Source organism: Mesoplodon bidens, assembly GCF_964165515.1.
Source record: "Mesoplodon bidens genome assembly, chromosome: 4".
Lineage (NCBI taxonomy): Eukaryota > Metazoa > Chordata > Mammalia > Artiodactyla > Ziphiidae > Mesoplodon > Mesoplodon bidens.
Window position 1 is genome coordinate 129,994,615 of NC_138160.1, and position 71,581 is coordinate 130,066,195.

General features: G+C 48.2%; 1 protein-coding gene and 1 pseudogene across 2 annotated transcripts in view; both read right to left on the reverse strand.

The window, feature by feature from the left end:
- FAT2 (FAT atypical cadherin 2) overlaps positions 1-18,950 on the reverse strand; it is a gene marked incomplete at both ends in the record, with an annotated part of 67,501 nt that extends 48,551 nt beyond the window's left edge. The window contains 8 exons of the mRNA XM_081231622.1: positions 271-481; positions 1,538-1,819; positions 2,467-2,606; positions 4,367-4,577; positions 5,570-5,881; positions 7,245-7,303; positions 13,426-13,740; positions 15,695-18,950. Of these exons, the coding sequence (XP_081087748.1) occupies positions 271-481; positions 1,538-1,819; positions 2,467-2,606; positions 4,367-4,577; positions 5,570-5,881; positions 7,245-7,303; positions 13,426-13,740; positions 15,695-18,950 (4,786 nt within the window). The remainder of the gene's footprint in view (positions 1-270; positions 482-1,537; positions 1,820-2,466; positions 2,607-4,366; positions 4,578-5,569; positions 5,882-7,244; positions 7,304-13,425; positions 13,741-15,694) is intronic.
- A 25,699-nt stretch (positions 18,951-44,649) lies between these two features.
- LOC308616038 (uncharacterized protein NKAPD1-like) lies at positions 44,650-46,396 on the reverse strand (annotated as a pseudogene). The gene has a single exon. The product of its transcript is annotated as an uncharacterized protein NKAPD1-like (transcript).
- Between the last annotated feature and the right edge of the window lie 25,185 nt (positions 46,397-71,581).

Below are 71,581 nucleotides of genomic sequence, written 5' to 3' on the forward strand. Positions count from 1 at the left end.
ATAAGCATCCTTTACATGTGTGGTTGTTGGTGAATATATATGTATTCTCTATGTAAATTCTCCCATAACTTGAGTAATCCTTTGTTACTGTTCTTTCCACCTTTGAAAGTGCATTAACTTAGGTCACTATAGTCCCAGGGAGTGCCTTAGAATGATAATTTGCCAAAGCTTAGCGAGCTTGGCACTTGAATAACTTGCAGATCCATGCCTCTGGTGCTTTCCCTTACTGCCAAAGTCCCTCCCCTCATGTCCCTAACTCAGGCCTCTCACCTTTGAGGAGGGAGTAGTGGACCTCAGCATTGGCTCCCCGGTCACCATCCATGGCTCGGATCTGGAGCAGCTCTGTTCCGGGGGCTGTGGTGTCAGAAACACTCATCTCATAGTGGAGCTGGGTGAAGCGAGGAGGGTGGAGGTTTCCATCCTCCACGTGAATGGACACCCACACAAAGTTCCTCTTGATGGGCATCTCCTGGTCGCGAACCTGTGGGTCCAAGGGTGCAATGGGATGAGCAGCAAGTGGAATGGGAGGAGGGACGGTTAGATTAAGGTCGATGACAGAGAATGCCAGTGAAAAAGGCACACAATTGTAACTCTCTATTCCTTTAAATTTTGCTCTCAGTTACGTTCTTTTTTCTTCTTAAATAAATTTGTCAATTCGTGATTATTAGGCTTAGCTATTTTCAGGATAATTCCATTTCAGGAGAAAGGCAGAAATAAGCAGAGAAGCAGTATTTTCCAAATTGGTTCTCAGAGAATATTAGTTCTTCAAGATGTCAACACGTTATTCAGGAAAAAAACAAATTCTATGGTCAAATAAATTTAGGGAGCACTGCACTAAAATGGAGTTGAAGTTTTCTTTGCTGCAGGACTTCTCAGAGCCTTTAATATATATTTAAGTGCCCAGAGGATGATAAACTAACACTTAAGAACCTTGAGTCGGGAAGGCTTGGCTCTGATTTAGGTTCCATCGTAAAGAACTGTATGATGGTGAGCAAGTCTCTCTTCCTCTATGGGCCTCAGGCGTAAGATAAGAGAAATGGGTGGGACCAGGGCTGGGACTAGAGTGAGGCAAATGAGGCATGTAGGGCATACATTTAAGGAAGCTCTCACTCTCAGGGTCATAAAACTGCAGGCACGTGACCCTAAGAGTCAAGTCCTCCTTCATTTGTTCCCTATATACCTGCTTTTGCTCTGGGTGGGATGGTCTCTGGGTCCCTCCCAGCTCTGACGCTATGTGAGTTTGTGTGATCGTGCAGTCATGGAGCAAGGAGAGAATTCTTGGGGGCTATTTGGAGTGAGCCCAGAAAAAGCCAAGTTTGCAGGGGGTTCTTTGGCAGCTGTCCCATCTCTTTCCTTACTCCCAGGCATCCGTTATGGAAGGTGCCTCTGGCAGGCCGTGAAATGTCACAACTCATCTCATGGATTATCATTACGAGCATCAGTACAGCTGGCTCAGCAGCCTGCGGCACGCCTCCAAGCATGTCCGCCCCACACATCGTGTGCAAGCACATCCTTACCCAGTGTTCAGTTAACTCACCATAACTGTCAGTGTGTGCTGGCAAGGCCCCGAGCCCAGGTCCAATTTCCCCACAGTTACGAGGACACCACTACTTGGGTCCAGCTGGAAGAGACTGGCACTTCCCGGGTCTTGGCTGCCGTGTATGGTGTAGATGAGGCCCTTGCCCTTGTCTTGATCAGTAGCCTGGACTCGAAGGAGCTCAACCCCAGGCAGTGTGTCCTGGGGAACTCTGACCTCATAATGAGGCTTCAAAAACTGGGGCCGATGGTAGTTAACATTGGCAATCATGAAGATGTAGACCTAGGGAGGAGAATGAAAGAGAAGATGGACTGTAAGCTCCAAGGGGTCAGGAACCTTGTCTGTCTGGTTCTCCACCATAACAACTGGGCCTGGCACACAGCAGTCACTTGATAAATATTTGTTGAATGAATGATAGGATTTCAAAATCGCAGGGCTTTCAGATGGTATGCAGTTTCGGGGTTTTCAAAAACAAAATTCTTGTTGAAGGGCCTTTTCTTCAGAAGCAATTTTTGGGGTGCAATTCCAGTATATGAAACAAATAAAACTGGCTGAAACCAGAGTAGAAATCCAGAGCCCCACTTACCATCATTCCTTATGTCTATGGTAGCCCCTGTGGCACTCTACCTTTAATTAAAACCTGCTCATTTAAACAAAACCCCTCATTATCTAGAGATCCACAGTGGGAACAAGAATTCTCCCAAGATCACAGACATAGAGAGTGATCAGACAAGACTAGAGCACAGAACCTTGATTCCAAATTCAGTGTTCCTTGAGGTACACCACATGCACAGAGAGCCTTCTGTATCCTCATCCCAACTAAAGAGGCCCCAGTGTGCAATGGTGGCACAGTGGTGAGCACAGCTGCCTTCCAACCAAGTAGGCCTCCCATCTCCTCTCAACTCAGGGTTCCCAGTGAGGCCTCTCACCTGGGTGGCAATGGTGTGGGACCCATCGGTCACCTCCACGGTCAAGTTATAGCTTGACCTCCTCCTTGTGTCGAGAGGCTTGGCGATGAGAATGCTGCCTGTGGTCTTCTCAATGTCAAAGTCCATGTCCTTGTCCCCACCTGGATGGGTGGTAAGAGGAAAGCACACACGACCTCAGTGATGTAGGCAGTAGTAGCACAAGTACTATGGGATGTGGCTGGCAGATCTAGAGGAGGTGGTAATTGATCCTCTCAACTTATTGTCAAATTATTTTGAAGATCCAAGTGATGGTTCAGGAAGAGGTACACTTAGAAGGACTGAAGAGTCCCAGAGGAAGACCAAAATTTGTGCTAGAATGTATTCTGCTACTAGAATTGAAACATGCAGGAGTAATGGAGCTCTACATCATGGCTTACAGGTAGTTTGCATAGTCTAAAGCAGCTTAGACATGGGAAAAAATGGAAGTAACTCTGTTCAACAAGAGGGAATTGTTTTAATCAACTATGAGAATCCAAAATATAGAATTAGCATGCAGCTATTTAAATGTCTGCTCGTAGAAATTTGTTTAGTGACATGGAAATATGTTCATGATATATCTTAAAAGGTTATATGACAATATTTTCATATAACCCTAAGTGTATGGGTATATAAAGGAAAAGACTAGAGGGAAACATAAAAATGATAACAGGGGATTATCTTCGGATTGGTAGGAGTTTAGGTGATTTTTATTCTCTTCTCTGTACTCATTTGTGTTTTCTAAATGTCCTATAAGAAAAAAAGTCAAATACTTAAAAAGAGCAGTGAATCAGAACTGGAAGTGAATCTAGGAGGTCAAAAAGCTTGAGACAGGCTGGTATCCAACCTCTGAAGCAGGCTGGGAATCTCTGTAATAGGACTTCATGGTTCAGGGGGTACTGAAGCTCTTAGATTAGAGATTCTTGACCTGGAATCCCTGACTGGGTTTCAGAGAATCTATAAAACCCCTAAATTTGCATGCAGGGGTGTGTGTGTGTGTGTGTGTCCACGCGCGTGCAATCACATGCATCTTTCTGGGAAGAGGACCTAAACATTCCTCAGGTTCCCAAAGGAATCTATGAACCACGCCCCACCCCAAGATGTTTTAACAAAATCTTGATTTAGAAACAGAAAGGAATTTCACAGGAGGCCATGAGAGCTTGGACCCAAGTGTCTCCCACTACAAGAATAGACCCTTGGGCTTCCCTGGTGGCGCAGTGGTTGAGAGTCCACCTGCCGATGCAGGGGACACGGGTTCGTGCCCCGGTCTGGGAAGATCCCACATGCCGCGGAGCGGCTGGGCCCGTGAGCCATGGCCACTGAGCCTGTGCGTCTGGAGCCTGTGCTCCGCAACGGGAGAGGCCACAACAGTGAGAGGCCCGCGTACCGCAAAAAAATAAAAAATCAAAAAATCAAAAAAAATAGACCCTTTCCCTGATCTTGAGGATGGAACCTGGGACCAGAACGTTAAGCAGGGCCCCAGGGTACAGCTGGCCTCGGGCTCATGGTCAGTGAAGTCAGCTCTATACTGATGTTCACACTGAGTCAGAAGAGGCAACATAAAACTTGTGCTTTCTCCTCTGGGTCTCTCTGGACCACTGTCTTAGTTCTCCCAGGAACTCGGGATAACTGAGGCCCTGTCTGGCTCTGGCTGGGGTTACCAGTGAGACCGTGGAGGTTGCACCTGAGATCACAGCTGGTGTGAAGGAAAGCTTGGCAGAAGCAATGGTCTGACTACCCACTGCCCCAAAGGACCAGAGAAGAGGCAATCACCAGTCATGGCCAAAACAGCAGCTGCCACGGAGTGTGACCTTGAGAGGGCTCAGAAGGATTGTGTCCTAAGGACTAGGGCTGGTTTACAAGGATGGGACCCTTGGGCCCTCACCTGAGATGCTGAACCAGAAGAGACCAGGTCGGCCCTCGACACTGATGACTCCCACCATGTGGTTCACGGGGTCTGTCTCCATGACTGTAAAGCTGTAGTGGGATTCATCAAAGGCCAGTGGGATGGAGGAGGGCCGGGGCTGGGGGATCCACTCAATGTGTAGCCGGACACTGGCCGAGAGCGGTGGCTGCCCACTGTCTGTTGCCTTGACCTGAAAAGAGGCCAGAAGTTGAGGCTTTGACTGTAGGGTTGGGATTAAGAAACAAGAAGACCCAGGTGGCCAGGCCAGGAGACAGAGCGCCCTGTGACTGACTGAGCTGGCCTTTCGTCCACTGGTTCATCCATTCAACACACAGCTGAGAGCTGACGTAAACAGGCACCAAGCCAGTTGCAGCAGGCACAGTGGTGAACAGAACATAGAACTGTGCTCCAGAAACTCATAGGTAGTAAAAAAATTAATCAAAGCCACTATTATCTGAAGGCTTTGTGTGCTACTTCCTGAACTGGACTTTCCATGCATGGGCCCTTTACCCTTCCCAACAGCCATCATCATAATAAACTAGAATTTACTGAGCACTCCCTATTATCAGGCCCTGCTCTAAAAGCATTGCGTGCAATATCTAATTTAATCCTATTGACAGCCCTCGGAGAGGTACTATTATCACCTCCCTTTTGCAGGAGGAAACCGGGGCTCAGCATAGTGAATTCACCTGCCTGGGATGTCTGCCTGGCCAGCAGTGAGGCTGGGGTTGGATTCAGGCTACTGACATGAGAGCCCAGGCCCTAGCCACTTGCTATATTGGCTTTCTACGAGGAAAATGTTCTTATGCTCATCTTACAGATGATGAAACAAAGGCTCACGAGGTTTAAGTGACTTGTCCAATGCCACACAGTTGTAAAATGGCAGTACCAGGATTGGACCCCAGGCTTATCTTGATTTCAAAGCCCTGCTCCTCTCACTAAAATCTTTATCTCTAAATAGGGTGGATTTCCCAGGCAAGGACCTTATTGCCCTCAAAGAGAAAGGCCCAGAATTCTGATCTTTTGGCTGAAGTCGGGATTCCCAATTTCTCTGGGAGAAAGCCACGGAGGGGAGTACTACCTCCGTCAAGCCTGAAGGCTGTCTCCCTCCTCCTGTATCCTCAAAGAAAATCCCTGACCAGGTACGCCACTCCCCCTCCACGGCCTCCATCCATCCCTCACCGTTAGGATGTTGTACTCTCCAGCTGGGAAGATGCTGCTGGACGACACCACGCCTGTGACCGGGTCGATACTGAAGCCCCCCTCGTCACTCTCCTCGATACTGTAGGCGACCCTGCCATTGAGACCCACATCCGGGTCTGAAGCCACCAGCCTGTACACAGCCCCAGGGGTCAGTGGGCTGAGCCTCTCTGGAAGGCGGACATTGAAGAGCTTGTGGGAGAAGACAGGGGGGTTGTCGTTGACGTCCAAGATGCGTACCACCACCCTAGAGGTGGACCTCAGGGAGGGCTCCCCGTTGTCCAGCACAGTCACCTGGGGACAGAATCCAGTGTGAGTTGACAAACGCAAGGCAGTGAATATGTATCGCCACCCAACACAGTTCTGCCACTACCGCTGCTTTCAAAAGCCTGGAAATACCAGTCCATCTGTTGTTTGGTATACGCTCGTGATTTTTATTATCATAACCTTACCTTCTTGGAACCCAGCTCTCTGGTAACCTCGCCCACGGGAAAGCGAGCAAGAACAGAGAAAGAAACCAGAAAGAAGTGGAAGAAGAGTCACAGAGGCTCTAGACAAAAGCTAGAACTCTTTACTCAGGAGGCAAATGGCCATTTCTCGGAGACCATTTACTTTTTATTTGCTCGTAATTCTGGTAAGCTTTGTTCTCGCTTTCCTTAAGCTACTGGAGGTTAGAAAAAAATAATTGAGGAGATGTTAATGGAGGCATGGGCGGTACCTTTGGAGTCAGACATGCCACCCAATGCATGAAATGATATCAAGAGACAGAGTAAAGGCACGAAAACAATTTCAGAATCGGGCTGTTTCAGGTAGGGGCAAATCATCCCATGCATCAGTATGAGAAGGGGCATTTCCACTTTAAATGATTCCGAGTTCTTAATATATTTTGCTGTTTAAAGGTAAATGCCTCTATTGAACTGTGGAGAATGCCTCAGTCCCTAGAGGGCTGTGTGGCTGCTGCTTACTAGTAATGCCTGTTTCATACAAAGGGAACGTCCAGAGCCTGGGAGCATAGAAGGCAAAATTCCTGCTGAGGAATATGTGTCCCTCCCAGCTGACATCTTTAAGACTAGAAGAGACGCCTATTCATTAGTTGTGGATAGTGCAGGAGGGGATATAACTAGATTCCTTCTGATTTAATCCCCTCTGGGTCAAGACCGACACCTCTCATTGGAATGGTCACCAGGGATGCTTATGTGATTTCAGAGACGTCCTAGAAAGAGCACAGAGCTAGAGGACAAAGGTCAGGGTTTTCATCCTGGCTCTGCTACTGACCTAGTGTTTGACATTGGGTGACTCTCTCTAGAGTGCAGGGATGGACTGGAAAGCACACTGGACAAGTGCATAGCCCACGTGTACTGCTCCGTCTTCCTATACTCACTGCAGGCATTGCTAATCTATCAGTGCTTCCTGTCCAGCCCTCACATGGTTTCAGATTCCTTCCCTTCACAGTGCTCAAGAGCCAGCGAAGACCCTGAGAGTCTCAACCACTAACCACAGCAAGGCTCAGCTTAAGTAACAACTCCTCTCTGAGTCAGCACCCTCCTCAGCCACTGCCTGGAAACGTGCATGTGGCCCCAAGGCCTGGCTTGGCTCCAGCCTGGCCTCCTGCAGGAGGTTTTCAAACCTAGTGAATGGGTTCAGCTGCATCACTCACCTCCAGGATGTGTTCATCCTTGTTCTCTCGGTCCAGCTGCTGGGCAGTGGATAGGAGACCTGGGGGAGAGATGGTTGGAGGGAGACTGGAGCAAAGGCTCCCAGGGCCATTTTATTTTTTTTAATTTATTTTTTTAACATCTTTATTGGAGTATAATTGCTTTGCAATGGTGTGTTAGTTTCTGCTTTATAACAAAGTGAATCAGCTATACATATACATATATCCCCATATCCCCTCCCTCTTGCGTCTCCCTCCCACCCCTATCCTACCCCTCTAGGTGGTCACAAAGCACCGAGCTGATCTCCCTGTGCTATGCAGCTGCTTCCCCTAGCTATCTGTTTTACATTTGGTAGTGTATATATGTCCATGGTACTCTCTCACTTCGTCCCAGCTTACCCTTCCCCCTCCCCGTGTCCTCAAGTCCGTTCTCTACGTCTGCATCTTTATTCCTGTCCTGCCCCTAGGTTCTTCAGAACTTTTTTTTTTTAAGATTCCATATATATATGTTACCATACGGTATTTTTCTCTTCCTGGCTTACTTCCCTCTGTATGACAGACTCTGGGTCCATCCACCTCACTACAAGTAACTCAATTTTGTTTCTTTTTATGGCTGAGTAATATTCCATTGTATATATGTGCCACATCTTCTTTATCCATCCATCTGTCGATGGACACTTGGGTTGCTTCCATGTCCTGGCTGTTGTAAATAGAGCTGCAGTGAACATTGCGGTACATGATTCTTTTTGAATTATGGTTTTCTCAGGGTATATGCCCAGTAGTGGGATTGCTGGGTCGTATGGTAGTTCTTTTTTAAGGAACCTCCATACTGTTCTCCATAGTGGCTGTACCAATTTACATTCCCACCAATAGTGCAGGAGGGTTCCCTTTTCTCAACACCCTCTCCAGCATTTGTTGTTTCTAGATTTTTTGATGATGGCCATTCTGACTGGTGTGAGGTGATACCTCATTGTAGTTTTGATTTGCATTTCTCTAATGATTAGTGATGTTGAGCATCCTTTCATGTGTTTGTTGGCTATCTGTATGTCTTCTTTGGAGAAATGTCTATGTAGGTCTTCTGCCCAGGGCCATTTTACTGGGATAAATTCTAGGGTTACATTCAAAGCCTAGATCAGAATTCTTCTCATCTTTAGAGAGCAAGAGCATGAAGGGGAAATGGAACTCTGGAGAGAAAGAAGGGGAAGAGAGGAAGGGGAGAGGACAGCTGAGGTGATGGCATGAGCGGAGGTTCCCACCTACTTCCTGCTTTCACCATGAGGAGGGTCCTGAGCACAGTATATTGTTGAGTGAAAAAGGCAGCTCATCAGGAGTTATAACAGGGATCACAGTCACTGCCTTCAGTTCACGAGAAATCACAGAGCGGTGGCTTTTTACTCCTTTGTTGTAATTCTCTTATCCATCTGAGACCTAGGGCCGGCTCTTCCCATACTGGGCTGGCACAGGTGAGCCAGTGGAGTGCTCCTCTGTACATTCAGGAAGGTGAACTTAGTGGTCTGTAATTCTGGTTTTCATTTTCTAGACACTATGGCTATAAATTGAGGCCATAAAGGCGAGAAGGTGCCGGTTCTCTGCAAGCATCAGGAAAGTCAAGCTCAAGGTTTTTGGGGGCCTAGAGAGGCATCCACGCCCATAGACTGAGAGGTCCTAGCTGGGTAGGGAGGTCTCTTTTCATTGAAAGCAGAGCTTTTGGTAGGGGATCAGCGGGTGTTCTAAAAACTTTCAGTAAGTTTCTTGATCTTGTTTAGGCAATTAAATGATGGAGTAATGGAATGAAGTGTGGGGATGGGGGCTCCATGAGAGAAACGGGCATCCGGTGTTGGGGATGAGGCCTCCAGTGCTGGAAATGGGAGTGTGGTGTGAGGAGTGACCTCTGTCTGTGCCATGTGCCTGCCTTCTTGTCCTCCCGCCTTTTCTTCCCTCAATGACGGCAGGCATGGGAGGAATCCGAGAAGGCTCCTGGAAAGCCCCACAGCTAGAGAGGAAGATGCATTCCTCTAGGACAGAGTGAATATTGTTTCAGGTTGCCCCACCCAGCTTGTCCCCAAGCTGAGGGGCCTCATGGGGAAGGCCCAGCATCCGGGTGCCCCCCAGGAAGAGTGTGGGGATGAGAGGGCCCTGGCTGGGAGCCTTCCTTCTGTCTCAGTCCTGCTCTCTCTTCATCCCCTCTCCCCTCTCTCTGTTCATCCCTCACCATTCTCCTTCTCTCTGCCTTCCCAGAGCTTCCTTTCTCCCTTCCCCCTCTTTGCATCTTGGAATCTGTCACTCTTTCTCCATCTCTGGTTTTTCTTTTCTCTCTCTCCCTTCTCTCACCACTGCCTCCCCCCCATCTTCTCAGGGCCAGTGTCCCTGGAATTGCTGCCTGGCCTCCTGGGCCATTGCCCGTGTTCTCAGCCTCGTCGCCCCTCTGAGGTTGGTGTCAGGATTTCCAGGGAGTGCCCATGTAGGATGGGGACATGGTGGAACCACCCCCAAGGGGCTGTGTGAGGGTCCACCAAGGACCCTTCCTGGCACGAGGCGGGCATTCAGCTGATTCAGCTCTTATCATTTCTCTCCTCCAAACAAATGTCCCCCTATCACCCCATCTCAGCCCCTTCCCTCTCCCTCCCTTCCCTCATCCAGTGGTTTTATAACTACTGTTGATTCCACCTCTAATGGATTCTAGATCCTTCTACTCTTTTTACCCTGACCCACTGCCATCTAGGTCTTACCCCACCTACCCTGCCAGCTTCCTCTCCCCCCTCTGCCCTTCCTCAGAATCATAAGAGCCAGCACTCACTGAGCTCTTACACGTCCAGGCATTCTTCAAAGCTCCTTATATATCTCCATCTACTCACCCATTTAGTCTTCCCCACCACCAAAGAGGTAGCTATTATTATCTCCATTTTACTGGTGAGCAAACTCAGACATAGAGCAGTTAAGTAACTTCCCCAAGATCTTACATTTGATAAGTGGTGGAAATGGATATGCCTTTAGAAAATGGGCCTACTTGCTCATAAAAGACTAGTAAAGACTGAGGAATGGTCAGGCAGGACACCTGAGGACTAGAGGTAGTGTGGGGTCCTGGATGGGAATAAGGATGTTAGCAGAGAAAACTGGGGAAATCTTAGTAAAGTCTGTATTCTCCTTAATAGCCTTGCACCAGTATTAATTCTTAGTTTTGATAAATGTGCTAGGTTAACATTAGGGGAAGCTGAGTGATGGGTGTATGAGAACTCTCTTTGCAACTCTCCTGTAGGTCTACAATTATTTCACCATTAATTTTTTTTTAAAGAAGAAAAAACTAAAAGGAAAAAAAGAAAATGGACATACTTGCTCTGTCTTCAACAAGACCTGCATCTTTTTCCCTCCTGGCTATTTCTCCTGTCACGGTCCTTGCCCAGGTGCCCTGCCAGACTGCTGCTTGTCAAATCCTCCACATCCTTCAGCTCGGCATAGCCACCCCTGTTCCATGAAGCTGTTGCTGGTCTACCACACTGAGCAGCTTCCTCTCTCTTCTAAACAGTCACAGCACCACATCTACTCATATTTTAACAATGTGGTACTCTTTTTTTAATAATTTTTTTAAAAAATTAATCAATTAATTAATTAATTTGGCTGTGTTGGGTCTTTGTTGCTGTGTGCGTGGGCTTTCTCTAGTTGCAGCGAGCGGGGACTGCTCTTCGTTGCAGTGCGTGGGCTTCTCATTGCGGTGGCTTCTCTTGTTGCGGAGCACAGGCTCTAGGCACGCAAGCTTCAGTAGTTGTGGCTCGTGGGCTCAGTAGTTGTGGCACACGGGCTTACTTGCTCTGTGGCATGTGGGATCTTCCTGGACCAGGGCTCGAACCCGTGTCCCCTGCATTGGCAGGCGGATTCTTAACCACTGCACCACCAGGGAAGTCCCAATGTGGTACTCTTTACACTGGTTCTATAGCTTTTTTTTACATCCAGATCTTCATGGTCCTGATGAATTGGATTCCTCAAGGCCTGAAATTATGTTTTATATCTTCCCCTCTCTCTCTACAGCACGTAATTTAAATGCCTCATCAGGGCAGACACCTTTAAACGTTTGCTGAATAAATGAGTCTTGGGCTTAACAAAAGATTGTGGATGCTGGCAGAGATTCTTTCATTCATTTCCCAATTATTGAGGTCCTACTGTGTGCCGGGACTTTATATTATAGTGGGCAAAAAAAAAAAAAATCAAGGCTCCTTTTCTGGAAAGCCTTTGAAGTCTAGTGAAGGACATGGATAATTAATGGAATAATCACATAAATGAATATAATGTTCTAAGTGATAAGTGTTTTTAAAAAGTAGATGCTGCTGGGAGATGTATTATAGTGTCAGGAAAAACTTTTCTAAGGAAAGAACAGCTGGGCCAAGATCTGAAAGAAGAGCAGGAGTTAGCCTGAAAACAGAGAGAAGAGACTCCTGGCAGAAGGAATAGCATGTGCAAAGGCCCTGTGCCAGGAGAGGGCATGGACCAAGGCAGGCCATGTGGCTGGATCCAGCAAGTGATAGAGCAAGAGAGGCAAGATGAAGCCAGAAAGGAAAGCAGGGGCCTGGTCAGGCACAAGTCTGTGGGACACGGCAGGGTCTGGCTTTATCTTAAGGGCATAGGGAAGCCATCCAAGGGATCCAAGTATGGAAGTAGGACAATATAATGTGGATAAGAAAGGTGGGTGGGTGGGTGGGGGAATCATTGCTGACTTATTATTTTATTTTCCAATGTTCATGCTGATAAAAATTTCTTCTCAACTGTAGGAAGACTAAGAGCTCTCTGCCCTCTGGGGCATTTTGCCAGACCTGGTGTCAGGGAACTGTTGATAGTGAACAGAGCAGGGATTTGGAAGAAGTAGAGAACCTATTGCCTTAGGTGAGAGATCTCTTCCCTCTTCCAAAAGGGGAGGGACAGAGTGGGCCCAGGCAGAGAGCCAGCTTAGGCCTGTTTTTCAAGAGAAAAGCATCCTCCTTCTAGGAGGACTAATCCACTCCCCGAGGTCAAAGGTTCCAAACAGATGTCACAGGGCAAAGGGGCACTTGTATCCCCCGCCCACTGTCTGCCTCAGGATCCCCAGGCCCATCGCTCCTCCTGACTCCCTTTTGCCTTAAGGATCAGGAAGCTGCTGCCAGCTCTCTCCCCTTCTCCTTCCTCCAGTCTTGCCAGAGTTCTGTCCTTCCAGGACAAGAGTCAGTTGGAGCTGGAGAATGGGAAGTTGGGTTCGAAGGAGAGAATGTCAGCCTTCTCTGCAATAGGGTTGTTGTTCATGGTCAAGAGGGACATGTGGCCTTGGAGCCATACCTGCAGCAGTGGGAAATGGCTCTCACCTTCTCCTGGGAGCCAGGCAGGCAGCGTAGTTGCAGGAAGCAGGCGGAAATAACACAGTCGGGCGTGAGGGGGCTGTGGGCACAGAGGACACACCTGCTGTACACAGGGAGCTGCTGTCAGCTCCGGGCAGTTGTGGCCCCGTGGGATGTGCGGTCCATGTGGCCAGATCTTCTGGTTATTTTAAGAACAACCAGAAATCTGGAATGTTTCGCAAAATTTCCAAATTTTTAAATGTTGGCAACAACTTGAAAAATCACTTTTTAAAGCTTGTGCAGGCCAAACAGAACAGCTTTGTGGGCTACATCTGGTTCACGGCTACAAGCCAATGACCTCTGGATTCCTCTAAACCATCCAAGATGGCCTTGGACTGAGGATAGACCTTTGTGAGATGGTTGGTTCCTCTGAAGTGGATCTGTATGGCCACCGTGCCGTGAGCAGGCTTGAGATCAGTTTGGGACTAGAGTTAAGAGATTCAACCTGTGGCTTGTGATTCTCAGGAATGGTCAGTTGGGAGCACTTGGAGGTCTGAAATAGTCCCAGCTTGACCACCTAGGGAACCTGCTTAGCTTCCCTAGGCTCCAAGGAAAGAAAACTGACATATTCTTATTCTCCCATAGAGATGGACTTTGTTGAGCAGCACTTCTCAAACTTAGCACACATCAAAATCCTCTGGATGTCATATTAAAATACAGATTTCTGGTCCCCACCCTGATCTCTGATTGAGTAGGTCTAAGATGGGGCCTGAGAACTTGACTTTCTAGCGAGTTCATAGGTGATGCTCATGATGCCATTCTAGGACCACACTTTGAGAAGCACTGTTGTAGATAATCCTATGCTCCCAGATTTCTGAGGTCCTTACCTGTGAGAGGATGAATAACAAAGAATCCCATATGGTTGCCACTGGTGATATTGAAGGTCAGCTTCCCTTTGGAGCTGGAGTCCGGGTCCCAGGCATCCAGCTGAAGCACCGAGGTGTGCAGGGGTGCATCCTCCCGGACGGAGGGGTAGAACACGGGTCTGGACATCTGGGGTGGGTTGTCATTGACATCCAAAACCTCAATGTAGACTTCAGTTACAGAAGAGAGTGGGGTGGAACCCCTATCCACTGCCAGTACTGTCAGCCAGTAGCAGGACATGAATTCTCGGTCCAGGGGTGCGAAAGTCTGAATCATTCCTAGGGATAGTCAATCACCAAACCCAAAATATTTTAGAGCTCAAAGTAGCTTTAGAAAGCACTTTACCTAACAATCCTGAAATGGTACTGTGGAAAGGATATTAATAAGTATTCCACGAGAAAAGGGAACTGTGGCTGATATGCATGGGAGCTGCTGAGTTAAACACAGGGAAATTCATATCCTTATTGTAGAACCTCTCACAGCCTTTCTCTGCTAAGATAGGCCCATGACTTGGGCATGTGGGCATATGCAGGGTTTCCAGAAGACCATGGTAGTTGACCTACTTTCTCCTGACTACTTCAAGCCGAGTCCAATTTATTCATTTCACATTCTCTAAGTGGGATTTCCTTATATTTTTCCTTAGACTGGTTCCTTCAAGCTTCAAGTCCTTATAGATACCAATTCAAGGGTAGGGGTTTGATAAATAAATTGCTGTTCGCCTCTCCTCATCTTCATGATTTTAGAGACTTGGCTTCATTCATTGGTTCACTCATCTACAAATTGCTTATTATGAACTAGCACTGTTCTAGAAGTCGAACAGGGTCCAAGAGTGAGTAGAAGAGGCTTGTAGCCTAAGTTCTTATGGGTCACACTCAGCTGGAAAGACCCAGATGAGAGGGCAAAGCCTGTACTCAAAGCCATAGCATCTCAGAGCTGAAGGAACCTTACTCCTTTGACAGATGGGGAAACTGAGGCCCAGAGAAAGAGCATGGCTTGACCAAGGTCATGTAGCAAGTAAGCAGAAGAGCTGGGTCTAGAATTGACTCTCAATCTAATGCTCTTTCTACCACATCACCCTGCCCTCTACCCTGGAGAGAAATCATCCCATCAAGAAGGACCTACTTTTATTCACCTGGGATCTCTCCCAAGGTGCCTATCTCAGGACCTCACAAGTAGAGGGTGCCCAGTAAGTGTTTGCTGAATTGCACTTATTTTCTGTGGAGCTTCAGAGGAATAAATAAGTTGGTGCCACCTTTTTGGAGGACAATTTGAAAATATCTATTAGCGTTGATATTAATTATACATCTATGGATGATGGATATATGGATATTATATATCTATTAATATTATCTTTTGACCCAAGAGCTCCATTTTTAAGAGTTTTTCCTGTAGAGACTCACTGCATATGAGTAAAAGTATATGAACAAATGCAGCCATTAAAAAAGAATGAAGAGGGCTTCCCTGGTGGCGCAGTGGTTGAGAGTCCGCCTGCCGATGCAGGGGACACGGGTTCGTGCCCCGGTCTGGGAAGATCCCACATGCCGCGGAGCAGCTGGGCCCGTGAGCCATGGCCACTGAGCCTGCGCGTCCGGAGCCTGTGCTCCGCAACGGGAGATGCCACAACACTGAGAGGCCCGTGTACCACAAAAAAAAAAAAAAAAAAAAAAAAGAATGAAGAAGATTTATATGTACTGACATATAAGATATCCTGGTGACAAAATAAGTCTCAGAATTAGTATCTGTTGTATTATGTTTTCATAATAATAAAATGAAAAGTGATAATATATCAGATACAATGAGAAAAATTTAGAAGATTATAGGACAAATTGTTAATAGAGATTATATCTGGGGAGATGGGACACAGAGAAACATTCATTTTTAAATTATATATAAAAATTTTATAACTATGATACATTATTTTTATAAGCATATATATGTAATATATGTTTTTGTCTGTGTGTGTATGTATACAAGTGTGTGTGAGATGGTTGATTCAACTTCAATGGATATACATACATACACCCACATATGTATATATACATATATATACTATATATAGTGTATATATATATATATATGTATATAAATTAAAAATAAAAGGGACAGGAAGGAGTGTCCCTATTTATTGTTCTTTTTAGCCTATAGCCTGACTTCTCTCAAGACAGTGCCTGATTCCCTTAGGCCCATCCTCTCCCAGCACCTGGCCCTCCCATCCCATCCCACTCCCAGTACCTGTGTCTTGGTTGATGCCAAAGGCTGCAAGGTCGGTGCCAGCCCGCAGGAAGTACTGGAGCTCCCCGTCCAAGCCACTGTCCTCATCATGGGCAGCCACTGCCATCACTGAGGTTCCCGAGGGGCTGTTCTCCCGCACCTGGCCCTGGTACACAAAGGAGGCAAAGCGGGGAGGGTGGAGGTTCTCATTCACATCCAGGACGATCACCTCCACGCGGCAGAGGGTCCTTCGGGCCAGGGGCCTCCCACTGTCACTGACCCACAGGCTCAGGTTATACCCAGCCCTCCTCTCAAAGTCCAGCTCTTTCTCCAGACTGAGTGCCCCCGTCATGAGATTCACATGGAAGGTCCCATGGGCATCATCAAACAGGACATATCGTACTTCTCCTGCAGGGCCCAGGTCAGGATCAGAGGCATCTAGAAATGTTAGAATAGTCCCTGGCGGCAGATCCTCTGGGACCTTAAGCCTGTGAAGTTCTGTGATGCACTGGGGAGAGTTGTCATTGGCATCTTCCAATGTGACTATCAGGTCAGTGACAGAGAAGAGCTGGTGACCCTTCCTGGGCTGGTCCCTGGCCTCCACCTTGAGTATATATTGAGGTTCTGATTCCCGGTCCAGGTGTCCTGTGACAACCAGTTCCCCAGTGAGGGGATGGAGGGAGAACTTCTCTGTGGGGCTTAGCAGGGTGTAGTGAACCCTCCCATTGTCCTCCGAGTCAGCATCTTTTGCTTTCAGCTCTGCAACTGTGGTTCCAACTTCTGTGTCCTCTGAGATGGTTACCTGGTACCCACCAGGAGGAAATCTGGGTGCATTATCATTCCAGTCTTCCACATTCACTGTCAGCAGCTTCCAGGAGGACTTCTGGGGAGTGCCCAGGTCATACACCGTTACATTGAGGTTGTAGAAACTGGTGGCTTCGTAGTCCAAGGGGGCAGCTACAGTGAGCAGCCCTGTTTCCAGCTCAATGTCAAAGCAGCCGTCTTCATTGCCATCTGCAATCACATAGACCAGTTTGCCGTTAAAGCCAGTATCAGGGTCGGTGGCTGCCAGGTGGGCCAGGGGGGTGTTGAGAGGAGCACGCTCAAGGATGTCAATGGACTGTGGGAAGTGGTCCTCAAACTGAGGGGTATGATGATTGATCTGATATGCACTTAAGGAAGCGAAATCCTCATCACTGGACTGCTGATTCTGAAGCCCAACAGAGTGCAGGATGGTCTTTGTGAAATGTGTCAATACCCCCGTTTTATCACACTTTACAGGGACCTCAAAATGAGGATCCTTCACTACAGTAATATTCAAAGTCATGGGCGAGGCATAGTTTTTCCCATCTGAGGCTGTAATTTTCAGGGAATAGTTGATGGGTTGACCAGTAGTATGGTTCCTTAAAGGGCGTTTGAGGGATATCACTCCAGAGAAATGATTTAGATGAAAATAGTCTAGTTCGTTGCCTGACACAAACTCATATTTTAGGTTCTGAAGCTCATCCACATCTATAGCTGACACGGTCATTACTGATTTTCCTACTGGCCAGTCTTCATGGATAGACCCAGTGCAATTGACTTCCTCAAACATAGGCTTGTTGTCATTCAAGTTCTTGAGCCTAAGGGAAACAGACACTTCTTTTTCCTGGCGAAATGGGGATCCCCAATCTGATGCCCATACCTGGAAGGTGTAAATTCTGTTCATGAGCTCATAGTCCATGGGTTTGGAGGTGGAGATGATCCCCAGGTAAGGGTCGATAGAAAAGGGCACAGAGTTTGGGCGAGCGATGGAGTAGGTGACATATCCATTCTCTCCATGATCCTGGTCTGTGGCCGTAACAGTCAAAATGCTGGTGCCTGGAGGGATGTTCTCATCAAAGGTGCCATAGTAGGAGGACTTGTTGAACATGGGGGCATGATTGTTACAGTCCATGATGTCAATGACCACAGTGGTGGAGGCCAGGCCCAGTGAGGTTCTGATGTGTAGCTGGTACTGAGCTCGGTCATGGAAGTCCATGAGCTTCGTGGTGGTGATCAGCCCCGTGCGGGCATTCAGTTTAAACTCTGCACTCTCTGAGGATGGCTTTAGAACATACTTCAGGTTGGGGAAGGCATGGGTTACTTTCACCATCACCACACGGCTACCAGGAGGGGAAAACTCACTAAGCTGCACTCTGTAAACAGCCTTCTCAAATTTGAGGGAAGCCAGTTTGGAAGGGGGTAGGTGAAAGCCCCTGATCTGGGAATAAGAAGAAGGTCTGCTCCCACCCCTGGCCTGCAGGCTGAGGTTGAATCCATGAGGGTGTTCCATCCAGTTGATGTCTTTGATGGAAACCAAACTGAACTCACTGCTCCGGGCGTAAGACTTGATGGCTTTGAAGTTCTTTCCAGGGTCACCACCAACAATTTCCAGTGAGTCCACATCAGCACCTGAGCTCTTTGCATCTACCACCACCGTGGCATAGGTGGCATCATCACTGCTCTCTGGTGTAGCCAAGACCACTGAGGCAATGGCCGGGAGCTTCCTGAGGGCAGGCTCCACATGGATGACCAGTGCTGCCAAGTTGCCAAATCCATTGCCCTCTGAGATCTTCCGCATGCGGTCCACAGCCAGCACCTGCAGCTCATACTTCCCTCGCCAGGTGACGTTGAGCTTCCCAGCCAAGGTGACCACCCCGCTGGTGGGATGGATGGCAAACATCTCCGACCTTGTGTTAAAGGTGTAATAGAACTCGGCGTTCTGGCCCAGGTCGGCATCCGTGGCGCTCACCTTGCAGATGGGGCTCTTGAGGGGCATGTCCTCAGAGATGGTGACTCGGTATGAAGGCGGGGAGAAAAGGGGCTTCAGGTCATTCTGGTCCAGGATGTGGACCACCACGCGGGTCAGAGCTTCTAACTCCGAGGTCTTCTCCGTGGCTTGGACGATGAGGGTGTAGCTATCTCGCACCTCCCTGTTCAGAACGGCTGTGTTGCTGCTCTTTGTCCTTATTCTCAGAAAGCAGAAGTTGCCGACCATGTACTCCTCTGTTTTAAACACGTTGGCCACATCTCCAGAGATAATCCGGTACCTCACTGCCCACTGGGGGTCTGTGAGATAGATGCCCATTTTCTCAGAGCTTTCCACGTAGGTCTTGGGAGCAGAGTTTTCATAGATGGTCACATTATAAAGGGGGTGTGTGAAGCGCCAGGCTGAGGAGATGATCCCTTCTAGGGGTTTCTCACAAGTTGTACAATGGAGCAAGAAAATGGCAAACCCCAACAAGGCAATAATCATGATGGAAAACCTCCCGAAACCCTGGGCAGAAAAAGAAAGGGTACAAGTTAGGAAAGAAATGGTTCCTACTGCCGTGGTTCTTAACTGGGGTGGTTTTGCCCCTCAGGAGATACTTGGCAATGTCTGAAGGTATTTTTGGCTACCCCAGCTTGTGTGCAGGAGGTGCTACTGGCATTTAGTAGATGGAGGACGGGGATGCTGCTGAACATCCTACAATGCACGGGACAGATCCCCACAGCAAAGTCAGTAGGGCTGAGATTGTGAAACCTTGTGTTTGAAGAATAACAGAGTAGTTTAAGTGCTTTCTGAAGGGCATCCGGCAGATACAACACTGTCCTTACCACTTCCCTCCTTTTCCCAAAACCTTCAATGTCTCCCCAGTGATGGTGAAATCATTCTGACCAGGTACCCAAGCTTAGCAGTCTGGCCCTAAGTACTTCTGACAAGACTCCTCCATCAGGGCTCAGCTCCAGTTGAACTGAGCTGTGTCTGCATATGTAGGGGCTGCAGAAAAGCAAAGGGACCACGATCACAGGCCTGGCATCAGGCTGCTAGGCTGTCAGGCCTGGTTCCACCACTTACTAACTGGGTGACTTTCTAGGCAGGCAATTTCACCTCTGTGAGACTCGATTTCCTCTTCTGTAGAATAGGAATAAGGATATTAACTACCTCATTAGATTGTTGTGAAAATTAAGTGAAATAACAAAGGTAAATGACCTAGCATAGTGCCTGGCACATAGTAAGTTTTAACGTAATATTAGCTATTACTAGTCATAGGAATCTAAGTTTCATAAAGCAAAGGGACCTGCCCAGGGCCTTACAGCTAGATAGAAACAAAGCAAGAATTAGACCTGGAGCTCCTTGCATCACAGGCCAGGGCTGCTTCCCCCATCCCAGGCTTACCTACACCTGTCCCACCACAAGTCCCTTTGGACAGAGCCTGATTCTGACTCATCTTGTAACCCTGAACAGAGAAAATCCCTCCCTCCCTGGAATGTCAGAGCTGAAATGGACCTGAGAGATGATGGAGCTCAGATCCCTCTTCTCATGCATAGATGGGGAAATAAGAGGCCAAGGTGGGGGAGGGGTCTTGCCCCAAGTCCCAAGGTGGGTGGCCAGGTAAGAACCAGCCCCTGGAGATTGTTGAACTAACCATGAGTGAACGCTTCACCCTCTAAGAGCTGCTTCTCTTCCGCATCCTCTCCCTTGCTGCTTCCCGAATGTCTCATCCCTGAACTCCAGCCTGGGTCAAAATGTGAGACTCATCAGAGCCAAGGATGGGGAGGGGCACCGGGGAGGGCAGAGTTCGGTTGCCACACCGGGTCTTCTAGAAGCAATGTGTGAGGTTGCGTACACCAGGCTGGTGGCCAGCCTGCCCTTGGGAGTCTTGACTCCGCTCCGCGGAGTTCATGGCTACCAGCCAGATGTGCCGAGCATTCTTGGAGGAAACAGGCAAAACTTGTTTTTCCAGTTGCCTTGGTCTTCAAAGGCAAGGAAGAGTTAAACTTCCAGGCAAGGGGGAAAGGGAGAGGCTTGGATCCTTGTCTTTCCAGAGTCCTGAGAGAACCAAATGCAGGTTCTTTAAGACCTCGTGGGTTGCATCCCAACATGGGAAGGAGGGTGGAGGCAGAAATGGAAAAGCCAACCTAACTTGGCCTCTGAAAGCCAGTGACAGAAAAGAATTTGAATAGGCCTCCTCCTTCCAGCCTCCCTACCACCATCCCTCGCTTGAGATCCTGTCGGTGGCGCCCTAAACCCAGCACCTCAGAAGAGAGGGGGCAGGATGGAGGTAGATTCTATGCTTAGGGTCCTAAAGCCAGGGACAGAAAAAGATGCTGTCTACTCCGCACCTTCCTGCCCCCTTGCTCTCACCCCTTGCTTGCCACCACAGCCCATGAAGGACCCAGCCACAGGCAAAAGCCACACTCACCCATCCCTGACACAATCCCCTGCAAGCACGAGGACACCCCTGAATCATTTGGACCCCACTCCTTCCCCCAGGATGGCATTGCTCTTGAAGTTGAAGATCCAGGGGGGAAATGAGTGCTTACCCCGGTCCCAGGTCCACACTCACTCCTTGGCCCGGCGAGCCCAGGGTGCATGCAGCCTCCCAGCTCTGCCTGCTCTGCTTTGGGGAAAGCTTCCTGTTCACCAGGTCAGCACCCGTGGAGGGCAGGTCCCAACAAGACACTCCGCTCAGCAGCTGCAGGGGCGCCTTGAGAGCCGGAGTCCTTAAGATGAGCTGCAGGGAAGGGAGCAGGGATGGGATCTCCCTCGGGGGCAATAAGATGCCAAAGGGGGTGCACCCTTGTGTAGGGGTTTGGTACCCATGGCTGTGTTCAAGCCGTGGGACCCACAGACCTGGTGAGTGGTTTGCTGGGGGAAGGGCCTGTGTCTGATATTTGTTTCTGACACCACACCTGGGCAGGTGAACAGGCTTACAGGGTGCAGGGGCACATGGGTTCCCTGGGCTACCCTCCCACCTCATACCACCTAGGACCACTATTTTGAAACATCTTGTGAAAGCATAGATCAATTCTTATCACTTCCCTGCTTAAAATTTTCCAGTGGCTTCCCACAACATTTAGATGAAAATCTGAACTTGTTAGCATGGCCTGGAAGGCTCCCCACCATCTGGGCCCTGCCTGCATCTCCAGTGATACCTCCCACCACTCTCCCCATTGTTGCCCAAGCTGCAGCCATAAGGGCCTTCTTTCTCCTCTGCAAACATACTAAACTGGGATCTGCCTCAGGGCCTTTGCACTTGCTGTTTCCCTCTATTTAAGATTCTCCCATGGCTGGCTTCTTGTTATTATCCATTTCTCACCTCTAATGTCACCGCCTAACCCCCAGTTTGATGTAGCCTCCTTCCTAAAGCCCTTCTTTATCACATCACCCCATTTTCTCCATGGCACTTGTTACCTCCCAATATGTTCTTATTTATTTGTTTACTGTCCTCTGCCCTAGATGCTAGGCTCCATGAAGACAGGAGCTTTTTGATCTTATTCATGCACGAATTCCCAGTGCCTAGATCAGTGCCTGGTACATAACAGAGCTCAATAAATACTAATTGAAAAATGAAAGGATCTGGACTTAGGGAAAGCAATGACAGAGTGAAAGCTGAAAGAACCTTTAGCGATCATTCCTTCCTTTTTGATGCTGGAAAGTAAAGTCCCCAAAAAAGAAAGGGACTTGCCCAAAGTGACAGGGTGAGAACCAGAGCCAGGTTCTTTCCTCCCAACCATGCTGCCAGAAAGAGAAACTGTGTTCACCTGTAAATCCAACTGTTTAGGTTCGAGCCCAACTCCACCACTTGCTAACTGTAAAACCTTGGGGAAGTTAACCTCTCTGAACCTTGGTTTCCTCATCTGTAAGATGGGGCTATTAACAGTACTGCTTTCCTGGGGTTTTATGAAGATGAAATACAATCATGTACATTAATATGCTTAGCATTGGTGCCTGGCCCATAGAAAAGCACTCAATAAATATTAGTCTCAAAGCCAAAGCAGAATCAAAGCCTGAGGTCGGGGTGAGGGTGGGGTAGACTGAACCCCCTGGAGAAGGCCCAGCCTGCGCCCCAGTGGAGCAGGAATCTGCTGGTCCCTGGTCAAGTCTAAGCTTGCTGGCCCAGCCGCAGGCTCTGCTGGGAAGCTGCGAGCAGGCGCTTGTCTGGGGTGGGGCCTCATGCTCTTGGCTCCCCAGACTCAGAGAGAAATCTGCATGTGGGTGAATGTGCACATTTGCAAGAAAGCACACACACACACACACACACACACTTAGGAGGCAATTTTGAATAATTGTGTGGGTATGCTAATTGTGTGCGCCTGCTTGGCAGAATACGTACTGTGTGAGTAAATAAACTGGTAGCTGTGGGGCTTCTGTGTACACGGGTGTGAGCAAGTGCAGGTGTGGGGTTTCGTGAATGGACCCTTTTAGGACATATGTGTGAATCAAACTCTGTCTCCATGTAACCCCCAACCCCATTTCATGCATGGGGAAGGCAGCAGAAGGTGGTTCACAGGACAAAGCTTCCGGCTGTGTGACTTTGAGCAAGCGGCTTACCTTCTCTGATTCTTAGTTTCCTGACTTCATAATACCATTTTGAGAATGAAATGAGTTAATGTACATAAATGCTGAACAAGACGTGTGACACAATTTTTGAAAAATATTACGAAGTACTATTACTTTTTAGCAGCCAGCTCAGACTATTGATTGTTGAGTTTGTGGGTAATGAAAACTCTCAGATGTCTTTTCACGTCATCCCCAATCTGTTCTTGTGCAGGCTGATCTTCTGCAACTAAATGACGTAGGATTTTAATGAGACTGTGATTCATTTCTCCTTGTGTTTCACTCACTGCCCCAGCATCCCAGAATCTTAATTCTAACATTCAGAAACTTGGTGGTTGTAACATCCGTGTCTTTATCCTAGTCATTGATAAAAGTTTGAACACAACTGGCAGGATAAGTGCTCTGAGATCTATCCTCATTTTCTTGGTTAGTGATCTCAGTGCAATTCTGGAACGACTCATCTCACAATGTGGAGAGCTCCCCGTCACTGGGGGAATCCAAGCAGATTCTGTGTGGCCACCCGGGAAGGATATGCTACTCTAGCGGGATAGGTGCCCTTGGGGGAAACAAGGAGAGCTCTAAAGTCCTTTCCATCTTATACAGGTAGGTTCTTCCGCTTGTGCAGGCCTGTGGGATTGCCTCTGGCTGTGGATCAGGAAAATCATTCGCCGATGCCTATTCAGCGGTCAGTGTAGTAAGCTGACCTGGCTCTCAGGAGACCTAGGTCTAAAGTCACTTATTCCCATGACTGGTCAAATCAGTCACCTAAGCCCTCTGGACCTCCTTCTTCATCTGTAAATGATGTGTGTATGTTGGGGGAAGGGGTGGGAATGGATCTGTGATTTCAGACCCCTCTATTGCTTTCAGGGGCAGAATCTCTTTTTTCCTGATGAAATTGTACTTGGAAACACAGCCTATAAACAGATAAAAGCAGAGCTGCACTATTAAAGCCGGGCTCGAGGCCTAGGACCATGCCCCCAGGTTTGTCCCTCACTCCCTTGGGAGGCACAGGTTTGAAAAACTGGACTAAGAGCCCCTCCAGATCTGACAAGCGGGGGCTCTGCTATGCTAACGTCCTGTGTCCTGCCTACATGTTCTAAGCGGTGTGGTTGGATGTTCTGTGATTCTGATGCTCTGTGACCTGTATCCGTAATGGTCCATGTGCAGTGGCTCAGGCATTTTAGTTCTAGGAGCCTGTGACACTGTCGGTAATTCTATCCCTTCCACGGGGAAGCAGATGTACTTGAAGGAATTCAAAGCCAAATCAAACTTCCACTAAAGAAGCTCCTACCAAATTTGTTCAAAATGCCAGGCTTTGTTTCTTTGTTTCTTTTTTTTTTTAATTTATTTTTGGCTGCGTTGGGTCTTCACTGCAGCCCGCGGGCTTTCTCTAGTTGTGGCGAGCAGGGGCTACTCTTCGTTGCGGTGCACAGGCTTCTCATTGCAGTGGCTTTTCTTGTTGCAGAGCACGGGCTCTAGGCACGCAGTCTTCAGTAGTTGCAGCATGCGGGCTCAGTAGCTGTGGCACGCGGGCTTAGTTGCTCCACGGCATGTGGATCTTCCTGGACCAGGGATCGAACCCGTGTCCCCTGCATTGGCAGGTGGATTCTTAACCGCTGTGCCACCAGGGAAGTCCCCAGGCTTTGTTTCTGACGATGAAATTCCTCCCATCACCCAGGCACAGATCAGCAAAGACATTCTCCCTCGTGGCCCAGCAGCTTCCCTTTTCTTAGGCATAACACAGACATTAACTAATAGCCACAGAATCCTCCTAGGAAACGCATCTCTCCTTTTACTCCCATTTCTCAGGTAAGACAAACTGAGGTTTGCCTGGCACACCCAAGGCCACCCAGAAGGGGGTGGCTGTACTGATAACAGAGAGCCGGATTTCCTGAAGTTGGGCGCTCTGGATTTCCTAGACTGAGGGGAGAAGCAATGAGGGAAGATATTTTTCAAAGTTTGGAGAGTCTTTCATGAAAGAAGGAGTCACTGGATTCATCACTCTGGATTGGAGAATGTCCATACTCTCCCCCAAAAATCTGAATGTGAATTTACCATGGATTTGGGTGCCCTCAGCATTTATTTTCTGACCTCCCACCCCCATCCCCCATCTCTGTCCCAGGCATCCAGTGTTAGGGCTGGTTCCTATGGCTCTCAAGAAAGAATCCTAAATATATTCTGTTTATGACGAAGGCTGGGAAGTTGGGGAGGGTGGGACCAGGGAGCAGGAATTAGGAGGGGTTGTGCCTTTGAGCCAGATTAAAACCGTAAGTGAAAGAATGTTGACATTCCAGGTACCTGCTTGTTAGGAAGTCTTTAGCTACTGAAATAATTTTTCTACTTAGTCTTTGGGAGCCATTGAAAGTTTTAGAGAAGAGGCAGGACCAGAGCGGAACTATATGCTAGGAAGAGTAATCTAACATCAGATCAAAAGGGGAATTTTCACATTCAAGATTCCCACTCTAGTGTGGACTGGGCTTGAACACCAGCTCTATTGGTTTAAGCCAACTGGAATTCAGGAATTGGTAGGAGGGACTGATTTACTTCTAAGAAACTTGGATGAACACTGAGTCATGTGCTAGTTTGTAGGCAGCCGCTGCTAGGTCCCCGTGTAACAAAAACAAATCAAAGAACTGGGTACGATCAGGAAAAGGACCAGAGGCTTGAGCCCTGGATGGGCCATGTGACCTTGGGAAGGCCACAGAACTTCTTCTGAGCCTCAATTTACCTGTCCGTAAAATGGAGATAATATTAGCTACTTCTACCTACTTCCCAGGGCTGGAGGAAAGATAGATAATATGATAGGAGAAAGCATAGAGAGGAAAGACGCAGAGTAACACCTTATTAGGACCAATAATGGCTTGGTAAAAGGCAGCTGGAACCACCAGTGGACTGAGAGGCAGTCTCAGGAGAGCTGCTTGTAAAAGCAAGGCCTACCCAAGCCTGGAATTAGGGGAAGAGAAACGACTGAAAAGGAGGTTCTCGCCTAGGGCATGGGTGAAAGGGAGCTGGGACTTGGGGTCCCCTTTTTTATCAGTATTCTGTTTATTATTATTGATGACAAAGATTATACTGTCTTACATCTGGATGGTAATCTATATGTTTTCAAGACACATCTGCATGCATTTTCTCACTTGGTCTTTGGGGAGAAGACCCATTATTGGGTAGAATTAATAGTAACAAAGTGGTCTCTAGAGTCGGATACACCTGCTTTCAAATCCTACTCAACAGCTGTGTGACCTTGGGCAGTTATTTAACCTCTCTGATCCCAGAAAAAGGGAAATGAGAGTAGCAGCTATCTCATGGAACTGTTGAGAAGGCTGCAGGAGTCAATGCATGGTACATTTCCAGCACAGGAAACACTCAGTGCCAGTTAGTTATTGTATCAACCTCATCCTTATCGTGACACTTATTATCACTCTCATTTTGTAAATGAGAAACTGAAGCTCAGATAATTGGAAGGCTCTTGCCTGGATTTACCCATCTAATAGGTGGTGGATTCAAGTACTGACCCAGAACAGGAATCCATATTCCAAGAAGAGAGACTCAGAGGGGGCTGGAGTGGCTGGGACTGATTCTCTAGAGCAGCACTCTCCATCAGAACTTTCTACAATGATGGAAATGTTCTATGTCTGAGCTGTCCAGTGTGGGAGCCACTAGCCCATATATTCATCTTTATACCAATGTTGTCCTTAAATATAATTTCTAATTTTTTTCATGGAGGAAGGGGCCCACAAAAGCTAAAGTGACTAGGGCCCTTGAAAGGCAGAATGTGACCCTGGGGAGATAGACATTTGAAGGAAACACAGGGCTTCCAGGCACCTGGGCTTTAAGGAAGAAAAGAGACAAAGTGGAAGATGATGAGAAAGTGTTTTGTTATTGGACTTCCTCTGCCAAAGTCATTTATCCACTCGCTCACTCAATACTGCTTTTTTGAGGGCCTACCCTGTGAGGTCATTCTAGAACAGAGAATAGGACAGGTGAGGTCCCTGCTCTTGTGGGGATTGGATTCTAGTGGCAGAGAGAGGGAGATGATAAATTTAAAAATATACACTATCATCAGGTGATGAAAAGTGATATGAAGGAAAATCATGCAAGGCAAGGTTAGAGAGTGATGGAGGGGGCGCTGTTTTTGAAAGGGCGGTCAGGGAAATCCTACGTGACAAGGTGACATTTGAGCAGAGGGAGGGCCACAAAGCCATCTTGAGAAAGAGTTCCAGCAGGCAGTGCAAAGGCCCTGGGGCAGGAGCAAGGAGACCGCAGACAGACTAGAGGGAGCAAGGAGAGAGGGGTACCTGCAAGATCAGGGAGGTGGCCTAGGGCAATTCAGCCCAAAGAAAAGACCTGTAGTGAGGGGGGATCCCATCACAGGATTTACATGATGGTTCTATAAGGAGCAGAAGGAGGGAGGGTCGTGCTGCTGGACGTAAAATCTTAGAGCCCTTCAAGACCATCCCCTGTGGCCAAGGGGTGGTATACAAGCTGTCCAGCTGCAATTAGTTTTGTTGGGCCTATAATACATTGTTTTGTTGTTTGATGGTATTCTACTTAATTAGTTACCATATGAACAATGGGAAGCTTCACCCAAAAATCTAGATTCCAACTTCTGTTTACCAAAGTGGAGGGCACTGTCTGTGTCCACCCATGGCATGGTTGGCTGGAGTTGAGTGGTTGCTGCCCCCTTTAGATGGGGCCTAGGCTCTCTAGTCCCGCTCCCCGCCCAAGCTCTCCCAGATGTGGAGGCCATTTCAGCTACCATTTATCTCCAAGGTAGTTTTCTAATAGAAGAGACACACGTCTGTACCTACACCTCTTTCCAAACTGTGAAGAAAATAGAATCCAGGATGGCCTCCTGTTCACACACTGGGCCTGCTTCACCCCTGAGGCTCCTGCCAGCTGTAGACATTTGAGTTTGGAGCCCCTGACACTCACTGAGCCCCAGAGAGAGCAAGGGATCTCTTCGTCTTGGGGTTGCCTATATGGGTCCATGAGCTTTGCATCTGGAGCTGAAAACTCCCTAAATCAGAGGGCATCCCAGGATCAGAGGGCTTGGATGGAGGGCGAATCCTGCCCCACTTCCTCCAGGGCTCTCTGTCCAGAGAGGTTTGTAAGATCAAAACCAGGTCCAGTTCAGCAGGGCATGAACCTGTTTATCATTTAGAAGCTCTGGAAACAAAGCAAGAGGAACAGGGCACCTCCTCTAAGTTCTGCGTTTGTGCCTTGGGATCCATCAGGGCACAGTGTGAACTCAGCCCTATGGGAAGGCCAGGGGGAACCCTGGAGTCTCTCCTCCTGGTGGGGCAGCCTCTGGCCAGGCAGGGACCAGGAGGCCCCCTGTATGGGAGGAGGCTGCCCTGAAGGCCTGAGTTTGGGGGTGGCTCTCTGCAAGCCTGGAAGGTTGTGTTCTGAAGTCAAGAGATAGACTCCCCCGGAGGACCGGGAAGCTCCTTTCAGAGGGCAGAACAGATTGCAGAGGCCAGAATGTCCCTGCTTCATGGACTTCATCTGGCGGGGTCTTTCCTCTTCTGCGTTCCTTGAAACTCTTTGATCCAATGAAATCCTGTGTCTTTCCAGGAACTATGGATGAGTTTTCAGACATCTAGACATCAAGTTCCAACAGGATGACTTGGATCACTAACCGAAGCTCTGAGCCTCTGTTTTCCTCATCTTTAAAAGAGAGATACTAACTGAACCCACCTCAGATAGTTCTGAAGTTTCGACTAGATGATTCAGATTAAGCAGTTAACACAGTGCATGATACCTAGCAACCGCTAAATAAATATTGGCTGTTATTTAAAAATGATCGTTATCATTATGGAAACTGGATTGAAACCCAGCTGCTGCTCTGAGCCCCGTTCCCATTCATTCCCACCTTCACCTTCTGAGGCATCCCTGTGAAGTTCCCAAGCCTCCCTAGGACACAGTTTACAAACTGCTAGGAGTCTAATCTCCATTTTGTAGAGATCGGAAAACTATGCCCCAAGAAGGGAAGTCCCATAGTGCTATGTACTAAGTCACATCACATGTTGGTGGCGCACCTGGAACCAGAGCCCGGTCTCCCCATCCTGGACACTTTGCACTGGCCAAGTGGCTCCCTGCAACCCGGCTCCTCTCCCAACCTGGGGCTCCTCAGGAACCCACACAGGCAGGGTCTCCTACTCAAGAGAGTGCAGGGGAAGGAGCCAGACTTCGGGGTCAGACCTGCCCCCCCATCCTGCCTCTGCTTTCGTCTGGGGGCCTGGCTTCCTTTCTCCAAGCCAAGCCTCCGTTTCCCCATTTGTGAAATGGGGCTGGCAACGGTTTCCTACTTGGAGGATTTAATGAGCTTATGCATGCAAAGCATTTAGCACTCCTTTGGTGCCGAGGGGCCTCAGTAATATATCAGGGGGCCTGGGAGGGGATCAAGCCGGAGACCCCTGAGCAAACCCCCTCATTTCATGGGGCCTCCACTTGTTCATCTGGGAATTGGGACTAGTCCCTGCTCTCCTGCCTCCACTGAGGTGTTGTCAAACGATGCTCTGAAGAAGGTGACATTTGGGGAATAGGAAATGTTTACAGAGGCACAGGCCCTGGTCATAGCTGATGTTTACTGAACATTTACTATGCACCAGGCCCTGTGGTATGCACTTGGCATGCATTATCACTTTTAAACTGGCTTACAGCAACCCTGTAATTATCCTCATTTTGCAGAAGGGATAAATGAGACTCAGAGAGGTTACCCAAGCTCCAAGTTCACACAGCTAGTTTGCGACCAAAGCAGGATTAAAACTCAGATCACCTGGGTGTCTTAACAGTTCCCTGGCCTGCCCCCCGCCGGTGCCCACAGCCTGGAAAGAGCTCTTGGGAGGGGGAGAGTTTTATGATCCTTCCCCCCACACCAGGGATCATATAACCATATGTCCTCTCCCACCAGCAAACACAAATTTTCAGCAAAGCCTTCCTCTCCAGTTCCATCACTTTCCCTCTGGCTGAACCCAGCCCAGCAGTGCTGTCTGTCCATCCAAGTCCAATCCTCTCTGAGCAGAACAACTTAGGACAAAGCTGGCAAGTAGGCAGGCCTTGCTTGGCAGGTGAGGAGCTGGTTCTAGCAGTGGGGCAAGACAGGCAGCTCCCTCCGCGGTTGGCGGTCCTGCTGTGGAGCTGGCTGAACCTGAACTGTAGAGCCAGAGGCAAGAGAGGGGTTAGGGATGATTTGGGAGCATCAAGATGCATACTAATGAGATGCAAATGAACCTCTGCCCAGCTACTCCAGCTCAAGCCCAGAGTCCCGCATTCAAGCCCCCTGGGCTGTGTCCACACCCGTTCCTCTTACCCATGGTAACTCTGTGCTCCACCCAGCCACTGGCAGACACAACAGAACTGCTGGGCCTGCTGTGTTCTCATCAGACAGGGCTGGCCATTGAATTGAACCAGGGGCTACATCTTGGGAATTCCCGAAGCAGGTGGGTGTAGGGGTTACAAATACATAGTCCAAGCCCCACCCCAAATCTACTGAATCAAAATCCTTAGGGGTGGGGCTCAGGAATAGATGTTTAACAAGCTCCCGGGGTGATTTTCGTGACTGGTGTTTGGGATCCGCTGAAGGTGGTAATCGCTTTCTTTAAGATCCTGTGTTCTACCATGCCTTGTTGCAAAGTTGATGTTGCCTATGTGGCCTTCTCCTGGCCCTGGGGGAGAGAGGCGGGTGGGGAAGTTAGGAAAAGACTGAAATCTCCATGACTCTTTTAGGCTAGACAAGTGCTTCTCAAATGTCAGTGTGTTAAAAATCACAGCCTCATTCTTAAGAAGTTTGATTTCATAGGGCTGTGGTAGAACTCGGAGGGCGTGTTTTCCCCTGTAGATGGGGAACACTGGCTCCCGGGCAAAGCAGCCACAAGCTTATCTCTAAAGTCAAACAGAAGAGGGAAACAACAGACCTGATTCCTGTCTGGAAGTCTCTGAGTCTGCAAATGTCTCCACTCGTTAGCATCTGAAACCCCAGAGACAACTGTTTACCTTTTTGCGGACAGGTCTGTCCCAGATAGAGACACAGCCCCGTGAACAATGTTCCCCTTGCAATGAATAGAACTGAACTGAAAATCTAAGGGTTCCAGCCACACACACATACCTCAAGGGCCCAATAATTGCACTCTTAGGCATTTACACAGCGGAAGTGTGTACGTATGTTCATGAAAGATTCACAGGAGAATGTTCAGAGCAGCACTATTTATAATAACCCTCTGTTGGAAATAGCCTGAATGTCCATCAAGAGCAGATGGCTAAGTAAATTGTGGCTTGGTCATATAGTGGAATACTATACATCAAAGAAAATGAAAGTATTGCTCTAGGCAACAACAGAGGTGAATCCCCCTCACATAATGTGGGGTGAAAACAGCTATATACAAAAGAGTGCATACTGTGCTATTCCAACTATGTAAAACTTTAAAACAGGCAACACTCATCTATGGATTACATTAGGATAAAGTTACCCTTGGGCAGGGGAAGAGGGGTGGTTAGTAACTGGAAGGGGCACAAAGAAGTTTTCTGGAATGGTGGTAATGTTCTGTTTCTTTATCTGGGAGCTGGTCAGTTTCTGGAAAGTTTATTGAGCTGCACACTTAGGATTTGCGCATTTTTCTGTATGCATATTATACTTAATTTAAAAGTTTTCTAAAAGTACTAGTAAAGGACTTCAAAGAAGACTTTTAATAAAAGGAAAAGCATTTAAATAATAAAAGGGAACTCCAGGTGACTTCTGACTGTGGCAAATTGCATGGGATTTCATGGCTATGGGATCGTGGACTCTTCCTGTCCCAGGAACCAGGAAGGAGACAATTCTCAGAACCCAAGAGCTCGGGCGCCATGCCAGGTCCTACCAGGGCTGTGGAAAACCGATGCCTCAGCAGTTCCTGTCCCCACCCCCACATGGCCCGCCCTCCCCAGAACTGCAAGGACAATGGCAGCCCATTTTGCACTGGATTCCCAGGTTCAGCTGAGTTCGCATTCATTGGGGCTTGCTTCATGCAGCATTTTTCTGTCCTCAGAGCAGTTTTCTGGCCCATTTTCTTTTTTGATCCCCTCAAAGACCCTAAATGTAGAGCAAGAAGTATTTCCATTTTATAGATGGGAAAGTTGAGGCCCTGAGATGGGGGTCAAAAGGCTTGTCCAAAGCTAGCAAGGTCTAGCAAGCGGCCCAGCCAGGACTCAAACACAAGGCTTCAGATACCAAATTCAACACTCCCTTGGCTACACCGCAGATGGTCTCTTCCCAGTAATAGCGATGCTGATTATAGCACCTATCAATTAGTGAGCACTTTCCCTGGGGATGTCTCAGAGCCTTCAATAACCCAAGGAGGTAGGCACTATCATATCATTTCCATTTTAACAAGTTAAAAAACTGAAAAGTCAGGAAGTCCAAGTGCCTTGTCCAAGGTCAATGCCTAGTAAGTGTGGAGCATGGATTGGAAGAAATGGTCTGAGTTGAGTCGAAGCTCTGAATCGCTAGTCCAGTGGTTCCCAAATTCAGCTGGACCTCACCTGGAGTTCCCTTAGAGCTTGTAAAAATACAGGTTCTCGGGCTTCCCTGGTGGCACAGTGGTTGAGAGTCTGCCTGCCGATGCGGGGGACACGGGTTCGTGCCCCGGTCCGGGAAGATCCCACATGCCGCAGAGCAGCTGGGCCCGTGAGCCATGGCCGCTGAGCCTGTGCATCCGGAGCCTGTGCTCCACAGCGGGAGAGGCCACAGCAGTGAGAGGCCTGCGTACCGCAAAAAAAAAAAAAAAAAAAATACAGATTCACTGGCTCCACCGCCAGACCACACATTCCAATGATGTAGACTCAGGATGGGGCTGAGAAAGCTGTATTTTTAAAAACAGCCCTAGGCATTTGGGATGCTCAGCTCTAAACTAGGCTGCCACTGAAATAAGACAGTAAAAGCAAGATAATTTAAAGGTAAAGCTTAATTTAGCAACTTCCAGATTAACACACGGAACCTCTCTAATAATTAGAGTCCTCCTAACCAATGGTCCACAACCCCTCCAGAAGATATTTGAGAACAGCCGGACTGGCTGGATAATAGCTATGCTTAGGGTGGGGGGGCAGTGACTGACAAGGGGCATCTGGAGAGTGTGTGAGGGGGCACTGGTGCTGGTGATGTCTGCTTTTTGCTCTGGTTCCTGGTTTGCCACCGTTTGCATTCACTTTGTAAAACTTCATCAAGCTATAACTTACAGTTGATACAGCCTCTTTTTGAATGTTTACAAAAAGGAAAAAAAAAAGTCAGGCCAACCATCTGTCAGAGACACCGTGTAAAGAGCAATCTTTACACAGAGTAGAGATTTATACAAGAAATCCAATAGAGTTCTTCTAATTACATGCTTCCAAGAGCTTGAGATTCTAGGATTTGAATTTTCCAAGATGCTGTGATTCTCTGAGTCAATTCCCAAGACTTCAGGAAGCCCCCAAATCTGTAATAGTAGTTAACGTTTAGTGAGCTCTTGGCATGTGCTGACTGCTGTGCTAAGAGCTTAAGAGCTTCGTATGGATCCATTCACAGCAGCTCTGTAAGGTATTGATAGATAACATTATCCAGCCCACAGCCCTCAGAGAGGTGAAATAATGTGCCCAAGCTCACAGAGCTGGAAAGCGGCAAAGCCAGGACCAGATCTCCAGCACCCTGGCTCCAGAGCTGGTGTGCCCAGCCATGGTGCCATACTAGTATGAAGGTCTGCCGCTTCCCAAGGCTAAGTGTCTAAGCATCTCAGTGATACATTTTGTGCCGTCTAACCTTGCATTAGCTGGGAGGACCCAGGGGGAAGGGGATGCTGCAGGGACAGACAGCAGCTCTGACCTGGGACACGTGAGCACATGTGGGCCAACAGGCACATACATGCTGACGTTACCCCACAGTTGGCATGTACAGTCCTGCTCAGCTGGCACCGAGGCCAACTGCTGTGGGCACTGGAGCTGAACGGGAACTTGGAGAGTTCTCTGTTGTGGGCTCTCTGCCCTCAGCCAGAAGATGGGCAGCTGCCATTTACCTGCCATTCCAGGTCACCTTGCAGTGACCCACAAGTCTCAGGAATGGAGAAAGGCAGTCAGGGAAGGCATTTGTCTCTTCTGCAAGCTCCTAACTGGAAAATGCTTACGGCATCACCTCATTCAGGAGGTAGTTTGTCAATCATTGGGTAGTGGTGGACAGTCGGGCACTGTGATTGTCCAAGGGGGAGACAACAAGATATCATCACCTTCTGCTCTGACCCCTCCTTAAATTCTGGCTCCACCAAGACACTCTTTGAATTAAACTTCTTCAACGTGGTCCTCCAATATTTACAAAACAAAAGCCATGCCTCTATGATGATTCCCTGAAATCCTAACGTTTTAGAGGCGTATATCGAAATATTTTCAGATGCAATTATGTATACGAGATTTGTTTCAAAATAATCTGATCAGGGAAGAGTTGGTGGAGGTATAGGGGAAACATAATTATTGAAGCTGAGTGATTTTTTTTAATACTCTTCTGCTTCCTTTTGGTATTTCTATAACTTCTCATTAATAAAAAATTATACATAAATTATATACATATATATTTTTTAAAAGTCATACTCCTTGGCCTGGCACACATGGCCTTCAGTGACCTGACCCCATCCTGCCTTTCAGAGCACATCTCCAAATGTTCCCCACACAACTGATAGTTTTCTGCACACACATGCCATTTTCTCTTAACTGCTATGCTTTTGCATATGCTACTTTTTCTTTCTGAATTGCCTTTCCCACTTTTCTTTCTTTTTTTAAGCCTCATTCAGTCTTCAAAACTGATGTTCAGTCTCAGATTCTCCTAGAAGCCTTCCTCCACCAACTTCATAACTGGGCTATCTATGTATGGCTCCATGGGCCCCACTGCTAGCCCCAGTTTGCCTCTATTTTACCACCTACCTCGACATATTAAACCACCCACTTAGCTGCCTCTTCCAGCTGTGAGTTTCTGGGGGCCTGACACATCGTAAGTGCTAAGTGTCTATTGAACTAAGATCTGTTGAGAAAACAGAAGCTGTGCGACTGAAAGGAAGTGGCTTAGCTTTTCTGAGTCTCTATTCACGTCCACACTGAAAACAACAATAGCAGCAACAAAAAGAAGTGGTAGGGGATCATGACTGCAGGCCCGCAGGCCGGTTGTGCAGAGTAGAAGAGAAGGTATATGTGACACAGTCTAACCTGGTGACAGGCACATCGGGGGGCTCAGGACATCAGAGCTCTCTTTTCAACCTTTAAATCCCATGTTCAGGGCTGCGCATTGACCCAGGACACCATTGCAAACTGGCTACTGACTTCAGGCAAATAATTCCAAATCGATGATTCCATCTGTAAAATGGAACCAGTAATTCTTTTTTTTTTTCTTTGCGGTACGCGGGCCTCTCACTGTTGTGGCCTCTCCCGTTGCGGAGCACAGGCTCCGGACGCGCAGGCTCAGCGGCCATGGCTCACGGGCCCAGCCGCTCCGCGGCATGTGGGATCTTCCTGGACCGGGGCACGAACCCATGTCCCCTGCATCGGCAGGCGGACTCTCAACCACTGCGCCACCAGGGAAGCCCAGAACCAGTAATTCTTGAAGGGAGACATCAGGGAACTCCTGAGCACCTTCCACTTGTACAGTTGCAGATTCTTGCTGACTCTCTGGCAATAGTGAGGGAATGGTGTGCAGGTGTGTGTGTGTGTGTGTGTGTGTGTGTGTGTGTGTTGGTAGGTGTTGGGGGAGGGGTCTGATTGATGAGGTCTATGTCCCCTGTCCCCTGAAAGGCGTCTTACAGTTTAGGGATCAATCTTGTTGTTGATCCCAAATTGCCTCCGGGGGTATGGGGGCCATTCACTGGCCTCTGAGGCTGACCACCCACACAGGGAGCAGGACTCTCTCCTGAGCTGGGCGAGGCAAAGAGAGGAAAAGGAAGGTGAAAAGACCTGCGCTGTGGCCCTGCTTTCCCCACTCACTTGCCGTGTGACCGCAGCCAAGTTATCAGCCTTCTCTGAGTAGGCCTCCGTGTCTCTACCTGTCTGATTCAATGATCTCTAGGGACCCTTCCACTCTTATCTATGATGGGGTTGGACTAATGCTTAGTTCCTCTGAGCAGCAGTTCTCATCTGTGAATTAGAAGTGAAGATTCATTCATTCTCTCAACATATATGCAGTGAGTTTCTTTTACGTGCCAGGTGCTGTGCTAGACACGGGTTCCGGAGCAGTGAGCAGCACTTAGTAGGAGAGACCATATCAAACAAAATATATGCAAATAACTAATAATTACAATTGTGATCTGACTTAGGAAGGAACACTTCAGGGTGCCGTGAGATGATCTCCACCCCAGGGGAAGCGGAGAGGAGGCAAATAATTGATGACTGTGACCAGCATAAACAAGGCCCTGGCACTACATGCATTATCTCATTTAATTTTCACATCAATCTCTGAGAAAGGAACTACCATTCACCCCATTTTTTCAAATGAGGAGACTGAGGTTTAAAGAAGTTGAGGCCCAGGTCATACAACCGATAGTATCCAGGATTTGGACCCACACTCTTCATTTTAAACCTGTCTGGAAACCGCTATTATAAATGTAAGCATTTAGTTCCATTAGTCATAGAAACAGTAACATTGAGCTTCTGAGCTAGCTCAGCTTGTGCTGGGGACCCAAGGGAAGCTTTCAGGGGCTCTGTGCACACATTACTGACGGAACCCCAAAGGCAGGGCCCATCCGGCAGGTACAGGAAGGTCCCCAACTATGCCACCCCATCATCCTTAGCACACACTGGTTTCCACTAAGGCTACCCCCTGTTCTCGCGTACTTGGCGAGAACAAGAAGGAAAACTACCAGGCCGAGGTGAGTTCATTCATACCCGGGGAAGAGTGTGCAGGCAGCAGAGTGTGGTGGCCCAGCTCACAGAGGCCTGGGGCGGGGGGGCCTGGCAGCCCCTCCCATTGGAAAGCACAGGCACAGCTGACATGTAGGAGCTGAAGAGTGTCAGTGTCTTTCTGGGTCTGGTTCTCTGAGTCCTTAAGGAGACCACTAAGAGTCATGGAGACAGGGAAGTTCTAGGGAAACCTTGACTCCCTCCAGTTCCTCCCCACTTTACAGATGAGGAAAGTGAGACCCAGAGAGCGTGTGGCTGACGGGGCCTCACTGTTTTGCTCCACCACCCTGGCCAGCTCATGGACTCAGCCCCTTCCTGCCAGAAGTGTAACCTGTGCTCCGTGGAGAGCCCTGGGGTGAACCCGAGCTTGCCTCTTCCCGCACCAGGGTGTTGAGTTCCACAGCTTCCTCACCTGCAAAATGCAATCATTCCTGCTCTGCCTACCCAGCAGCCTTGCTGGGGTCAATCGATTAAGAATGGATCTTACAGGGAACTCTGTTAGGTGCTCTGTAATGACCTATATGGGAACGAAGTCTAGAAGAGAGTGGATATATGTATATGTATGGCTGATTCACTTTGCTGTACAGCAGAAACTAACACAACATTGTAAATCAACTATACTCCAATAAAAAAAATTAATTAAAAAAAAGAACAGATCTTAACAATAATCCAACCACCATTACTGAAAATGTAGGGAAATAGGTAGGCCCAGAGCAGTATGAAACTCTTTCAGGCCACACTGCCTTTGAGTTACAGGGATGTGAATAATGAAATTCTCTTTTCCCCCTGCCTGCTTTGAAAACCCAACATTTTCAAATGACCGTGTATACTCAGCCCCACCCCCAAACACAGGAAGCATCCAGTGGGTATCAACTGTAATAAAAACTGTTAGTTGATTCTGCGTGGAGGGCACTGCTCACCTGCCCAGGCTCAGCACCCCCATCTTAAAAGGAGCTGAAGGATTGGAAATGCTGTGTTCTGAGCCTGCTTCTCTACCTCCCTGCTCTCCTGAGCCCAGGCCTTGCCCCTGAGTGCTGTGCACCTGGGGACAGAGGCAGCCTTTCTGAGCCCTTAGCCAACCTCAGCATGGCCTGCTGCTTCCCACACTGGGGCCAATAGCACCCCCCCACCCCCCCACCAAGTGGAGGGCTGAACTCTGGCCTGGTGGCTCTGTTCAGCGTTCCACTCCAGCTCTCCTTCCCCCACAGATAGGCGTCAGATTCCTGCTTCCCCCAAGAGCTGCTCCCATTCCCCACACCCACCCCAGTGCTGCCCTTGTCCTCTGAGACTCGCTGACTTTTGCAGCCCTTGGAGACAGTGAGCACCCCCATCCGACAGCCAGGAAAGCTGAGGTTCTAATCTGGGTGCCTCTAAAGAGTCGCACGAGAGCCAGAGCCAGCCAGATTGTCTGACTCTCCCTCGGGCCCTCCCGCCCTCCCTCCCCCTCACCAGGTGGCTTTGTCTGTTTTAGGGACCCCGTGCGAACTCATCACCTCTCGGTTCCCTGGCCCCAGCCCTTCCTCCTAAAATCAAGGAGGAAATTGTCTCCACATCCCCTTGAAGGCTCAGCCCCAGAGAGCCCGAGCAGGGAATTTCATTCTTCCAAGAAAAGGAGCCCAACTTTCCATACATGCAAATGTGACCTGGCTTCTCCCAAAGATCAAAGCCCTAGCCTTGTCCATTCCTGGGCCCCAATCCCCAGCCCCCAGGCTTGGGCTGGCTTCATTCAGTGTACCTAGGTGACCAGGACCCAGGTGTCCTTGTCCTACCCCTGCCGTGCCTGCCCCAGCCATCTCCTGGTTCTGTCGCCACCTTCCAGGAGCCCCTGCTCAGGGACCAGAATGGATGAACTTTGCAACTCCCACCCCCTAACTTCCCATCCTCCAGCAGTTCTTACCTGTGCCCTTCAGGTCGGGGAGGGTGCCCCGGGGTGGGCTGCTGGTCTGGAGCCCCTTTCACAAGCCCCAGGCTGACAAGCTCGGGAGGGAGGTGCAGAGTCTCAGAGCAGGAAGGCGCACACTCGAAGAGGCTGCTGAGAAAGTTGGAGTAGGTGTGTCCCAGTCCAGGAGGAGGAGGAGGAAAAAGGAGGTGGGAGAATTGAGGCGGATCATCCCCTCCTGCCAGCTCTGGAGTGGAGGGAGGGAGCCAACTGGGTTGTGGCCCAGAACTCACGGTGGGGAATCAAGTTATGGAAAATGACGGCTGGAGAGTTGCTGAGAAATCGGGCCCATCTCCACCTCCCTTCTCGGTTTTACAGAGGGATAAACTGAGGCCCTGGACAGGTTGTACTTGCCTGAGGACACAAAGAGACCATGAGGCACTGGGAAAGGACACAGGTCGCTCAGCTCTCCGGCCAGTGTTCTCTCCTCTCTCCTCCCCACGCTGCAGATCTGGATGAACGACCACAGTCACCCCTCCCCACAAGGTCTGGTTAATAACTTGCTACCTCATGAGGTTGTTATGAGGATTAAATGAGATAACAGTTGAGGGAAGGCGCTTGGCAGAGAAAGTCCCACATAAAAGGTAATTCTTCTTCTCATTGTTATTAGCTGTGCCGTCCTCAGTAAGTGACTTAACCTCTCTGAGCTCTGGTTTCCCCAGCTGTGAAATGGGGGTAACAGGAATCCCTACTTCATAAGGTTGTGCAGAATCGTGAGACAGATAATGTGTATAAAGTGCAAAGCACAGTGCCTGGCATCTCTTTTCCAGGTACTGTACTGGACACTGGTGACATAGAGGTAAATGAAATAGTTCCTGCCCCACAGAGCTGAAAATGGCTCTGTTACCATCCTGTTCATTCCCCCCTGCTCTCCCCCAGCCCCCAGATTTACAGGCCCTCTGCAGCTTCCCTGGCAAATAAATGAGTCTTTGCTTGCATACCTCTAATTACAGGGAGCTCACTACCTCTTCCAGCAGTCAGTTCTGACTCAGCAATTCTACCTGATGTTCAGCTGAGCAGCAGCCCTTGAACCTGGTTAATAAACAAGAAGTCTACATATCTTTATTATTACTATTATTATAACTATATGACTCAAGGCAAATGATGTCAGTTTGCTGTCTCTATTTCCTCATTTGTTAAATGGGCTCAAAACTGCTGGGGCCACTCAGAACAGAACTATTTCCTCTGCCCTGTGACAAAACCTAAGGCCTGATTCTCTGGCTAGGACTTGGTTTTCTAAAAGTTCAGTCTGGACCCTATGGCTAAGTGGAACCATTAAAGTTCTGGTCTTTTTTTTTTTTGTGATTTTGCCCCCAAGGGGAAAACCTGTTTTTTTTTTTTTTATTTTTTTTTATTTTAATGCTTGGCTTATTTATTTATTTATTTATTTATTGGCTGTGTTGGGTCTTCGTTTCTTTGCGAGGGCCTTCTCTAGTTGTGGCAAGCGGGGGCCACTCTTCATCGCAGTGCGCGGGCCTCACACTATCGCGGCCTCTCTTGTTGCGGAGCACAGGCTCCAGAAGCGCAGGCCCAGCAGCTGTGGCTCACGGGCCCAGTTGCTCCGCGGCACGTGGGATCCCCCCAGACCAGGGCTCGAACCCGTGTCCCCTGCATTGGCAGGCAGATTCTCAACCACTGCGCCACCAGGGAAGCCCAAAGTTCTGGTCTTGTTTATGGAGGAGTAATGAGGCTCTTGGTGGTTTCCCAGCCCTCAGGAGATATCCATTCATGGAGTGGCTGCAGCCACTGTGGGCCATGCCCTCAGGGATCTGTCACCGGAGTCAGGGATGACCACAGGTGTCAAGCAGCTTCCACGTGTTGCCCAAGACACCTAGAGGGGCCCCCTAACAGGAAGAGTCTCCCAGGTGTTCCCTCCTACAAGCTGCATGAGAGGCCTAGGGGTTTACAGCATGAGGGGGACTGCTGTGATCAACGCCAACGGGAAGGCTAACCTGGGCAATTATCCACTCGGCTGATTGCCACCCAAGTCTCCGAGTCTGGGCCGATTAGGCATTAACCCGAGGAAGGTGGCTGTGCGGCCCCTTTGGCTAGTCATGTGTGACTATCTGCCTTTGGGCTCCCCATCCTGGCCAAGGCTGGCCTCCAGCCTGTCCAGTGCAGGGATGTCTGCAGCCTGGGGGTAAGGGAGCAATGATGACTGGGATGGATCGCAGAACCGCAGGACGCTGCTGACATCCGTCCTCTCCTCCCCAGTTCCTCCACCACTCCTGCCCCAGGCCCTGATCCCCCACTCTGTGGGTCCCAGGACCTAACTGGGCAACCTTCTGGCCTCCAGCCCCCCAGGGAAATTGCACTCCTCACTGACCCCCAAGCATGCTTGCAACTTCTCACTCCTGAGCCCCTGCTCACAGCTTCCCGGACATCAAAAATGGTACCTATTCATCTTGGTACAGCCCATATGCCAGCTCCCCTCTGTGAACTCCCCCAGACCATGGCCCTGACCTGAGTGAGAAGTAATAATAATAATAATAGCAGCTAATCTTTATGTCAGACACTCATCTCAGCACTCTGCGGGAATTATCTCGTTTCTCTGAACGCCACCACAATGGATTAAGCGCTGTTATCATTCTCTAGTTTTCAGATGAAGAAACTGAAGCTCAGAAAAGCTTTAATTACTTGCCCAAGGTCACTGGTCTAGACTAAGCTAAGTTGCAAGCCCTGCTCTGTCTGGACCCTCTTAACCACCGGCCTGTACTACCCGCCTCTCCCCTTCCTCCCCGCATCATTGTGGCTGAACCTCCTGTGTGCCCCTCTGCTTTGTTCTACTTTTGTGGGTGCCTCTTTTCACATCACCTCCCGCCCCACTCTGGTTTAAGCTCTTCAGGGATGGATCTCTGTCTAACCCAGGGGTTCTCAACCGAGGCTGCACGCTGGCATCACCTGGGAAGCTTCTACAAATCATGGTGCCCAGGCCCCACCCCCCCAAACCAATTACATCAAACTCCCTGGGAGTGGGCCCCGGGCATCAGTTTTTCCCAGCAGTGTCAGCCACATCGTAGGCATTAAAAGAATTACATCTGATTCTGAATCCCCTGCCTGGACCTCAGTTTCCCTGTCTCATTGAAGCATGTGTTGAACTCTGATCTTTGACATCTAACTCTAGTATTCTAAAGCTCTAACATTCTTGACATAGGATGTTGTAGTCTTCAAGAGAAAGACCTGGCAAATTATCACTGTCCACTCTCCTACTTGCCTGAGGAAAGCGGGACTGGTGAGCGCTTCCTCCCTCCCTCCTAGGTTTTCCTTCCTAGAGCAATCTGTCCATGTTCACCATGGGGTAGAGAGTATAAATGAGGGGCTTGAGCAGTGATGAAAATTCTAACCAGATGACAAGTTTCAGGGTGTCCATGGATTCTGGAAGCACAGAGAGTATTATTTTCGTTTCTAATAGACTGAATCCCTCGGATTCCTTCTGGGGCAGGCTAAAGGCTCAGGTTAATTCAGTGAAAATCATAGACACGAATCATGAAAGACAGCGCATCACAGACGCATGTGCAAGATTGGCTGACAAACATCCTGGCTGGCACGGGACTGAGGGGCTTCCGGGGATGCAGGACTTTCAGGGAAATGAGAACCGTCCGTCACCCTAATAAAGGGAACTGCTACATCACTGGCCCACATGAGTTGCATACCCAGAGTAGGTGCGGAGTGAGTGTGGCCCACCTTGGAGGACCAGTCTGGAGAAAAGATTCAGCTTATAGGGACAGTTGGATGATGGACTGGTTACAATGAGACAGCATGTTCAATGAACATGAGACGCAAGCTGTCATTTCCAGGGCTGGGGTCCCTTCTGTCGTACTTCCCGGGGAGAGTCACATATAGCAGGATGGGAGTGGGTACGGAGCGGAGACCCTGGAGTCTGGTTCGTGGACCTGTGGACAGGAAGGGCTCCAGAGGCCTGGCTGTCCAAGGGACCTGATGCCTTTAAGGAGGATGAAGTCATCAGGGGATGAGGCCACCTGGCTCCGTGAGGGCTGCAGCCTGCAGCCAAGAGGAAGAAGCAGAAGGTGGAAGGCAGGTGGGCCGAGGGGGCCGAGCTGGGGATGTCAGCTGTGTGGCTGACAGACGGGACCCAGCAGGAGTGGGAACCGCTAGCCCTGGTGTTGCCTGGGGTGCCCGGGAATGTAATCAAACACTCAGCAGACCTGCTGGCCATGGGCATCTGGGCACCACCAGGCCCTCCAGCTCATCCTGACCCCCAGCTGGCAATTCTGACAGGCTCCTACCAGGAGAAATGTCCGGCCTGGTTAGTGAGGCTAGTAAGGATGAGCTCATCCGCCCAATCCAGCCCTCAGTCAGCCTGCCTCAGGCTGGTGCTGGTAGGTAGGGTGTCGCTGAGAGCTCCTAGAGCCCGGCTGGCTGGTTCAATGGCTTTGGTTAGGTCACCACAACAGGAAGCCGGGAGATGGGGGGCCACTCTGAGGACGGGAAATGGAACCTCTGATGTAATCCCCACATTTACCTGCCCCCAGACGGGGGGCTCTGATGTGGCCCTGGCCCCCCTGAGAACCAGTATCCCTCCCATGTCCCCTTCTCCACAACCGCGAACCACTTTTCCAGCATCATCTCCCATTTCTCCCTCTTGTATAGTAACAACAACAATAACAATTGTGGTGAATATATGAATAACTGGTATTTGTTCTAATTTATTAAGTACTAGGCTAAGTAAGCATCATCTCATTTGATCCTCAAAGAGATCCTCCTAGTAAGATACTACTATTATCATTCTCATTTTGCAGAGGAAGGAACTGAGATTCAGAGTTTAAAGGGACTTGTCCAAGGTCCTCATACCTTTAAATGGCAGAGCCCGGATTTGAACTAAGTTTATCTAGATCTAAAACCTGTGCTCTTAACCTCCACCCTCTGTTATGCTCCAATCCAATCACAGGATTTGGATCCATGGCCATGCTGCCTATATCTAGATAGGCCCCGCTCTTGATTCAGTGCTCTGATGTCTCTGTCTTACAAATCCCAATAACTTAAAAAATTTTTTTTTAATTTTATGACTAAGCATTTTATTGGAAATCTGTTCTGTAAAGAGAACAAATTTAATAGTTTAGAACTGCAAAATATTACCACCTCGTGGAATGTGGTCATAGTTATAGGCTATTGCTAGTTACCTGCTCCGGACCTCATAACCAATGAATGGCAGAACCAAGACCAAAAGTCTGAGCTTTCAAGCTTTTTACTCCACCCATGAAGTGACAACCAAGAAAAAAACAATGTCACTTGACCTGCCTTAATGAAAAAAATTCACTTGTGTTCTGCCAGCCTTCTTCCAGTGATATTTTGGTTTCTTAAGAATTAACATAGTAGGGATCACAGTATATGGCAAAGGGAAGTAACAAGGTCTCTGCTTGGTGCTTTAATCCAAAGGCAGACTAGGAAGAAATGGATATGTCCCCGAGAAGCCTGTTTCATTTTGGAACTGATTCAACCTAGTTTCAGGAAAAATCTAAAGTTCATTAACAGATTAAGAAATGAACAAGGAAGACAACACTTAAATAGCTGTTGCTGCCCTGAATCCTGTTCAGAGCACCATTAGCACAACTAATGCCTAATTCTTCCTCATTTGGTTGAGGACTTAACCTAAGACAACTGAAGAAGTAATTCTGAACACAAGTCCATTTAGGCAATGAACAATGGAACTAGAAAACCTTTTACGATCCAATTACCATGTTGAGGGATATACTGAGTGTAGCCACAGACCCTGTCCAGCAGGGAAATTTGACAAAAACTCCTAGTCTCTTCCAATAACAGCTGTCTATGGATGTTACCATGAATAGAAAATGTTCTTATGCTCATTTCCTCATTAAGTAAACTGGACCACACCTGTGGGGTCGAAATACAGAAAGGTCAAAGCACCAAGGCTAAAGACAAAGTCAAGTTGTGGCACCTACTATGTAAACAGACAAGAGCAACACGATGTTCCCTTATCACTGTATTCAGCACTAGTTCCAATCCATCTCTTGACCCCAGCCCTTGCTTTCCCCAAATTCAACATTCCAGTTGGTATACCCAGGTCATTATTGGATTCAGCTTTCTGGGTCCTTTAATTGGCTGCATATGCACTCTACACTAAATGTGATTAAGTACAAAAAAAAAGAAAATAATAATGTCTTCAAGAAACCTTCGTAACAAAATAACAGATTCCCTATTAACAATTAGAGGATCAAGTTTAACAGGCCAAAATAGAAGACAAGAAGTCTGTCAGAATGTACATAGATGGCACAGGACAGCTCTGACCTCAGGCCCCCTGTGCTGAGCAATAGAGTCACTGGCAAATCCCCAAGATGTAAGAGCTGTAAATATCCAGAGTCATGCAGGAAACAAGAATGTTTCTTTCTCATTAAGTCATCCTCTGAACTCTCGGCAGACCTTCCATCTGTAGCCACTTTCCAATTTGTGTGTTTGTTTGTCCTCTCCTGTATTTCATTGTTAACTATAGGGATGTGGGCTTTTTTAATCTCTCTTTTTCCTTTTGGTTTTCTTTGTGTCTCTTTCCTCACTTTCCTCAGAACTGACCGATGTAGAATCATCTGACTGGGAAGTGTCACTTTCTGCCTCTAAGAATAAAGCAGATTTCTTGAGAGACTTTTTCCTGGATTTTTTCTTGCGCTTATGTGGCTGTTTCCTTTTCCTGGTACTAAAAGCCCCAGTTTCTTCTGAGGACACGCTTGAGGAATCTGCCGTTATATCTGTGGCTTCCTTTTTGCTTTTCTTCTGTTTTTTTGTGTGACATTTTTTTCTGCTTTTTTTTTTGTGTGTGGGATTTCTTTGACTTCTTGTGTTTGTGAGATTCATGGGTAGATGATTTTTACCTGGGGAGATGTTTTTTTCCCATTGGTAATATCTTGCTGATCACTACTGTTTCAAATTCTTCAGGGTATAACTCTTTATATCCACTGTGACCCCATCTGTCTGGCATGTGAGCTTCATAATCATGTAACTTCTTGTTCCAGGATTTAGGCTTAAGAAAATCATCCAGTGCCCCAGAAATTTCATTCTTTGGCCTCCAATAGTCTCTTTTGACTTTCTTCATCAAAACCATCACTACGCATCCGGCTTGAACTGCTGGGTAACATTTTCCTTTTGGTCCCCCGGTATGCATCTTCCATCTGTTTCTCCAGTTCTCTTATTTTCCACATATCTGATTCCTCCTGAGTCTTATTGTGAGCGTCTATGTGCCGGATGACGTTCCTCAGGAGTACTGTCCCCAAGGGAACTCAGGACATTCTTCAATCCTCGATCTGTGCGCCGCAGCCTCGCCCCCAATCACTTTTTTTTTTTTTTTTTTTTTTTGCGGTACGCGGGCCTCTCACTGTTGTGGCCTCTCCCGTTGTGGAGCACAGGCTCCGGACGGGCAGGCTCAGCGGCCACGGCTCACGGGCCCAGCCGCTCCGCGGCATGTGGGATCCTCCCAGACCGGGGCATGAACCCGTGTCCCCTGCATCGGCAGGCGTACTCTCAACCACTGCGCCACCAGGGAAGCCCCCCAATAACTTTTGAATGAGGTTCACCCATGGTCGTTTCGCACTGGGCCAAGCAGATGAGGTAGCAGGTTCTGCAGATCAGCCAACCTCAGCCCATCACCCTCCATTGGCTCATGCTGTGTGTCTACCTGGATTGCCATCCCGCCCGCACCTACCAGATCCATCACAAGGTTGCCCAATCCAGGAGCGTCTCTTGACCTCCCTCTCCACACCTCCCCATGAACTGCTGGGGCTTCTGTGCTCTTTGTGGAGCACAGATTGCTGTGTTCTGGTCTGCCAGTGAGGTCAGGGCAGGATACCACTGTGTGGTCCTCCTCCCCCTTGCTGTACTTGTCAGGGGAGTGGGGCACAGGGGGCGGTTTGAACTTGAGGTTAGACAGTTGGATTCAAACCCAGCTCTGCCATCTTGCAGTTGTGTGACATTGGACAAGTTACTTAACCTCTCTGGGAAGTAGTTTCCTCATCTCCCAAATGGAGGTGGCAATGGAGGGTGGCCGAATGGGGTTCTTATCTTGCAGGGATTGTCAGGATTAAGTAAGATAATGAATCAGTAAAACTAAGCAGTGTGCCTGAGGCGAAAAGTGGTAGTTTTCTGGATCAGTTTGGTGTCTAATTCATCTATGAATTTCCAGTAGGTCTTCATATAGTGCTAATGAAATGTGATAGGTGCAGAGGAGGGATAGATGTGAAATTGTTTTGCGAGTGCCAGAATGCCACACGTGTAGAGAGTAGGACATGATTACGGATGCAGAAACTGAGGCCTGGAGAGATTTCCTGGCCTGCTCAGGGCCCCACTGCCCTCTCTTCCTCGCTTGCTCAGGTGCTCGGGTCCTGCTGGGTCACCTCCAGGCCAGCAAGGTAGGGGCCCTCAGGGGCAGGAGTCTGCTCTCTGCTGCCTGAATTCCGGAGGCAGCTCTGGAAGCCCCACCAGCCCCATCTCCCTCGGCAGCCACATTCCAGACATTCTGCCCAGGTGAGGAAGAGGCCAGCCCAAGGGAGGAAATCCGGAACTACTAGACAGAGGGTGGCAAGGAGAGAGGTCTCCTGGGGACCAGGCTTGCTGGCGCTCTGGATCCCTCAGCACAGCAGGTGCTCCTCACAGGCCAGACCTCAGGCCGCCCAAGGCCCAAGGCTCCTTTGGGGGTGCTAGGGGAGCTGTTCATGAGGAAAAAGACTAGCAGCACAGCGGTTTTCTAACTTAAGACTCTGTAGGCCTCATGGAGGGACAGAGCGATGAGGCTGTTAAAAAGTGCACGTTCCAGGTCCCACTGCCCGCATTATGGAGGGGCCCAGCATTCTGCATTTTTAAATGAGCCTCCAAGAGGGTGCAAAATCAGGTTTGGGAGCCTCTGATTCCGTCCACTGTATAGATGAGAGATGAAGAAGATGCAGTCAAGAGAGGGAAGAGAATTGCCCAAGGTTACCTAGCAACCAGGCTGTCCAAAGGGGAGCCACTGCCGCTGATGGAAACAGGAGGGCCTCAGAGGCAAGATGCACAAGAGCAGGGAAATCCAGAAAGGAAGAGGAGCTGAGAACACGGTGGCTCAAGGGAAAGTTAGAAAGATGGATAATAATTCTCCGTCTTTCCCCACCGCCATCCCTGTACCCCTGTCCCTCACAGAGGCTGCTAACGATGCCAGCTCAGTGGTACACCGAGCCCCATCTGTTCACACTCTGCCTGTGGACAACCACGCCCACCCCCCATCTTCTCTCTCCTCATGCGTTTCCTTCTCATGTCACCATGTACAAGACAGTAAGACATCCTGGGCTCAAGTCCCAAGTCAGTCACTACCATGCTGTGTGGTCTTAGGCAAATTCCTGACCTTCTCTGACTCTTAGCTTACTCATTTGTACAATGATGGGACTAGACCAGCTTTGCTCAAAGTGCAGTTCATGGATCAGCTCCACAGAAGCACAGAAACTTTGCTAAAATGCAGATTCTCAGACTTCCAACCAGGTAAAATGGGTAAAGTGTTGCATTTACACAAATAATACATGGCATATTTTCCTTCTAAAATAATAAAACATTACATTTAAGGCTAAAGCCCTCTTTGCCGCCACCACCAATACCTTCTCCAAAGGCAAACAGTATAATCATTTAGGTGTGTAACGTTTCGAGATACTTACATTGACACATAAATATACCAGTAGGGGAACTTCCCTGGTGGTGCAGTGGTTAAGAATCCACCTACCAATGCAGGGGACACAGGTTCGAGCCCTGGTCTGGGAAGATCCCACATGCCATGGAGTAACTAAGCCCGTGCACCACAACTACTGAGCCTGCGCTCTAGAGCCCGTGAGCCACAACTACTGAACCTGCATGCCACTACTACTTAAGCCCACATGCCTAGAGCCCGTGCTCCGCAACAAGAGAAGCCACCGCAATGAGAAAACGGTGCACCGCAAGAAAGAGTAGCCCCTGCTCGCCGCAACTAGAGAAAGCCCATGTGCAGCAATGAAGACCCAACGCAGCCAAAAATAATTAATTAATTTAAAATATATATGTATATACATACCAGTAGGAATTATATAGCATTTGGGTATTTTACTTGTTTCAAGGGGGTGGGAATGGGGGTTGTTAAAGCAGTATGTTGTGTGTCCTTCTGCAACTTTTTTAGTCAGTGGTGTGTATTGAGGTCTTTTTGTGGAGTACACATAGCTCCACCTCACACTTGGAGCTCATTCTGGGGCTCACTCAAGTTTGAGAACCTCTGAGCTAGATGAATTCTGACATCACATCTTATGAGTCTAATTTTAGCATAAGGTAGGGGCAGGGAGAGCAGGATATTTCCAGTAATGAGGGAAGGTCCAGCCTAATTAGAGTGTCCTTGGCACTTGGAGCTGGACTCCATTGCTCAGATATCCCGTATCAAGGGTGTGGTACCCTGGGATCCAGCTAAGGTCCCCTACTTCCCTTCCCTTAGAGCTCTCAGGGCCACTCCCTCCCTCCCTTGCCAGCCCCTGGTCATCCTGATGTCATCTGTGCAGGCAAGGCTGACTCAGGCTCTCCCTGCCACCCGGAAGGCAGCTCCCCATGGCCCTTGATGGAGGCTAACTGGTTTGACTTGGTGAAGCAGCCCAGGGTTTCCCAATACCTCCTCGCTGGGGACCTTCTAGCACATGCCATCTGGCTCTGTGGGGGACCCAGGAGCTGTCTGGGTCTAGAGTAGTGATGTTTTCCTCACTGTCCTCAAGATTCTGTCACAGCTGTGGGACCATGAAGAAGCCCTTATCCTTCTCAGGGCTTCCCTGTCCCCATCTGTCCATAAGGTTGTACTCATTAATCTCTATGCCTGGCAAGAGCATCTAGCAAGAAAAATTATGCAAGATTTGTTGAATGAATAATAGTTGAAAAGCCCCTTCCAACTCCCAAGGAGTGCAGATTCCAGCCAACCAGTGTGTGAACAAAATGCATAGCGTGTGCATAGCCCTAGACTGAGAACTGAGGGGGAGGGAACCCTGAAAGAGACATCGTCCTTGCCCTCGAGTTGCAGACAGCCCAGCTGGGGGTCCAGTCATCGAGTCAATCAGTATTTCCCTGGAGTCTAGCATGGGGAGGAATGGAACCAGGTCGGGGCAGTCATGGAAGGACAAGGGGTCGGCTCACAGGTGATCAGGGAAGAGTGTGGGTTAAGAGACAGGCAAATGGAGATTGTGGTCACACAGACTAAGGGTCCTGCAAAGAGGTCAGAGGAGAAAGCATTCAGAGGGAAAATGAGGTATGTGGAGAGTGAAAGCAGGAGATAGGGAGAGTGTGACACATGACAGACTTGATAAATATTTGCAATAAACAGATTGTTAATAGATACCAAATTGTGTTAAATGGATAAATATAAATATATGAGTATATTAAATAGATGACAGAAATAAGCAGATGAAAGTAAGTTAGTCATGCATGGTTGGATGGACACGTGGATTGATGGACACATGGATGGATGGATGGATGGATGATGGACAAATGGATAAGCAAGCAGAGAGACAGACAGATAATCTTAGTCTAGGCTCACTGGATGTAGGGTCCAATGTCCAAGTTTGGATTTGGGCTCTTCTGCTTACTGACTCTTATTGGCCATGTGACCATGAGAGATATGTGCTGAAAGCAGGGATTATCGGTCCAACCTGTCACCTTCCCCAGGAAATTATAAGAATTGCCTCAAATAGTAGATGAGAGGGAGAACTGCATAAAGCTGCATGTAAGTGCCAGAGGATGTGGTTATAAGCAAATCTAAAGGATTTCTCGGTCCTAGATACACAAAGAGGACAATGCAGAACTGGCACATTAACAGACTGGGGGAGGAATAGATGTAGGAGCTGGAATGTATATTACACAGCTGTAGGACCTACTCTATCAAGTATCTGTGGAGCAAACTAAGGGCCTGATGTTTGGGGACTGCATGAGGTCAGTGTCTGGCTTTACTCACTTTGTCTCACCATCCAAAGCACACCACTCCTCCTGAAGAGAGCACCTTCTGCTGTGACGCTCAACTCTGCTTCCCTCTTCAGAATCACTTGGATTACTCAGCCTCAGGGTCAGTATCCAGAACCCACCAATATCAGAATCACTTGGATGCCCCCTGACAAGTACAGATTCTGGGGTCCCACTTCCATCCTCTACATCAGTGTCCGTTGATGTGCCCGGTGAGGATACCGGCTTGGTGCCTTGCACACAATGATTCTTCAAGAAATATCTGTTCATTTTGCAGCCGTTGCTGTTTGCCCAGGTTCACTGGTTGATGTTGAGGATTGAGACTTGAACCCAGCTCTCCTGCTGCCTATTCCAGCACCCCTGCCAGTGCCTCCTGCAAGGAAGTGGTCCAAATGACCTCTCCATGGCCCTAGGCTCTGAGATTGCAGACTCCTCAGCAGCTCTAAGACACAAGCCTCTCCAACTGCCCGAGGATTTTGAACTAAGCCCTCTGGCTTTCACCAGGCTGCTGCTGGGATCCTTGAAAACCCAGGAATAAGGGAGGCCTAATGGAGATAAGAGGTTCTTGCTTCTCCTCCCATCTGCCTGCTGCCCAGATGGGGGCCACGCTAATGTGCTGTTGAAGTCCCAGGCAAGGAGCCACAGGAGCATTGCAGAGGAGGTAGAGCTGCTAATTACCCACAGAAATCCCAAGTTGTTGAGAGCAGTTGTTCTCAGCCCTTGCTGCTCCCTGGAATCACCTGTGGAACTTTACAAACTATTGTTATGTGGGCCCACCCCAGAGATCCTGAATGTCTGCAAGCCTGGGCGTTGGACTGTTAAGTCTCAGTAGGTGACGCCAGTGTGGAGCCAAGGCTGGGAAGCAATGCCTAGAGGTGTCCCTTACCCAGGGATTTGCTGTGTTTTCCAGCTGGAGTGCTAAGCATCGAATCCCCATTTCCAAGATGGAGTGAGACTCAGAAACGTCAGGCAACATGCCCCAGAGCGCGTAGTGTGTTCCTTAAAAGCCACAGAAATCAACCTTGCCTTACTTATGCAGAAGGGGGATTTAATGCCCAGTTATGAGTGACACAAAATGAGAGTGTAGGGTTCACAGTTAGACCTCCCAGAAGACAGGAGCCAGGAGTGGATGGGCAACCCACTCAGGCCGTCACCACCAGAAGGATGCCCCTCCTCTCCGTGAGCTGGTCTTCTCAAGATCCAGATTGCTGCCGGTGGGTTGGGCTGGCTGAGCTTGGGTCCCTTGCAGGGCTGGGATGAGGGCGAGGCTGATTCTGCACTTGTGCGACCCTGAGAGTGAGTGCCTCCTTAAATTTTGCACCCTGGGGGCCTTAGACACCTGACTCCCCTCACCCTAGTGCTGGTCCTACACCTTGGCCCAGGGAGGAGGGTACCTGGAATGACAGCCCACTAAGACTGCATCAGATAGCCCCTGGATGCCTCCCCAAGGGATAACTGTGGCGCTGTTACCAAAAGGAGAGGAATGGACGCTGAGTGGGTGAAAATACAAGTGGCCACTCCCAGGTTTAAGAGCAGAGCAATTAAAAATATGACTCTGGAGTTGGATGAATCTGAATTTAAACCCAGGGTCTCCCCTTAATATCTACCTGACCTCGGACAAATCAGCTTACTTCTCTGACTGAGCCTCAGTGCAAAAGGATGCTAATAATGGTACCATCTGTTGACTTCTGTCTTCTGGCTCTTCATTCCATGCTCTTGCCCCTATATTTGTTCTCAAATTTTCCACTGGGGACACCTAACTGCAAAGGAGAGAGAGCTTGGGCCCCTGAGGGCATGGGGGCAGAGTCTGAAATCACTCACAGCAAGCACATCTTTCCTTTGAGACACAGACTGCCAGGAAGTCCACTTTGGGCACATACCCCAGGGAAGTGAGTGCTTATGTCCACAAAGAGACACACACAGGGATGGTCATGGCGATGTCATTCATAGAATCCAGAAACTGGAAACAAGCCAAATGTCCAGTAACAGTAAAATCAGTAAACTAAGCAATAGTACATGAGCACAAAAAATAGCAGACCACTGCTACACGTAGTAACATGGATGAATCTCAGACAACACACTAAGAGAGGCAAGCCAGACCCCAAGTAGCATATGCTGTATGACTCCATGTACATGAAGTTCAGGAACAGGAAAAACGAATTCACTGAGCTGTACTTATTAAGATAAGTGAACTTTATTGTATGTAATGCCAAGTTTTAAACAATGTTTTAATTAAAAAAAAGAAAAAACGTGATTTTTGCAATCTATCCAAATATGTTTGCACTTTAACAATGATTTCCTCCAGGATGTTTCAGGAAAATGGACTCTTCAGGAGTATAGGCCTTGTTTATCCAGTGGACTTCAGTCCCCTCTCCTTGGAGGCACACTCCCAAGTTAAGAAGCTTTTCCCCTCACTCCAGTTTGAATGATCTCCATAAACATCCAAAGCCGAGAGTCACAAACTAATGGTTCCTGAGCCACAATCACCCCTCCTCACATTCTTTTAAACCAATCTAGGTTTCTTTCATTTTTATCAATGAGTTTTTTTAAATCCAGGCTTCTCTTGAAATTTTGGTTCATCTGAAAAATGGGCATGTTGGCAGCAAAGGACTGGAGCTCAGATGCTGCAGATTTTAGATGGGACACAAGTATGTGAGTTCCCCTAGTCCCTCCCGGCTTGCCTCACTCATCCCCTAGGTCTCCCTGGCCTCTGCTAGCATTTGAGTGTGTGCCCTGCTAGCTCACCTTGGATTTGAACCACCACTGCTCTCCTATCCAACTCCTTCCCTGGCTTCTAGGCCCCTCCTCCAGAAAGCCCCCCAGATAGGCCATCTAACACTGTCCTCTCCCTTCTAGGTCAAGGGCAAGTAAACTATGGCCCATGGCCCAGTGCAGCGCATTGCACTGCCCGCAAGCTAAGAATGGGTGTTAGATTTGTAAATAATTGAAAAAAATCGAGTCAAGCATAATATTTTGTGATACGTGAAAATTAAAAGAAATTCAAATCCCAGTGTCCATACCTAGTTTTATGGGGACACAGCCGTGCTCACTCATTTAGGTACCGTCTATGGCTGCTCTCATGATACAGTGGCAGAGTTGAGGCATTACATCAGAGACAGTATGGCCCACAGAGCCTAAAATATCAATATTTACTGTCCAGCTCTTTGCAGAAAAAGTGTGCCAGCCTGTGCTCTAGGTCCCCCCAGTCCACAGGATTGTTGCTGTATCACCTTTACAGGCTGTGCTGTTTGGATAATGAGATAATTTGCCCTGTCTGTACTCTTTAATGAGACAGTGTCATATGCCACCTTTGTACCACTCCTTCCACAGTCTTACCTCCGGTGGGGCACATAGTTCTCTGCCTTAGGGATTGGGAGAGGAGGAGCAGCCTGAACCCCTGGAAGTGGATTTGGGAACACTCTGAGGAGGACATCCAAGCTAAGACACCAAAGGAGACAAAGGCCTGGATACCTACTTCCTCTTTTAATTGCCCACGCTTACAGGAACCCTAGAACCCTAAGTCTCTAGGCCTGGCAGGAACTTCTGAGAGCCTTCCATCCATCCATCCATCCACTCATCCAACACTGTTAGCTCCCCTGTATGTTTAGTACTGTGCTAGGTTAGACTGGAAACTAAAACTTGGTCTCTGCCCCCAAGGAACATAGAGCTTAGTGGGTGAGACAGATGTCTAGAGGCAAGATTATACGTCAGTGTGAAAATCATTATAGAGAGATGTGAGCACACAGCTGAAAGAGATGCTACCTCTAATTCTTTAATTTTGCAATTAAAGAAAAGGAGGTTAACCAGAGAGGCTAGGAAACTTGCCCAAGGTCCCACTGCAAGTTAGTGATGGACGTGGAACTAGAATCCTTTCCCAGCTCCCACTTCTTTGCACTTTGCTCTCCCATTCCTTCCTCCTGCCGTTCACTTAACACGTATTGTGGAGCCCCTACCAGATGCCAATCACTGCTCTAGGTGCTGGGCCTGCAGTAAGTGAGTGAGATAGACACGTTTCCTGCCTGCCGGAGCTTCCACTGCGGGAGAAGACAGAATTAACACATCAGCAAATCAATCAGTTGGATGATGGGAGCTACCTGTGAGCTCTCAAGAAAATAAAGCAGAGGAAGGGCCAGAGGGGCTTGGCATCACGCCGGTGGTGGGGTGGCCAGCAAAGGCCGCTCTGAACAGATGACCCCTGAGGGGACCCAGAGTGATGACAAGCCAGCCACGCAGGTCAGAGAGGAACATTCCAGGCAGAAGGAAAAGCAGCAGCCAGGCCTTGTTCTGTGCTTCCTCCAAGACTCAACTCCTCCCTCCACTCGGAACAGGAGAGCCGTACGCTGGAAGGTAGCTTGACACTATTTATTGCTTGGGGTTTTGCTCTGGTTTTTGCTTGTTTGGTGCCATTTGCTGTGCTAGCTGGAAGCGCCAGGAGAGGAGGTTGGGGGGGTGCGGGGCGGGGCGGCGGGGTGGTGGTGGGGTGCCGTGAATTGAAGGGGAAGGTGGTTGGGAGGAAATTCTGATGGAGGTGTGAAAAGCGAGAGGGTTTCTCTCTGCGTATGCAACTGACAGTAAATGAGACCCTGCAAGGTGCCACTCGGTTCCCAAAAGGTAACAAAACCTCTGTCTCAGCCCCGTCATTGCGGCACTTAATTCTTTAAAGGATTATCCCTGAGACTGGGGGAGGGCAGGGAGCCCAACCCGGGAGTTCTGGCAGCCACACAACCTCCTCTCAGGCAGCAGGGAGACCTGGGGACCCCAATTGCCTCAGCAACAACTGGGTCGGGAGCCAGGGAGCCAGGGTTGTAGTCCGATCTCTGCCCCAAGTGACCGTGTGAACTTGGGTGGGTAGCCTGCCCTCTCTGGGCCTCAGGTGTCTCATCTGTGCAATTAACGAGGCTGTGGTAAGAAGCATAGTTTCAAATTATGCTTCAAGGAGCCCTGGAGTCCCAGAGAGAGGTTTTTAGGGCTGCCTTGGGGGCAGGGGCAGCAGAAGATAGGACGGATAGAAGTGGGCCCTCACTGTTTTCAACCAGAACCGCCTACTTTAACCTGCTTCACACTCTGGGTTTCTTCATGAGGAAGTATGTGTAGTAATAATGAAAAGAAACACTGAATCCTCCCACGATGTTGGTTGATTACGTGTGCTAATGTGTGCAAAGTGCTTACTGCAGTTACCCTGCATGGTATTTGTATCATGAGCATATATATTTTATAGATGAGGAAACTGAGGCTCTGAGCTGTTAAGTACCCTGTCTAGGATCTGAGCTAGGAGGCAAAGGCTTGTGGTCAGGCCCCTGATTCAGAGTACAGGTGTTTTGTATTAAACTAATAGGCTCTTGAGTTGAGGACTCTGCTACTTACTAACAGGCCTTGAGTACCCCGAGGGTTATTGAAAGAGATAATGCACAGGAGATGCTTCACGTGGAACTTGGCTTATGGTAAAGGCTCGATAATCATTAGCTACTATCATGGTTATTAGTGTTTTAATTTCATGTGAAGACTGATTCCACTTCTAAAACATGTTTGGAAAGGACTGGAGTAAATGATCCCTAAAGATCTTCCAGCCCTGGCAGTCTCCTTCTCAGAGAGGGATGCAGCTGTGGGTGAGCAACACCCTGCTGCCTGGGGTGTTGGGGGAGAAGCTAGCTGGTAAAGAGGCTTTCATTGGTTTTTACAAAATGAGAAAAAGCAGGATAAGCCAGTGAGATTTTCAAAAAATTTACTTTATTTCATTTAAAGGACTGTACTTGAATCAGAGATGAAAACCTATCTAAGAACAAAAATGCCTGGTGATTGTTGAGCACTGGCTGTGTCCTGGACATTTTACACAGATGTTCTTGTTTAATCCTCAAAACGCCCCCCATATAATTGAGAAAATTGAGGCTTAGCACAGTCAACTAATTTCTCTGCGGTTCCACAGCTGAAAAGTGGCAGAGCTGAGACACACTGAGGCCCTTGGGACACAGCGCTCTGCCCTCTTAACCAATATGCCATCTGTCCTAGAGCTGACTTTTATGTTTAATGGCTTTATTGAGATGCAATTTACATGCCATAAAATTCACCCATCTAAAGTGTACAAATCAATCGCTTTTTGTTTATTTACAGCATTATGCAATGATTGCCCTAATATAATTTTAGAACCTTTTCATCACCCCCACCCCCAAATTTCATACCCATTAGTAGTCACTCCCCAATCCCCATGCCTCACCTCCAGCCCCTGCCAAGCTCTAATCTATTTTCTGCCTCTATAGGTTTGCCTAATCTGGACATTTCAAATAGATGGAATCATATGTGTTCTTTTGTTCCTGGCTTCTTTCACTGAGCATAATGGTTTTGAGGTTCATTCATGTGGTAGCATGTATTAGTACTTCATTCCTTTCTGTGGCTAAAGAAAATTCCATTGTATGGGTGTACCCCACTTTGTTGATCCCTTCACCAGTTGATGGACACTTGGGCTTTTTCTACTTTTTTAGCAATTAGGAATAATGCTGCTATGCACATATGTATAGGGGGTGGGGTTTTCTTTTTTGACATATGTTTTCATTTCTTTTGGGTAGAATGACTGGGTCATATGGTAACTCTATCCTTAGCATTTTGCAGAACTGCCAAACTGTTTCCCAAAGCGGCCATTTTGCATTCCCACCAGCAGTGTATAAAGTTTCCAGTTTCTCTACATCCTTGCCAACACTTGCTATTATTTGCCTTCTTGATTATAGCCAACCTAGTAGGTGTGAATGGTATCGCACTGGAGTTTTGATTTGCCTTTCCCTAATGACTAAGGATGTTGAGCACCTTTTCATATGCTTATTGACCATTTGTGTATCTTTTTTGGAGAAATGTCTATTCAGATCCTTTACCCATTTTAGAATTAGGTTGTTTGTCTTTGTGTTGTTAAGTTATAAGCGTTCTTTATATATTCTGGATGAAAGTCTCTTACTGGATATACAATTTACAAATATTTTTCTCCCATTTTGTGAGTTGTCTTTTCAGTTGTTTAATGGTGTCATTTAAAACACAAAAGTTTAAAATTTTAATCTCTAATTTATCAGTTTTTTCTTTTATTGCTCATGCTTTAGGTGTTATATCTAGTAAATCATTGCCTAATCCAGAGTTGCAAAGATTCACACCTGTATTTTCTAAGAGTTTATAGCCCTTTAATTTAGGTCTATGGTTCATGTTGAGCTGTTTCATATATGATGATATATAAGGGGCCAAATTCATTCTTTTGCATTGTATATCCAATTATACCAGCACCGTTTGTTGAAAAGACTATTATGTCCATACTGAATTGTCTCAGTGCCCTTATCAAAATCAGTTGACCATAAATATAAGGGTTTATCTCTGGGCTCTCAGTTTTCTTCCATTGACCTATATGCCTGTCCTTCTGCCAGTACCATACAGTCTTGATTACTATGGTTTTGTAGTAAGTTTTGAAATGGAAGAGTATGAGTCCTTCAACTTTGCTCTTCTTTTTCAAGATTGTTTTGGCTTTTCTGAGTCCCTGGCATTTCCATATAAATTCTGGAATTAGCTTGTCAGATTCTACCCAAAAAAGGTCTCAGTTTTAGACGTGTTCTTTCTTTTATGAAATAAGGTGATAGAATACAGTAATTTTTAAAGACCTTATTTAGCCAAAAAAAAAGAAAAGAAAAGAAATCCTGTATTGGGCCCGCAAAATTGTGGGGAATTTTATCAGTCTGTGAGATCTGAAAGTGACTTGGAAAGTTCTGGAGAGTGGGTTAGATTTAGAGGTAAGGCAGAGAGTGTGCACTCCTGGGGAGGAAGATGGAAGACAGAGAGGGCATCAAGTGGGGCCTTGGTGTAACAGGTACGTCTTAGAGTGTCTGAAGGGCTGAGAGGTGGGATCTGGAAGACCCTGTTTGCAGGGAAGGCCCAAGAGACTCCTGGGAAAAAAGTCACCCTCCACCAGGGGAACCAGATCTTGGCCCCAAGAAGGCACCAGTGTCAAGATGAGGGAAAGCAGTGATGCGGGGGTACTGCCCAATGTCTGATGTTCAGAAGTAGCTAATATTGACTGAGTACTTACCCTGAACTAAGCACTATAGATGCATCTCATTTAATGCTCACCACAGTCTTGTCAGTTTATGTCACATTGCTTAATTGCCTAACACAGCACTGTCCAATAGAAATACCATGTGAGGGCTTCCCGGGTGGCACAGTGGTTAAGAATCTGCCTGCCAATGCAGGGGACATGGGTTCGAGCCCTGGTCCGGGAAGATCCCACATGCCATGGAGCAACTAAGCCCGTGCGCCACAACTACTAAGGCTGCGCTCTAGAGCCCACGAGCCACAACTACTGAGCCTGTGTGCCACAACTACTGAGCCTGTATACCACAACTACTGAGCCTGTGTGCCACAACTACTGAGCCGGTGCGCCTAGAGCCCGTGCTCCGCAACCAGAGAAGCCACTGCAATGAGAAACCGGCGCACCGCATTGAAGAGTAGCCCCCAACTCGTCGCAACTAGAGAAAGTCCACATGCACCAACGAAGACCCAAGGCAGCCAAAAAGTAAATAAATAAATAAAGTCTGTTTTTTTTTAAAAAAGAGAAATACCATGTGAGCTGCATATATGATGTAAAATTTCCAGGAGCCACATTAAAAAGGTAAAAAGAAGCAGATGGGGCTTCCCTGGTGGCGCAGTGGTTGAGAGTCCGCCTGCCGATGCAGGGGACACGGGTTCGTGCCCCGGTCCAGGAAGATCCCACATGCCGCGGAGCGGCTGGGCCCGTGAGCCATGGCCGCCGAGCCTGCGCGTCCGCAGCCTGTGCTCCGCCTCGGGAGAGGCCACAACAGTGAGAGGCCCGCGTACTGAAAAAAAAAAAAAAAAAAAAAAAAAAGAAGCAGATGAAATTCATTTTGGTAATATACTTTTATTTAACTCAATATATCACAAATGTTATCCTCTCCAACATTAATCAACATTTAAACATTTACTAGTGGAATATTTTTCCATTCTTTTTTTCCTTACTAACACTTTAAAATCCAGTGTGTTCTTATAGATGTCCAGCACATCTTGATTCAAATGCTAAATTTTCATCAACAATGTTTGTGCTGTGTTTAGATTTCACAAAATTTACATTTGAAAAAGTAGCTTCACATTCCTGAGTTATAGCAAACATACTTAAAAGTGAACCAAGTATGTGCTTTCAAGTTTAAATTAATCAAAAGTAAATAAAATTAAAAATTCAGTTCCTTAATCTTAGTAAACCGATTTCAAGTGCTCTATGGCCATGGATGGTAAGTGACTATTGTGTTGGACACACAGGCCAACGCTCCTGTCACACTGTCATGAGGGCAGTGACAGAGTCAGCTTGTTGACCACTGCATCACCTGCATTGAGTGGGCACATAATAGGCATTCATTGAACATTTATTGAAGAATGCATGTGTGGATGCATCGACAAGTAAATTGAGCTAATGGACAAATGAAATAAGTAATAAACAGACAACTAAACTAGGCCAAATGCCTACAGCTAGTAAGTGGCAAGAAGAGAATTCAAAGCCAGGTCTGACTCATTCCAAAATCTATTGGCTGCAAAAAACATATGTGGGTATAGGAAAAAAAGACGGGAGCCTGGCCATCGAGCCAAGGACCATCAGGGTGTCCACAATGCCCTGCCAGCCCTCTGTAGGATCCCTCTTGCCCACCTACCCTCCCTGACCTGCTGTGCCACCTTCCCCCTGGCCAAGTTCCAGGGATGCTCCAGGAGCCCTGAGGATGAAAGGCTGGTAGGAGCAGGTGACGCCATGGACGTGATGACAGCCGGCCGCACGAAGCATAGAGTAAAATCCTGGGCACAGGAAATGGGCACCAGCTGCACAGACTGAGGCCTCATTTGTCTTGAAATCAGCGACTGACCTCATATCTGGTCACAAGTCCTGGGGCTGGCCCAAAACAGGAATGAGAGGCCAAGAGAAGACTTTAGTTTCAGTCACAGGACTTCAGAGCTGGAAAGAGTTGGAGAGATCACCTCAACCAAAACATTAATCTGGTAGATCAGGAAACTGAGGCCTAAGAAAGGCAAGGTCCCACGGACGGTTACACAATGGTCTCTTTAAAAGGAAAGGTCACATCTTAGTTTTTCTATTGCTGATGATAATACTACTTTTTTGTAAAATGCTACCAGGTTTGGGTTCTCTTCCAGCCCCTACCAATCATTCTGCTACCCCCATAATGCTGGACCCCAGCGTCCTTAGGGGAGTAGCCACATTGCTGGACATTTCAGCTGGTTCTGCCTTGAGCTTTTGCTGACCATTCTCTCTGCCTGAAATACCTTTCCTCCCTTGCTCTTTTCTACTCCACCCCTCACAGTCTCAGCCTGGCTAGCTATCTAGTTACCCTTCAAGGCCAGCGTCAAATATCACTGTTTCAATGAAGTTTCCCCCTATGCCATTGAACTTGTGCATCTTTTCTCTCATGAGGCTCTCCATGGTAGCTATTGGACAATGCAGAAAACCAGGGGGCTTCAGGGAACCATGGGAGGGGCCCCATGGCTGAGACCCAAGGTTGAGGGGAGATTGTGGAAATGAAGATTGGAAAGAAAGGTTGGGACCAGATGGGAGAATGGGGCAGGTTGTAAACAGTTGAGAAGTGAGGAAATGGAGGCCCTGATGTGTCTGCCTGGAGTGGAAGCCAGGAGATCTGATCCTATAACAGGGACATTTCTCTGGGGATCTCATTTGATCCCATTTTCACAAGGAGATGGAAAACAACATCATTGAAGACATGATCCCTGGCTCCCAGAGCTTCTAATCCAATAAAGGAGAATCATTCATTCATTCATTCAACAAGTGCTCACTGAGAATTTTACTTTGTCCCAGGCACTGTCATAGACACTGAGGATACAAGCAGGTCTGCGTGTGTGTGTGTGTGTTTGCAGAGGGGAAAGGGTAGGCATATTGCTCTAATTCTTTCAATGTGCTAAGCACTGTTCTATATGTTAGGGGTACAGCTGTGCAGAGGACAAGTGTGTTCCTGCCTCAGGAAGTTCCTATTCTGGTGAGAGAAGACATTCAGTAAGTCATGACAAGTTTGACAGGTGCAGTGCATTTTGTGAAAGGAGAGTAAGAAGCTCTAGGGGAACATGCGGCAGGGGAGCCTGTCTCGATCCGGTGCCTCCATGACGAGACGACATTTCATCCACTCCTCAAAGATGAAATACAAAGAATTCCAAGATGAAACGTGAAATGCAAAGTGCAGCTGCTTGGGAGCACAGCAGGAGGGCACTAGACGTTGACAGGGTTGAAAGGAAGCCTCTTAGAGGAAGTGACATCTAACGTTACCTGCATAGATATATGATTATAGATGGGAATAGATCCAAAGAACAAGGAGAACCTGTAACAGAGGGTCTGAACTTTCCTGAGCAAGGTTACTTGATCTAAAACCTGAAACCTAAGTGGAAGTTAACTGGTAAGAAGTGGGAGACAACAAGTGTTCTCAGCAAAGGAATGAACATGTGCAAAGGCCCTGGGATGGGGAGTATGATTCTCTGAGAACCACTTTCCTCTCTGAACCCTTTGATGAAGCTCTGCGGTTTCAAACCATCCGTTAGAGCACAGAGCTGGTGCTGGAGAACGTCCCGTGTGCTTGCTGCCCTCTGTCAGTGGGCGTGCAGGGCACTGAGAGGCATCTCCCTGGGGCCTAATCCTGAACTAAGAGCATCTGAAGGAACTTTAAAGATCATTGAATTTAGCATCATTAACCCCTCCCCCCTTTCCTGAAAGAGAATTGAGACTCAGAGAAAGCAAGGGACTTTTCAAGGTCACAGATGGTCATGCTAATCAGTCAGCACGAGGTAGAGACAGTTATTGGTTTCATGTGACGAAGAAGGAAACTGAGGCTCGTGGAGGGGATCTTGACTGGGGTCAACCAGCTAGAAATCCCCAGAGTAGCTGACCCCAGGGCCTCTACTCCTATCCAGTGGAACTCTTAGGCAGAACTTGGCCAAAACCCAGGTTCTCTGACACTCAGCTTCATGCTTCTTGCTTTTAGAATAGATATTCAGCCTGGTGTACCCCTTCTGGGAGGCCTCCACATCCCTGAACCAGGAGTGACCAACTTCAGGCCCACCCTTAATAGTGTGGAGCGACAAGCAATAGTCCAAATGCAAGGCCCCATGGCTCCAGCCCACCTGCCTCCCTTCTTACCTGTTCCCTCTGAACAAGGAAGATGCTTACAACCTCCCAGCCCCAGGTCCACCTACACCACCCTAACTCCTGCCCAGCAAACAGCACCAACGTGGCCCCTGCTTAGATCTCCCTAGGGATGCACTGCCAGCCATTGGAGGAAGGCACCTAGCAGAGGCCTGACACAGAGGGAACTGGGCGGGGGGGGCGGGTCACAGGCTTGGGACGAGCCATCCCCTTGGCTCCACAGACTCTTGGCCCCAGGCAAAGAATGCCACTGGATGAGGGGCAGGGCGGGGCCCCGTAGCTCCAGCGTGAGGGGTATCCTAACTGCAGATGATCCTAGGGTTACTGCTAGGTCCCCCTCCCTGCCCCATTAGCCGGCTTTCCAGCAGGACTGATTGGTACCCACGCCTTGTACTCCCTGCGAGCACACAGCCCACAGCCTTATCTCCTCCTGGGCCCTTACCTAATAATGACCCCCAGCCCCCGCCAAGATCACCCCATTCCCACTTTGGGTTGTGCCCTGACTTGAGCAAACCACAGGCCTGTGTACTGTGCTAAGGCAGGATGAGTCAGGGGCAGAAGTCGAGGTGCTGAGAGCCCTGGGGAGCGGCAGGCAAGAGGAAGCTCTGCAGCCCGAGAGGAGTGAATCAGGCAGGAGTGGCTCGGATCCTGGTTTCCAGCCTCTACTCAGCAAATACCTTTAGCAGCCAGGGAGGTGGGGGGATGGAGAACCAGGCACCCATGGTCTTGGGTCAGGCAGCATTGAAGAAGTCTCTTTTTCCAGGGAAATGTGTAGATGTCATCTCTCGAGTTGCTGATTCTGCAGTATGCTTATGGGGGAATGAGAAGGCTCTGTGTGTGTGTGTGTTCATGTGTGTACATGTGTGCATGTGTCTGCGTGTGATAGGTACATGTGTGTCTCTGGGCACACCTGTCTATACCCCCATCTATGTGTTTGTGTCTCTGTGTGTGTGCAGTGTCTACGTCTGTGTGTGAATGGGTAGGTCACTCTGCAGCTGTGCCAGTGTGTCTCTGTTGTGTGGATCTATATGTCTGTCTTTCCCTCTGTAACCTGTCTTAGTGCAGCAAGCAAGAGACCCCAAGCTTGGCTCCTGCCACATGATCCTACAACCGGTAATCTCAACCACCGCATTTGACTGTTAGCCCCTTGAGGACAGGCACCACTGCCTATTTTTCTCACTGTTTTGAGAACATAATAGATACTCAATACCATTTGTTGAATTAATATCTCAGAGAGGCTCCCACCTGGCCCAGCTCCCTGAGAAGCTCCAGAAGTCCCAAATAGGGGGTTGTGAGAAGGACTTGAGCCAGGTTGATCCCATTCCTAGCTCAGGACACGTGTCAGCTGACCTCTCCAACGCTCAGACTTTTGTCCAGGGTCCCCTTCTGCCCTGGGCAAAAGTCATGAAACAAAGCTCTGAGCTCTGCTATAACCTTGCTGTGTGACCTTGAGTAAGTCTCTTTCCCTCTCTGGACCTCAGTTTCCCTGTTAAAAGAGCAAGTTGGACTTACGGACGTCAGAGGCCACATCCAGTCTCAGCATGGTGTGGTGTTTGTTTGTTTGTTGGCAGTGCCGCGCCCCCTGCAGTGGAAGCACAGAGTCTTAACCACTGGACGGCCAGCGAAGTCCAGCATGGTGTGTTTTTTACTTTCAAGCCCTTTGCTCAGTGACCCCTGTCCATCCTGACATTGGATTGATTTAATTGCCTCTCTCAGATCCTTCTCCCACTCCTTGTACAACTTCCTCTGATCCCAGCTCAGGCTGTGAACAGAGGTCCCAACCAAGTCCTGCTCTTTGAGTCTTCACGCTATTGCTGTGTTCTCTGCTGTGAGTGCCCATCGGGAATCCCCAGGCGTTATAATTAAGATCCCCTTTGCTAGAAGCCCACTGGTTGACATTTATAGGCTTGGGAATGGAATATTTTGGGGAAATGGTGATGAAAAATGCAGTCCTCTACCACCTTGGCCTCTGGGCCTCTTGGGGTGGAAGCATTCTGTGAGTTGATTTTTCCAGGGAGAGTTGGGGTGGGAGGCATGAGGGGAAAGGTATTGCTGATTAACGTGCTACAACCTTCATTTAAGTATTTCAGGTGGGAACCTTCCCTAGATGTACAGTATTACTGCTTCCCTGCCTTTCCAAACAAGAGGCTTAAGCATGACTTCATCTTTACTTGATGACTCAGGGCCATTATAAAACATTAATGATTGAATTGAGTGTTAATGCTGGAATGTCTTCGAGGGCTGGGAAGGTATGTTAGGCTATTTGCCCCTGCATTGCAAGAGCCAGGCGTTTCTTTTTCTTTTTTTTTTTTTTTTGATTTGTTTTTGTCTGCGTTGGGTCATCGTTGCTGTGTGTGGGCTTTCTCTAGTTGCAGTGAGCAGGGGCTACTCTTCGTTGCAGTGCACAGGCTTCTCATTGTGGTGGCTTCTCTTGTTGCAGAGCATGGGCTCTAAGTGCACAGCCTCAGTAGTTGCGGTGCATGGGCTTCAGTAGTTGTGGTGCATGGGCTGAGTAGTTGTGGCTTGTGGACTCTAGAGCGCAGGCTCAGTAGTTGTGGCACACAGGCTTAGTTGCTCTGTGGCACGTGGGATCTTCCCAGACCAGGGCTCGAACCCGTGTCCCCTGCATTGGCAGGCTGATTCTTAACCACTGCACCACCAGGGAAATCCCCAGGCTTTTCTTTTTCATATTTTTTCTTTGTTCATTGCAGAAGTATCAGCTGACACTTATTTTAGGGACCCTTCTAGCTCTATTTACAACAGTGAATCTGTTGGATAACTGCACATCTACGTTGTGTAGAAAATGAGAACATATATTGTCTAAGCAAGGGGTTCTCCTAAGAGTGAAATACATGGTAGAATTCATTGTGGCTACTCAGAAGCCTTTTTTTTTCCAGCATGTATTAGCCATATGAGCCTAAAAAGATATTTCTACAGTTCTGATCTATAAAATGGGATGAATAATAGTATCTGCCTTGTAAGGTTACTGCAACTAAATGTAAAGTTATATGCAATAAAAATACTTTATACACTGCCTGGCAATAGTAGCTACTCAATAAGGGTTATTTGTTTTATTCTTAACTAGTATTCCTGTCTGAGTTTTGGGTCAGTGACATTGCTGGGTAGCTGCTTGAGTTCTGCATGACTAAGATGACTTGTTCCTACGCTTTGAGCTGCAAGTAACAGAAAATCTAACTAACAGTATCCTAAACAAATAGGTGTTTGTTTTTATTACAAGAAAAACACAGGTAGAGAGCTCTTGGCATTAGTTCAGTGGCTCAATTACGTTAGGACTGGTGTCACTGCAGTTCTTTTGGCCTCTGCCTCATGGTCACAATGTGGCTGCTGCAATTCCAACCATCACATCCTCTTTCAAGGCAGGAAGAGGGAGATAGAGTCATGCTGGCTATGTCTATTTTCCCTATGTTTCCTTTCCCAGCAGAGTTCTCCTTGTTTCATGGTCTAGAACTGGGTCACATGACCACTGTCAGTACAAGGGATTCTGAAAAACATGAAACAGGGGTGTCATGATTAGCTTAGACCAAACATCACATCTCTCCTCGGACTTACCATGCCATCTCTCCCTGTTCCCATCCTCTATCCAGGATTCTGTTAGCGAAGAAGAGGGAAAAATAGATATTGGGTCAGCAGCTAACATTGTTTATCCCAGTAACTATCATCATTCTTTTTTTGGTCTCAATTAGGAAATTTTGATTGAAAATGACAGAAACCAAAATTAGACTGATTTAAGCAAAAATCAAGAAATGGATAGATAGAAAAATTAATAGAAAGAAAGAAGGAAGGGAAATAATAAAAGAAATTAATTGACTCATTTTCCTGAGAAGCCCAGGAATAGTTTGGCTTTAGGTAAGTCTGGGACCAAATGTGCAAACAGCATTAGCAGAAGACTGCCCTTTTCCACCTTCTGTCTGTGTTTTTTTTTTTTTTTCTTTTGTATTTGCTTAATAATCAGGTAAACTCTCCTCACCTGATGGTGCCTGGGAGCTCCAAGCTCTCATTCACCCCACCCCTGGTCTAGCAGAAAAGAGAGTGAGTCATTTCTCCCTGTCACTACAAGCAGAAGTTCCAGGGTGAAAGTTGGTTGGCTGTGATTGGGTCACAGGCCCATCCCCAAGCCAATCATGGTGACCATAGGGAATTCAGGGTTCTGATTGGCAAGGCCATGTCTCAGCCCCAGCCCTGGGGTAAAGGTTGGGTCATCTGCCCCAAAACCACTGGTTAAAATTGGAGGTTAGAGTGGACTGGACCCTTCATGAAAATCAGATGTGGAACCAGAGGAAGGGGGGGATGAATGCAGAGCAGGCCTAAAGCTTTGCAGTTTTACCATAGACCTATGAATTAGGAAATGCAGGGATTCTGGTCCCATTTTGCAGTCGGCATAACTATCTGAGAGAGCCATTTAGCTCACAGGTGATTCGGATGAATCCCAGTGCATCTGGCTTCCTGGTGTTTCCCCTACACCACATCCTGAGCTGACTGACAATTGGTCAACCCAGGGATCGTCCAGAGCCATGGGACAATCTAGCCAGAGGGACCACCAAGAGAGACCACTGGTTGCATATTGTCCTTATAAAGCTCCTTTATCTCCATTGTCTTATTAGAGCTTCACACTATCCTGTGAGAAGGGCAGGACAAGAAATAGGTACATCCTAGAGAAGAGGAGGAAGTTGAGGAGTGATAGTAACCGCTGTGATTTCTCCAGCGCTTACTTTATGCCCGGCCCTACATTATCTTGTTCATTTCTCATCAATGCTGTGAAGCTAAAGAACTATTAGCACCACCATTTTTCAGACAGGTAGCTCAGGGTCAGAAGAGTGAAACAACTTGCCCAGGGTCCCAGAGCTAATGAGAAGAGAAGCTGGGGCTTGAGGCAGGGGTCTGTTTACAAAACTGGGCCGTAAACAAAGGAACCTCCATACAAACTGGGTTCTTAGTAAAAACACACCTGTCTACTGCAATCTGAGGATTGGAGGGGTAGACATTTGGGGTGCCTGGAGCAACCTGGTAGAGGCAGGGATAAGTGTCAAGAAGGCAGCTCCAAGAAGCATCAACGAAGAAGCCCTTTTTCCTGCTTTCATGACACCTGGAATCATGCCCCCTCTGCTTTCCTTCTGCCTGCCCCCGACCCGGACATGACCTGTTCATGACACCTTCAGCCCCAAAGACTGTCACCAAACTCCAGAAATCAGCCCAGTGGCTTGGGAGTCTGGGAACCTGCATTTGAGTCAGTTCCTCACTCTCTAGGTGAACCTAAGAAAAGTCCCCTCTCTGGGCCTCAGTTTCCCCATCTGTGAAAGGAGTTAGTTGGACTCAATAATCTCTAAAGCTACTTCTGGCTCCAGCTGGAATCACTAGCTCAGGTTCCAACATTTCTCCACCCCTTGTGGTAGCTTCAGATTTCTTGCCTGGGGGAAGAGCTAGGGCAAGTTGCTACAGTTCAGCTCTCACACAGCAGAGAGGCAGAGGGGCATGGCTCCTGCCCAGCAAGAAGGCTTACCTAACCTCAGCAAGCTGAGCAAATCCCTGAGAACAAAAAGAGGGGAGGACCTGAAGAGGGAGGGAATTGAGTGAGTCTCCAGCTGCCTGGCTGAGCCAACTTTAACCCCTTCCATGCCTCCCCAAGCAGCAGGAGGGCAAGCAGGGCTGCAGGGCAGGACATGCTTGGGCATCTAGGAATTTCTCTGCCTCCAAAGCCAACTTTCCATAAGGGAGGCCTCCCAGGGAGCAGCTGCAGCTAGAAATGCCATTTGTCCTTCACAGACCCAGACACAGGGCATTAGAGCTGGGAAGAGTCCCACACTATCATGTGCAAGTCAGGAGGCCAAGGCCCAGAGATGGGGGGGAACTTGCCCAAGATCGCACAGCTTTAGACTCATAGGCAGGAGCTTGGAGTAGCACAATACCAGACCCATAGATGAATAGAATTTGTTGAACAGTAGGAACCTAGGCCTCCTTGTCTATACCATATTGCCTCTTGGGATTCTTGAATCAAAGAATTTCCATCCCCAAATTAGAAGCAGATTGTTGAGGCCTGTCCATAAATTCCTCACCTGAACTTGCAGTGACTAATTCTCCCAGTAGTATGGGATCAAACCCACTGTGGCTATTAAAAATTTAATACCAAGCCCCAGTGCCTTGAGGCTGTGCTTTCTTATTAGCCCTGGAACAGGGCTAAGCCTGCATAGTCAGGCTGAGCCAAGAATGCAAGGGTTGGAGTTTTTTCCCTGAGAAGCTCTCTGGGGCAGCCCTCTCCCCCTCTGGAGGTATCTTGGGGGGACCTTCAGAAAAAGGAGTATATTTGTCCTGTACCAGCCCCAGTCATAGACAAAGTGGGGTGCTCCTTAGCCAAAAGAAGCCTGGATTAATACAGATCACCCCTTCCCCAAAGTACCCCTGCCCCTAACATTTCCCCCATGCAGTTGAAATTCCACCCTTAGTATGAAACAGACTCCCGGGTCTCTCAAAGGCCTCTGTGAACGTGTGTGTGACGCACAGGGGAAGAAGAAAGTTGGGGGTCCAGGCTATTAGTGACTTTTAAGCAGTGGGCATATTTTTGAGCTGGGAAAACAACCAGACTGCATCAAAATTGGGAGCCTGGGACAGGAAGAGGGCTCTGGGTGATCTGTGTTTGGCAGTGGTTATGTGGCAGAGTTGCCTCACCTGCTGGAATTGGTTAATCAAGGGACCGATAGGACTACAAGGTATCATGTGGCTTGTGAGCCCAGGAATGCCTTCTTGGCCCAGGCTCCCTGTGAAGTCGCTGGAAGATAGACGCTCCAGGGACTATTCGTAACTATTATAAGTGCCATTCTGTGCCCGGCATTGTGCTAGGCACCCCGGGTAAAGCAACAAAACCCACATGGTTCCTGCCCTCAAGGACGATGACAAGTGGGAAATACAAAGCTCACTCTGTCATCATTTTAGATGTGCCTAAACCCCAATGATGTGAGTTTGTCTTTGGCAAACTCGCATCCCGGAGGGATCACAGAGCTATGTTTATTATTCATCAGACATGTATTAACTGTATCCCACATACCTCTCCCTCTCTCATGAGCATATCCAGTCCATCAGTGAGCACTCCCGGCTCTACCTCCAAAACACACACCCCAAATTTGACCAGCCTCTCTGTCCTTGACCCAGATGTTGATGCTGCCTTTTTTTTTTTTTTCTTTTTTTGGCCGCGCGGCTTGTGGGATCTTAGTTCCCTGACTAGGGATTGAACCCGCGCCCCCTGCATTGGAAGCTTGGAGTCTTAACCACTGGACCACCAGGGAGTTACCCTGTTGCTGCCTTTTATCCCCTAGATGGCCGTTCCCCCGCCTCCACTCTTGCTTCCCTGCTGTAGTCTGTTCTCAGAGGAGCAGTCAGAATGATTGGCTGTAAGATGTAAGTCACTCTTCTCCCAAAACCCTCCATGGACATCCCATGGCCCTTAGCATGAAACACATAGAGGTGCAGAGGCACCACGGCCCCTAGACAAAACCTTCATCCTCTATCTCCTACCTACTGCTCATCTTCCCTGCTTCTTCCTACTCCTAGAAGATGACACCTTGTTCCTTTCTCTGGGCCCCTGAAATTACTGCTCCTTCTTGGAATGTTCACCCAGCTCACTATTGTCTAGGTCTCAACTCAAAAGTCACCACCTCAAAGAGGCCCTCCTTGACTACTTTAACTGAAGCCCACCCCCATCACTCATTCTCCATCACATTCTTTTATTTTTATTGTCACAGCACTTACAATAACTGAAGTTATCTTATTTACCTGTTTCTATGTTTATTGTCTGTCAATCTCTTCCCACTAGAACGTATGCCCCTTTAGGGCAGGATTTCTATCTTCTTTTTTCACCACTATCTACCTAGCCCCTAGAACCCAGTACGCAGTAAAGTCTCCAAAAATTTTTGTGGCCTCATTAGATGACTAGCACAGTGCTCAGACATGTGTTTTAGAGAGGAACATAGACCTTGAATCCATCTACCCATTTATCAAATGGGGAAATGGAGATACAGAGAGAGACCAGGACTTGCCCAAAGTCATCCAGTCAATCACACAAGCTGATACACAGATAAGAAGAGGTAGCCATGTGAGGATATGGGAAAACAGCCAGCACAAAGGGCCTGAGGCAGGACCTGTACAGGAGAGGAAGTAGGAGTTGGATGTGGAGGAGAGACATGTGAGGTGAGGTGGCCAGGCAAGCAGAAGCCAGGCCATGCATACGCAGCTTGGGTTTTATTCCCCCTGAAGCAGGGATGTGAATTACTCTGCCCACTTGGGTAGGATGCTCAGAGAACATGGAATCTGAGCAACCAATCAGACCCCCATGAGAAGCCCAGAGTGAAGGTGCTGGGGTTGAGCAAGTCCCGCTAAGGGTGTTTGCCAGGACATCAGAGGTGCTGTGGGCTACATCTGAACTCCATTACTGCATGAGGAGCACCCAGAGCCTGGTTAGTGCCAGTGCAGCCCTCACTGTGTGATCACACCACTGCTGCCGGCTCACTGCGTGCCAAATTGCTGCAGTTAGTTACTCCTCCCACAGACTTTGGACCAATTAAGTGAGCAAAGAGGGTGGTTAACAAGGAGTAAACAACTGAAATAACCATAATTACGCTAAGG